The following is a 72,089-nucleotide window of genomic DNA, read 5'->3' on the forward strand; positions in this document are numbered from 1 at the left end:
TAAAATGCCGAGTCTTTCTTACCACTTTATCGGGATCGGCTCAACGGTGGTTTCAAAGGATCCCGGACGGGTCTATCACCAGTTTCAAGGATTTCCGAACGGCCTTCCTCCACCACTTCGCCAGCAGTCGGCGTTATCAGAAGACAAGTGTCAGCTTGTTCGCAATCAAGCAAGAGCCGAGAGAATCGCTTCGAGCTTACATCCAGCGATTCAACCAAGTGGCGATGGATATTCCCACAGCCACATCGGAGACAATGATGAATGCCTTCACGCAAGGCCTTGCGGATGGGGACTTCTTCCGGTCGCTCATCCGAAAGCCGCCCCAAGATTATGATCATATGCTGCACCGGGCCAATGAATATATCAACGTGGAGGAAGCGCAGGCAGCCAGAAAAAAGGAGACACCAACCGAACGGGCTCCTCCTGCCGAGCGGAGACCCTTAGCCGCTCATCAACCGCCGAGGGGACCAAGGGCCGAAGCAATTCGATCCCCCCATGCCAGATCGCATGTACAAGAGGTAGCTGCCACTCGGCCTAAGCCGAAGAAGAGATGGACCCCGATGTTCTGCTCCTTCCACCAGACAGATACACACAACACGAGGGATTGTCGAAGTCTTTCCTTCGTGGCTAATCCCGTCCCCAAGGAAGCCGAATGACGGTCTCCTCCCACCGGAAGGAGACAAAGGACCCATGAAGCCGACCGGACCCGCACTGAGAGGCAACCTCGGCATACGCCCGATCGGCACCGGTCTCCAAGACAGGAGAATCGACGGGCGTCCAGAGAACGGTCCCGGCCGTCCGCTCGGGAAGAGGAGAATAGAAGCAATATTGCCAGAGGCGAGATCAACGTTATTGCTGGTGGGCCGACCAGAGGAGATTCCAATCGAGCCAGAAAGGCAGGCGTCCGGCAACTCCAGATCCACGCAGTCGGTTGCAGCCAAGAGCGGGCAAATGGGCCGGAAATCACTTTCGGGCCCAAGGACTTGGAAGGAGTCGAAGTGCCCCACGACGATGCCCTGCTCATTAAAGCGGTAATAGCAAATTACACTATTCACCGCATATTTGTTGACACAGGAGTTCGGTCAACATCATATTCAAGAAGGCGTTTGACCAGCTGCAAATTGATCGAGCCGAGCTGCTTCCCATGACAACCCCGCTCTACGGGTTTACGGGTAACGAAGTTCAGCCGGTCGGACAAATCCGGCTGGCCACGGAGGACCAGGACAATAAATTTCGTGGTGGTCGATTCTCCCTCGTCCTACAATGTCATTTTGGGCCGACCGGCGCTCGGCGAATTCCGAGCAATCGTCTCAACCTTCCACCAGAAGATGAAGTTCCCCGTCGATGACAAGGTGGGAGAGGTACGGGGAGATCAGTTAGCAGCTCGGCGGTGTTACATCGAGATGGTCCGAGCAGAATCCAACTCTGCTCGGAAGGCGCCCCGAATCGAGGTACATGCCATCACCGAGAAACCTCCTGCTTTAATTTATGATGAAAAGGAGGAGGTTCAGATCCATCCGATTCGATCGGAGGCCACAACTTTTATTGCCTCTGATCTGGAGGAGAAGCAGAAGGAGGAGCTGATCCAGTGCCTCCGACAAAATCATGATGTATTCGTCTGGTCGACACATGAATTGCCCGGAATTTCGTCGAGCCTGGCGCAACATGAATTGCATGTCCGACCGGACGCTCGACCAGTGAAGCAGAGAAAAAGGGATTTCAGTGCCGAGCAGAATGCCATCATCCGGGCGGAAGTAGAGAAACTTCTGGAGGCCGGCCACATACGAGAAGTGCAGTTCCCGAGCTGGTTGGCTAACGTAGTATTAGTCTCCAAGCCGGGCGGCAAGTGGAGAGTCTGCATTGACTTTCGGGACTTAAACAAAGCATGCCCTAAGGACTTCTATCCTCTGCCCCGGATAGATCAGCTGGTGGACTCTACGGCCGGCTGCGAATTAATTTGCATGCTTGACGCCTACCAAGGATATCATCAAGTGCCGCTCGCCCGGGAAGATCAAGAAAAAGTAAGCTTCGTAACGGCCGACGGCACATATTGCTATAATGTGATGCCGTTCGGATTGAAGAATGCCGGAGCCACCTATCAACGCTTGATGAACAAAGTGTTCAAGGAGCAGATCGGGCGTAATCTGGAAGTCTATGTGGACGACATCCTTGTCAAATCCGCCCAAGCGGCTGATCTTTTCAAGGACCTGAAAGAAACCTTCCGAACGTTGCGCAAGTATGGAGTCAAGTTAAATCCCCAGAAATGGCTGTTCGGAGCAAAAGGAGGACGTTTCTTGGGGTACATAGTGACCGAGCGGGGAATCGAAGCAAATCCCAGCAAGGTGAAAGCTTTGCAAGACATGCCGCCCCCGAGAAATACAAGAGAAGTGCAGAGGTTGACCGGTCGGATAACTGCTTTGTCCAGATTTATCTCAAAAACCGCCGACCGGAGCCTTCCATTCTTCAAGATCCTGCGCAAGGCTACTAAGTTCCAATGGGATGAAGAATGTGACCGAGCGTTCGGAGAATTGAAGACGTATCTTAATTCTCTGCCAGTGCTAGCCAAGCCGATCGGGGGTGAGTCACTTTATATTTATTTGTCGTCAACTGAGCATGCTGTAGGCTCAGCACTTGTGAGGGCAAGCGTCGAAGAGCAGCCGATGTATTTTCTAAGCCACATTTTAAAAGATGCTGAATCTCGTTACACCGGGCTCGAGAAGTTAGCCTTTGCTTTGGTCCTAGCCGCTCGGCGCCTTCGACCGTATTTCTTGGCTCACACCATCATTGTCCGGACGAACAGTCCACTCGGAAGAGTACTGTTGAATCCAGAAACGTCCGGACGGCTCATCAAGTGGACGACAGAATTAAGTGAATTTGACATTCAGTATCAGCCCCGCTCGGCGATCAAAGCCCAATCCTTGGCTGATTTTGTGACCGAAGTGCAAAGGCCAGAGCCGGAAGCTATGTGGAGAATATATGTGGATGGGTCCTCCACTCGGCTCGGAAGTGGGATTGGAATATTGCTGCTCTCACCTCAAGAAGAGAAGATGCACCTATCCGTCCGGCTGGATTACAAAGCTACCAACAACGAAGCAGAGTATGAGGCCCTCATAGCTGGATTGCAGGCAGCCCGGCATGTGGGTGCCGGTCGGGTGACTCTCTATTCAGATTCTCAGTTGGCCGCTCAACAACTTTCTGGCACCTTTGAAATCAACAGTGTTCGGCTTAAACTCTACGTTGAGGCCTTTGAAAAACTTAAAGCTACTTTCCTAGAGGTTCTTATACAGAAGATCCCCCGAACGGAAAACCAGGCAGCAGACGAGTTAGCCAAACTCGCAAGTTCAATAACGCCAGTTGCCATTCAGCAACCAATTGAGAAAGTACTGCAGGTGGCGCATGTCGATCGGATGCAAGGCCTCACGTTTCCAAGCGATTGGAGGACACCTATTATAGAATTTCTCCGTTCGGGTACCACACCCTTCGATGAATATGCAGCCCGGCTCCTCAGAAGAAGAGCCGGTCGGTTTACACTCATCGAAGATCAGCTTTACAAGAAAGCTTTCTCGCGCCCGTTGCTGAAATGTGTAAGCTTGGAGGACTCGGCTTACATCCTCCAGGAAGTACATCAAGGATCATGCGGGGGTCATTCGGGCGGGCGCTCATTGGCTAAGAAAATCCTCTTGGCCGGATACTTTTGGCCAACTTTACAAACAGATGCTGCCCGGACAGTATCTACCTGCCTTTCCTGCCAGAAGTATCACAACTTCTCCCATCGCCCGGCCGAAGAAATGAAGGCGTCAGGCGTTTCATGCCCGTTCGATCAATGGGGAATGGATATTGTGGGTCCATTTCCGATGGCGATCGGGCAGAGGAAATTTTTACTGGTGGCGGTCGATTACTTTTCTAAGTGGGTGGAGGCCGAGCCACTAGCCAGGATCACCGAGCAGATGGTCAAAAAATTCGTCTGGCAACATATCATCTGTAGGTTCGGTATCCCTCGCCGATTGGTTTCCGACAATGGGCGGCAGTTCACAGGGAAGGTGCTAGAAGATTGGTGCAAGAGCTACGGCATCGAGCAACACTTCACGTCCGTGGCTTACCCCCAAAGCAACGGCCAAGCCGAAGTAGCCAATCGAGAAATTCTCCGCATCCTGCGCGCTCGGCTCGACCACGTGGGAGGAAGTTGGCCGGATGAAGTACCGGGCGTTTTATGGGTCATCCGAACGACTCCTAAGGAAGGAACGGGCGTCACACCTTTTCATCTGGTGTACGGCAGCGAAGTAGTCATTCCGGTCGAAGTCGGTGTCGAGTCCATCCGGGTCCAATTGTACGATGAAGGCAACGCCGACCGGAGGAACATGGAGCTGGATCTGGTTGACGAGGAACGAGCCAAGGCATCTGTTCGGCTGATGGCATACCGTCAACGAATGAAGCAAAATTACAACCGCCGCGTCATTCCCCGATCATTCCAGGTCGGCGACCTTGTCTGGAAGAAAGTCAGACCGGTCGGCGACGTTGGCAAGCTTGAAGCTCTGTGGGCAGGTCCCTTCAAAATCATCGAGAAGCTCCGCTCGGGCGCGTATTATTTGGAGGATGAGGAAGGTCGGCAGCTCGATAGGCCGTGGAGTGCGAACCACCTCCAGCCTTACCGGGCAGGATGAAAGGTGTGCCTATGTAAATCATCCTGTGTACTTTTTTCGACTGAATACTTGAAATGCAGAAACGAAAAATCAAGAGAACAAATAAGGCATCGCCAACAAAGGAACGAAGGCCTCGAGCCGCTCGGCCGGGGGTAAATGGGGCAAGCCAAGCGCTTGAAAATCGAAGACCCAGTGCCTTCCGGATGAAGGTGAATTATCCGAGCCAAAATGCTTGACGAAGTAGACCCTGAGCTGTTTTGCCAGGGGTGCATTCTCCAAGCTAGGTGAAAAGGGCATATGGATTATCCGAACCAAGCGCCCTAATAGCAAAGGCCTCCTAGCTGATAGGATTCGCAAGCAAATGACCCGTGTCGTTCGGCCGGGCACAAAGACTGTCCAAGCGCGAGATAAGTCATGAAGGCCAAGGTCGCTCGACCTGGTAGGGAGTTAGCCTTGGAAAGCCGACGAGCTCCGTCGTTAAAGATCGAGAGCCGCGCCGACCGGCTATAAAAACCGAGCGAAAAGCCGACGAGCTCCGTCGTTAAAGATCGAGAGTCGCGCCGACCGGCTATAAAAACCGAGCGAAAAGCCGACGAGCTCCGTCGTTAAAGATCGAGAGCCGCGCCGACCGGCTATAAAAACCGAGCGAAAAGCCGACGAGCTCCGTCGTTAAAGATCGAGAGCCGCGCCGACCGACTATAAAAACCGAGCGAAAAGCCGACGAGCTCCGTCGTTAAAGATCGAGAGCCGCGCCGACCGGCTATAAAAACCGAGCGAAAAGCCGACGAGCTCCGTCGTTAAAGATCGAGAGCCGCGCCGACCGGCTATAAAAACCGAGCGGAAAGCCGACGAGCTCCGTCGTTAAAGATCGAGAGCCGCGCCGACCGGCTATAAAAACCGAGCGGAAAGCCGACGAGCTCCGTCGTTAAAGATCGAGAGCCGCGCCGACCGGCTATAAAAACCGAGCGGAAAGCCGACGAGCTCCGTCGTTAAAGATCGAGAGCCGAGCCGACCGGCTATAAAAACCGAGCGGCTGAATGTGGCATGAGGGCCGAACGGCTCAAGGGATCTTATAAACAACGGTAAGGCGACGACCGCTCCGTTCGGACACATAGTCCAGTCAGTCGGACTCATTGCCTCCTTCGACTAGACTTAAAGAAGAGGCAAGTGATCCGGCGGTAAGAATGGGGGGCCCACCTTCTGAGGGGTCCTAGCCTAAGGACGGATGGAGGGCTGACCAATCATGTAATGGTCCGGGCGGAGCCGAAGATAACTCAGCCATGGGCTTGGGTTTCCGACGCCAAGGCAGGAGGATCGAAGGGCCGAACGGGTGGTCCGTTCGGCCAGGATAAGGGCGAGGGTACAAAGGTAGCCGAGCGGCCTATGTGCTCGGCTCGGGATACGGGATGTTAGCAGAGGCATGTCTGATGATTGGGCCATACACAAGATCGCACGATGGAGGATCTCGCCGTCACATCACGGAGGGGTGAATACAGTAACGGTATGGCCTTAGGGATGTCCTTCTGACAGACTCATACCTGGGCATGGTCGAAAGCAGGTGATTGCTTTGATTGGCGCGCCCAGGCTTCTTCGGGAGGTCTATATAAGGTCTCCATTTATTCACCGGAGGTACACAAGTCTTCTGCTTCTACGACACCTCTTCATCTATTTCCTCGCCTAACTTGAGCGTCGGAGGGCCGTCGCTGGGACCCCCCCCCCCCCCCCCGGCTCGGTTTTGTTGCAGGTTCGCCGGAGCACTCGAGGATCCAGCAGGGAGCGCCACGTCCCCAGCGTCCGTTGACTCCTGGTTCGGACAGGATCATGTAATTATACAGTCAAGATAAACTGATACCTAATTACACTACGACCTTCTAATGGTTTGTTCCTTTCCATTTTGGTCGTGAGCTACTGTTTATAATTTATAAGGTACTGATAACATCATCTTCTGCACGTGACACCACATGCTATATTATCTATAATATAAATTAATTGAACAACTACAACTAAATGTAGACTTTTGACCAATGTGATTCTTATTTCTAGATAAATGTTTATACCAAAAGCTAGGCTTTTAGTATACATCCTAACAACAACTTGAAGTTGGGAAACATCCCGTCCAACAGACTGACCCTTGCTTTAATACTCATACGTGGCCATCGGCTCATTGGCTCTCAGATGATCTCATTTTTGTCGCCCTACCAAAGGCTCTTTCATGAGATGTCCACCAAGTGAAAATAAATAGAGAGCAATCGACCCTTTCGACCTTAATCGACTTATCCGACCAATCGAATGAGTGGTGTTGAATGGGTAGCTGAGTGATCCCTTTGTAAATGTAGGAGGAAACCCGTTTATAACTTGACGCTAAAGCTCAAGAGTCTGGGGCTACGTGTGTGAGCTAGCATTCTTATAACTCGGTCGAATGACACGAGAATATGGAATTGAACCTCTGACCGAATGATCGAAGGGTACAGCAAAACCCGCTTAAAACTCACGCTAAGGCTTGAGAGTCTAAAAATTTACCTCCGAACAAATGATCAGAGGGCACGAGGAACCCCACTTATAACTTACTAAGGCACACAAGTCTTGGAGTTGGGCACGTGAGTAAGCACAATTGTAACTCAACCAAGTAGTGAAAGTCTAGAAATTAATCTCTGACCAGATAATCGGAGGGCACGGGGAACCCCATTTATAACTTGTCTCAAAGGCACAAGGGTCTGGAATCGGGTGCGTGAGCAAATACGCTTATAACTTGGCTGAACAACACGAGAGTCTAGAATTGGGCATGTGAGCAAGCATAATTATAATTTGGTTGAATAGTGCAAGAGTCTCAATTTGGACACATGAGCAAACACGCTTATAACTTGGTCAAATAGCGTGAGTCTGGAATTGGACGCATGAGTAGGCATGCTTATAACTCAGCTGAACGGTGCGAAAGTCTAGAATTGGTAATGTGAGAAGGCACAATTATAACTCGGCTGAATGGTGCGAGAGTTTGGAATTGGGCGTGTGAGAAGACACACTTATAACTCGGCCAAACGACGTGAGAGTTTGGAGTTGGGCACATGAGCAAATGCGCTTATAACTTGGTTAAGCGAAGCAAGAGTCTGGAGTTGGGCATGTATAACTCGGCTGAGCGGCGTGAGAGTCTAGAAATTAACCTCCAATATAATGATCAAAAGGCATGGGGAACCCCACTTATAACTTGATACAAAGGCACAAGAGTCTGGAATTCACGTCTTTCGAGCTAAGTTTACTTGCATTTTTATAGGGCATGCACAAATATTCGTTAAGATACATATTTATGCAATACAAGCATACCCTCAAGCTTAATAAGGTTGAAGATAGTTAGCGCTCCACGGTTTGTCTAGGTTCTTTCGATTGGTGTCTTAAAGATAATAAGTACCTAAGGTAAGCTTTTTCATCACCCTATATGGTCCGCTCCACTGAGGTTCTAACTTATTAACATCTCCTACTGGCTTAAATCATTTCCATACCAAGTCTCCCTCTTGAAAGAATCCGGGAATGCCCCTCTAGTTGTAGTTCCGTCTGAAATCAAGGAAGTTGCATGTTAGCCAGGTGACTTTGATGTTGACCACGAGGAGACTCCGAGCAGGAGGAACCTGGCACCACGAATGAACTTGTGTGTCAAAGAAGAATGAAGGAGGAAGAAAACGTCATCAATCAGGCTAGGGAGAGGCCTTCGACGTAGGCACTCTGACGCTCAAGTTAGACAAGTGATGAGGAAAAAATGGAGAATCATGAACAGTAAATTATGATAACAAAGCTTACTTGCACCTTTAGGTGGAGACCCTTTATATAGTGTTGTTTCCTCTCTACACGAATATTAATGCATTACTAAAATAAGGCCAACCATTCTGACACTTTAGCATCTTTCCTAAGTTGGACCCATCACCTCTGCACTAGTAGGGTTGAAACTTTCACCGTATGAACTGCACGGGGTATGTTCCCTTGATTCTCTAATAACGATTACCAAAACGTCAAAAAGGAGTATCAAGCCATTGGGCCGAGGGGTTATTAATTGTAATACTTCAATGGTGGGTTGATTGAGTCATATTTGTTGTCCGATCAGACATCACTCTTTAACGGATCTGGTTGGTTACGGAAGGCTGGATATCTTGAGGGACTTGGCATCCAATCGGATAAGGAGTCTGATCAGGTAATATGTACAGAGAGTCCGATTAGACCAAGAGGATTTGAGATCTGATCGGACAAAGGATCCACTGGGATAAAAGGTTCAGTCAAGCACTGACGTCATGCTAGCTGACCTAGGAGAAACGCCCGCTCCAAGATTATAAGTTCCTTATAATTTCTCATGCCTCACATGCCAAGAGGCTTTACCTCTGAGTCTTCTTCCATTACCTAGTAGTTTTGCCTCAGAAACTTCTTCCACTTGCTAGGATGTATTGCTTCCAAGTCCTCTATCAAGAGACCTTGCCTATGAGACTTCCTCATTTGCCAAGAGGTCTTACCTTTGGGTCTTTCTCATTAGCACATGCCTTGCTAAACTATCTTACCAACTCCTATTGATCTTCTATATCTACCGGATATTCAGTCAAACTTAATTTACCTAGACTTCTTATATGTGTTGGTTGCTACTCGGAAAATCTAACGGTTCCACTGTACAAAAATTTTGTACAAAGGTCTGAACCTTTTCCTAGCTACCATGTGTTCTTTTAAATTAAACTTGGATCGCCTGCGGAACTTAACACGTTTGATCCTAAGTTTAATTTATTTGTTCTTTTAAGTTTAGACTTGGATCTCCTGCGGAACTTAACACGTTCGATCCAAATCATCTAGGTCACGAAGACAATTAATATCTATTTCCAAAATCGGCTCCCAGTACTGCATGGCGAGGCACATGGACTTCTTGGATATGGGAGCAACCACCACCGACTAGACAAAGCCTTTTAAGAAAATTAAATATTTAACCTTCCCATAGTAACCCTAGGTTAACCTCTAAGAACAATTAAATCACAAGGAAAAGAAAAAATAAAAGAACACAACATCAAAAACTAATTCGAAAAAATTAGAATCGCATGCCTCTTGTATTTGGTATTTTTACATGGAGATAAAACTAACATAATGCGGAAAACAATATTAGTTATACCTTTCTTAGTAGATAATGACCTCTTATTTTCTACTGTATTCCTCTTCTAATCTCGGACGTTGTGTGGACAACGATCTTCCGAGACGAGGACCACCTAGTACCTTCTTCTCCTTCCTTCAAGTTTCGGCCAAGCACAAAGCTTCCAAAGGATGAAGATCTTTTTCCACCAACCAAGCTCCAAAGGGATGCAAGCTTTATCTCCTTCTTCTCCAAGCTAAAATCCGGCCACCACTTGATCTCCAAGAAGGATGAGAGGTTTGGCCACACCAAGGAGAGAAGAGAACTTGAAGGGGCCAGCCACACCAAGGAAGAAAAGAGGGAGAAAATAGAATAGAAGTTGTTCCCACAAAGGCACCCAAACCCCCTCTTTTATAATCCTTTAGCCTTGGCAAATAAGGAAAATTTAATAAAAACTTCCTTAACTCTATTGCTATTGAAAAGGAAAATTTTAATTAATTAAAATTAAAATCCTTTTCTTAGTGTATATGGCCGGCCACAACAAATAAGCAAACAAGGAAATTTTTCGCTAGAAAAATTAAAGCTTCCTAATTTGCTTCTGGATAAATTTTAAAATAAAATTTCTCTTTAATAATCCCTTCATGATTGATGCTATAAAAGAAAATTTCTATAATTTTAAAATTTATCTTTCCAACATGTGGATGATAAATAAGTAAAGTTTTTACCAAAATTAAAATCAACCTTTTAATCTACAAATAAGGAAAGAGATTTAACTCTTCTCTTAATCTTTTGTAGAATCTTATAAAAAGAAAAATTTTAATTTTTAAACTCTCTTTTAAATCATGTATTCCACATAAGAAAAAAATTAAAATTAAAATTCCTTTTGTATTTATAATGGCCGGCCACCTAGACTTGGGTTCAAGCTAGGGCCGGCCACCCATGGACCAAGGCTTGGCCGGCCCTAGATTGGTTCCCAAGTTAGCTTGGCCGACCCCTATAACATGGGTATGAAGGTGGGTATAGGTGGGTATAGTACTCTATAAATAAGAGGCTACGATAGGGACCGAAAGGAGGAATTGGTTTTGGTCTCCCGATAAAATTAAGTATCCCGTGTTCGCCCCGAACACACAACTTAATTTTATCAATAATAATTCATTCCACTAGAGAACTATTATTGAACTACCGCACCAATCCCAAATTATATTTTTGGGCTCCTTCTTATTATGAGTGTGTTAGTCTCCCTGTGTTTAAGATGTCGAATGTCCACTAATTAAGTGAGTTACTGACAACTCATTTAATTAATATCTTAGTCCAAGAGTAGTACCACTCAACCTTATCGTCATGTCGGACTAAGTCCACCTGCAGAGTTTAACAAGACAATCCTTATGAGCTCCTCTTGGGGACATTATCAACCTAGATCACTAGGACACAGTTTCCTTCTATAATCAACAACACATACTATAAGTGATATCATTTCCCAACTTATCGGGCTTATTGATTTATCGAACTAAATCTCATCCATTGATAAATTAAAGAAATAAATAACAAATATATGTGCTTGTTATTATATTAGGATTAAGAGCACACACTTCCATAATAACTGAGATATTTGTTCCTTTATAAAGTCAGTATAAAAGAAACGACCTCTAATGGTCCTACTCAATACACTCTTAGTGTACTAGTGTAATTATATAGTTAAGATAAACTAATATCTAATTACACTACGACCTTCCAATGGTTTGTTCCTTTCCATTTTGGTCGTGAACTACTGTTTATAATTTATAAGGTACTGATAGCATTATTTTCTGTATGTGACACCACATATTATGTTATCTACAATATAATTAATTGAACAACTACAAATAAATATAGATAATTTGACCAAATGTGATTCTTTATTCAAAATAAATATCTACAAAAGCTTAGACTTTCAGTATACACTCTAACAATCTCCCACTTATACTAATGACTAAGCAGCCATATCTGCTGCCATACATCTGATTCTCATCCCCTCCACATGCCAATCAAAAGCTTTTGCTGGAAGGGCCTTAGTGAAAGGATCTGCCAGGTTATCTGCTGATGCAATCTTAGCGATGACAACTTCTCCTCGCTTCACGATATCTCGTATCAGGTGGTACTTGCGCTCTATATGTTTACTTGCCTTATGGACTCGTGGTTCCTTCGAGTTTGCAACTGCACCGCTATTATCACAATAAATTGTGATGATTTTGGGCAAACCAGGAATCACATCTAAGTCTATTAGAAAGTTCCTGAGCCATACTGCTTCTTTAGCTGCCTCAGAGGCTGTCACATACTCAGCTTCCATGATAGAGTCCGAAGCGCATTTTTGCTTAACACTCCTCCATGCAATCGCTCCACCTCCTAAAGTAAACACATAGCCTGATGTAGACTTACTGTTGTCCCAATCTGATTGGAAATCTGAATCCGTGTAACCCACAGGGAGTAAATCGTCTGCTTGGTAAATTAGCATATAATCTCTAGTCCTTCTTAGGTACTTTAATATATGCTTTATCGCAGTCCAATGTCCTTGTCTAGGATTACTCTGATATCTGCTAACCATGCCCACGGTAAAATAGATATCAGGTCTCGTACACAGCATTGCATACATAAGGCTTCCTACAGCCGAAGCATAAGGAATTCCTTTCATGTCCTCTATCTCCTTTGATATTTTCGGAGACATTTCTTTAGATAGAGCTACTCCATGCCTAAAAGGTAAGAAACCTTTCTTGGAATTCTGCATGCTAAAATGAGCAAGGATTGTATCTATATATGAAGCTTGGGATAGACACAATATTCTTTTCTTGCGATCCCTTATAACTTTGATCCCAAGAATGTGTGCACAATCTCCTAAGTCCTTCATATCAAATTGTTTGGACAACCATACCCTTACGTCTGATAATACCTTGACATTGTTGCCAATTAATAAAATATCATCTACGTATAGTACAAGAAATACCACCACATTTTCGTTACACTTCTTGTATACACAAGACTCATCCGGACACTGAATAAATCCATATGACTGGATTACTTCATTAAACCGGGTGTTCCAAGACCTTGAAACTTGTTTCAGTCCATAAACGGACTGATTGAGCTTGCACACTAGATGCTCTTTGCCTTTTTCAATGAACCCTTCTGGTTGCTTCATATGGATGTTTTCTTCAAGACTTCCATTAAGGAAAGCTGTCTTGACATCCATTTACCAAATCTCATAATCCATATGAGCGGCAATGGATAAGAGTATCCGGATAGACTTAAGCATGACTACCGGTGAAAAAGTTTCCTCATTTCCTCATAATCGATTCCCTCTTTTTTGAGTGTACCCTTTCGCAACAAGCCTTGCTTTGAAGGTTTCTACCTTCCCGTCTGTCCCTCATAATCCACTTGCATCCAACGGCTTTTACACCATCAGGTGGTTCTACAAGCTCCCAGACCTTATTAGAGTACATAGACTCTATTTCAGAATTCATTGCCTTTTGCCAAGATACTGCATCTATATCTTGGAGTGCTTCGTCATATGTTCGGGGATTAGGTTCATGTTTACCCGAGATCAAGTCCGAAGACTCTCCCAAAAACATGAATCTCTCAGGTTCCCTCACAACTCTCCCACTACAACGAGGCACCGTCTGTGGTTGTGTATCATGTGTGACACGTGTTGCAGTCTCTTGTGGTACTTCATCTTATACTGTTGGTACTAAAGTAGACGTGTCCTCTCTAAGTTCTTCTAAAACAATTTTGCTACTGGGCTTGTGATCCATTATATAGTCTTCTTCTAAAAACTGGACATTGGTGCTAACAATGACCTTCTGGTCTTTAGGACTATAAAATAAACCACCTTTCGTTCCTCTGGGATAACCCACAAACACGCGAACTTCTGTACGAGATTCTAACTTATCAGCATCTGGTTTCAGCACATGTGCTGGACTACCCCAAATCCGAATATGTCTTAGACTGGACTTACGCTCATTCCACAATTCTGTGGGAGTAGAAGATACTGATTTAGAAGGTACTAAGTTCAGAATGTGCGCTGCCGTTTCCAGAGCGTATCCCCAAAACGAATTTGGTAATTCTGAATAACTCATCATCGATCTAACCATTTCCATAAGAGTCCTATTCCTTCGTTCTGCCACACCATTCTGTTGGGGTGTACCAGGTGCGGACAATTGGGATTGAATCCCGGCCTCTGATAAGTAATTCCTAAACTCTCCTAAGAGGTATTCGCCACCACGATCAGACCGTAGTGTCTTGATACTTTTACCTAGTCGTTTCACCACATCAGCCTTGTACTCTTTGAACTTATCAAAGCACTCGGACTTGCGGCGCATTAGGTAAATGTATCCGTATCTTGAATAATCATCTATGAAAGAGATAAAATATTCAAAACCACCTCTCGCCTGGATAGACATAGGACCACACAAATCAGAATGAACTAATTCTAACGCTTCTTTGGCTCTATACCCCTTGGCCTTAAAATGTCTCTTGGTCATTTTACCTTCCAAGTAAGATTCACAAGTTGGAAAATTTTCCAACTCTAATGAACCCAAGAGTCCATCGGCTATAAGCCTTTGAATCCTACTTAAGTTAATATGACCAAGCCTTAGATGTCAAAGATACGCTTGGTTCATTTCCGAAGGTTGTTTTCTCTTATTAGTGTTAGAAGATGTGTTATAAATGTCCATATTTTGCTTTGTGGGAGAAATTAGATTTAAAGTATATAAATTGTCAACTAATGCACCAGAACAGATAATCACTTTATTTCTCTTTATAACTACATTGTTATTAAAAGAAACAGAATATCCATCCAAATACAGTTTAGAAACTGAAATTAAATTCTTTCTAAAACTGGGTACATAAAGACAATTTCTTAAAACCAATTTTCTATTCCTATCAAAAGATAAGTAGACGTCTCCCACTGCAACAACCGCCACCTTAGTAGCATTGTCCATGTAGACGGTTATCTCTCCTTCATATAGTCGTCGGGTTTCCTGGAACCCCTGCAAAGAATTGCAGACATCATCAGTGGCTCTCGTATCTACACACCAGGTGCTGGTAGATAACACCGCTAAACATGTTTCAACAACTAGAGCATGAGATATACCTTTGTTGTTTTGATTCCTACGAGGACAGTCCGCCTTCTAATGCCCTGACTGCTTGTAGACGAAGCACTTGCCCTTCGGCTTCTTCACTCCAGCTTTAGGTCCTGTACTCTGAGATTTATTCACTTTCTTTGCTGAGCTAACTTGTTTCTTCTTCTTCTTTCCTTTCGGTTTAGAAGTAGAACCATTTTCAGCATAGTGAATCTGAGAATTATAACGAAACAAACCTTCTGTTGCCTGAAGTTCTGTCAGTAGTTCCGCCAAATGAATATACCCTTTTATTCATATTGTAATTTAGGCGGAATTGCTCAAAACTTCTAGGTAGCGTTTGGAGGATCATATCGATCTGGGTTTCCCCATCAATTTCTCCTCCAAGTATTTGTATTTCATTTAGATAAGCCATCATCTTTAGGATATGATCCCTCACGGGAGTATCCTCTTGCATGGTGGCTGTCATTATCTTTCTCATGACTTCTTACCTAGAGGCCCGATCCTGGTAACCAAAGAGTTCCTTGAGATTGTTCATAATATCATAAGCTGTTGGTAAATCTTGATGCTGATGTTGCAATACATTTGACATTAAAGCCAAAATGTAACACCGCGTCATCTCATCTGCTTTTACCCATTTCTTATGATATTCAATCTCCTCTTGGGTAGATTCACCAGTGGGTGCATCAGGGCAAGGCTCAGTCAGTACAAACTTATAGCTTTCAGCAGTAAGAACAATGTCCAGATTCCTTTTCCAATCTATGTAGTTAGGACCAGTAAGTCTATTCTCTTTTAGTATAATGGCCAGTGGGTTGAAAGTCATCCTAAGAATCACAAATAACTTTTGGTCAGAACTCTAAATTTAGAATAATATTGATTCCTCAAATAATACTATTTTAAATTAACCAACACCTCAAGACACCGTGAATTTTGTATGCCACGATAGTGTGGACGTATACAAATTCATCATTTGTAAAAGGAGGGTGTAACCCATTAATTTTATTATCTTGTCAACCTTACTTTTTGACAAATAAAATTAATAGTTGGTTTCCTTTGGTCACACGAGTAATAGCAGTGACTCCGATGGGGAGGATACTATTAGACGTGCCTAAGTGTATACCATTACTTGACACTAAGTCCATTAATAAGATTGTGCCCCTTCCGATGGGGAAGATCACACACTCTTTATTAATTTCCTATAGTCATCCAAAATGGAAGTTTGATCTAGTGATCCACAAACAAACTCATCCGATATGGAGGAAGGCACTCAGAGCCAACGCGCAAGTTTGTTTGCATCACTTACAAACCAGTAATGGAGACCGTGGAATTTATTAAAAATCCCTCTCCCACTTAGTTATTTAAAATGAGGAATTTTGACTATGCTAGCCTACTTAACATGCATACTAACAAGCACACACAGCACAACATAAAAGCAATAAATAGAAAAATTAATTTTCAACTATTATGACTTTTATCTATTGTTGTCCTCCGTGCGTTGTCATCCGTAGCTGCTACCATTTTTGGCCACCGCCACCGAGTCTAGTTGTCGCATCCATCTTGCTCCTTGTTCCGCTGCGTCTCTGGTCCTTTAAAAGTTCCACGCCTTGCAAGATTCGATCCGCGACATAAATAGAATTTTACATTTTTCGATCCTATATTCCTCGAAGGAATGTACATGTATCTAGATCAAAAAATAAAATCCAAATAAAACTAAATACAGCTCCTGCTGTATTTTATAATACAATCATACACACAATAAAATGCCCTTGACATGTCCAAGGGTTCAATCACACACATAATAACTATGAGCCATAATAGTTGGATCCTGTATCCACAAAGTTATCACATCCTACTATTATCCTGCCTAAATTATGTATGACATGTGCATAATTAAACTAATACCAAATACACAGAGGCAAAACCCTAGCTCTGATACCAATTGTTAGTTGCTACTCGGAAAATCTAACGGTTCCACTGTACAAAAATTTTGTACAAAGGTCTGAACCTTTTCCTAGCTACCATGTGTTCTTTTAAATTAAACTTGGATCGCCTGCGGAACTTAACACGTTTGATCCTAAGTTTAATTTATTTGTTCTTTTAAGTTTAGACTTGGATCTCCTGCAGAACTTAACACGTTCGATCCAAATCATCTAGGTCACGAAGACAATTAAATATCTATTTCCAAAATCGGCTTCCAGTACTGCATGGCGAGGCACATAGCCTTCTTGGATATGGGAGCAACCACCACCGACTAGACAAAGCCTTTTAAGGAAATTAAATATTTAACCTTCTCATAGTAACCCTAAGTTAACCTCTAAGAACAATCAAATAACAAGGAAAAGAAAAAACAAAAGAACACAACATCAAAAACTAATTCGAAAAAACTAGAATCGCATGCCTCTTGTATTTGGTATTTTTACATGGAGATAAAACTAACATGATGCGGAAAACAATATTAGTTATACCTTTCTTAGTAGATATTGACCTCTTGATCTTCTACTGTATTCCTCTTCTAATCTCGGACGTTGTGTGGGCAACGATCTTCCGAGACAAGAACCACCTAGCACCTTCTTCTCCTTCCTTCAAGTTTCGGCCAAGTACAAAGCTTCCAAAGGATGAAGATCTTTTTTCACCAACCAAGCTCCAAAGGGATGCAAGCTTTCTCTCCTTCTTCTCCAAGCTAAAATCCGGCCACCACTTGATCTCCAAGAAGGATGAGAGGTTCGGCCACACCAAGGAGAGAAGAGAACTTGAAGGGGCCAGCCACACCAAGGAAGAAAAGAGGGAGAAAATATAATAGAGGTTGTTCCCACAAAGACACCCAAACCCCCTCTTTTATAATCCTTTAGCCTTGGCAAATAAGGAAAATTTAATAAAAACTTCCTTAACTCTATTGCCATTGAAAAGGAAAATTTTAATTAATTAAAATTAAAATCCTTTTCTTAGTGTATATGGCCGGCCACAACAAATAAGCAAACAAGGAAATTTTTCGCTAGAAAAATTAAAGCTTCATAATTTGCTTCCGGAGAAATTTTAAAATAAAATTTCTCTTTAATAATCCCTTCATGATTGATGCTATAAAAGAAAATTTCTATAATTTTAAAATTTATCTTTCCAACATGTGGATGATAAATAAGTAAAGTTTTTACCAAAATTAAAATCAACCTTTTAATCTACAAATAAGAAAAGAGATTTAACTCTTCTCTTAATCTTTTGTAGAATCTTATAAAAGGAAAAATTTTAATTTTTAAACTCTCTTTTAAATCATGTATTCCACATAAGAAAAAATTTAAAATTAAAATTCCTTTTGTATTTATAATGGCCGGCCACCTAGACTTGGGTTCAAGCTAGGGCCGGCCACCCATGGACCAAGGCTTGGCTGGCCCTAGCTTGGTCCCCAAGCTAGCTTGGCTGGCCCCTATAACATGGATATGAAGGTGGGTATAGGTGGGTATAGTACTCTATAAATAAGAGGCTACGATAGGGACCGAAAGGAGGAATTGGTTTTGGTCTCCCGATAAAATTAAGCATTCTGTGTTCGCCTCGAACACACAACTTAATTTTATCAATAATAATTCATTCCACTAGAGAACTATTATTGAACTACCGCATCAATCCCAAATTATATTTTTGGGCTCCTTCTTATTATGAGTGTGTTAGTCTCCCTGTGTTTAAGATGTCGAATGTCCACTAATTAAGTGAGTTACTGACAACTCATTTAATTAATATCTTAGTCTAAGAGTAGTACCACTCAACTTTATCGTCATGTCGAACTAAGTCCACCTGCAGGGTTTAACATGACAATCCTTATGATCTCCTCTTGGGGACATTATCAACCTAGATCACTAGGACACAGTTTCCTTCTATAATCAACAACACATACTATAAGTGATATCATTTCCCAACTTATCGGGCTTATTGATTTATCGAACTAAATCTCACCCATTGATAAATTAAAGAAATAAATAATAAATATATGTGCTTGTTATTATATTAGGATTAAGAGCACACACTTCCATAATAACTGAGGTTTTTGTTCCTTTATAAAGTCAGTATTAAAGAAACGACCTCTAATGGTCCTACTCAATACACTCTTAGTGTACTAGTGTAATTATATAGTTAAGATAAACTAATTCCTAATTACACTACGACCTTCCAATGGTTTGTTCCTTTCCATCTTGGTCGTGAGCTACTGTTTATAATTTATAAAGTACTGATAACATTATTTTCTGTATGTGACACCACATACTATGTTATCTAAAATATAAATTAATTGAACAACTACAAATAAATATAGATAATTTGACCAAATGTGATTCTTTATTCAAAATAAATGTCTACAAAAGCTTAGACTTTCAGTATACACTCTAACAATATGTCAACTCCTATTTGACCTCTTTGTTTGTCCAGTACTTGATTGCCCTTGACCTTTGTAGACTTTTCAATCTTGTCAACTCCGATTGGACTTCTTTATCAGCCAACACTTTTACATTTTTTTATCTGTTAAGTATCTGATCAACTTGGATCTACTTAGACTTTTCCTACCACTATACCTACAATTACCTATCAGGATTTATGCACTTGCACACTTGGCAAAACTGAACACTGAATACAACATAAACCTAATTTAAACCCTTTGAAACATGATGCAGATAGGTCAAGGGGCTCAAAAGGATATAGGAGAAACTAGAGGGGCATTTCTGTCATTATACATGTTAAGGGTTTGAGGCATTAAAGAGGCACTGTTCGTCTTCGATAAAGGAGGAGAGGGCTTGGGTTTTTAGGGGGAGCCGTCGTCAAGGACAGAAAGGGGGATGTTGTGGCTTCTCCACGCGGGCATCACCTCGGAGCCTGATCAGCGCCACCCCAGTAGGGCTTCGTCCCCAACGACCAGCGCCGCCCCGGTAGGCTTCGTCCCCGGCGACCAGCGTCGCCCCAGCGGACGTCGTCCGCAGCGACCAGCGCCTCCCCAGCGGACGCCATCCGCATCGACCAGCGCCTCCCCAGCGGGCGCTGTCCCCAGCGACCAGGGCCGCCTCAGGCCACTGCTGTTGCGGCCATCCTCTCACGCCAGCGTTCGCCGACACTTCCAGCTGCTATTGTCGCCTCCAGCGGCTGCGGATATAGCCACCGGCACCTCCGGGCAGCCGTCGTCACCCGCCGGAAGCCACCACTGCCTCCCCCTGCGGTCACAACCGCTGTTTTCAGTGGGCGTCGGTATCCTTAGGGCAGCCGCCGCCTGCGCATTGTTTGTTCGCTCCGACCTCCGAGCCGAGATGGGGTTTTGGCCATAGAGTCGTGTTGTGTTTCGCTATTTATATTGTTATTTTGCTTGTGAGTTATTCGTATCATCTGGCCTGCGAGCCACCGCTATATACCGGCTTGTGAGCCGTTGTATTGTTCCGGGCCGCTGCGACTCGATTAGCGACGCGACCAGCTCATCCATCCATCCGAGGGCGCCCCCCGGGGCTAGGGTACGTTACCGTACCTCTCCTGCATTTATTTTACTATCCTGTTATTAGTATTCTGCTGCTCATATACTTGTGGAATTCGCCTCGAGCACCGAGGTACCAGAGACCGGGGCGACCCAGTCACTAGATGCAGGGACTGTTGACTAGAGGATTCTTGGCGACTCAGTCAACACAGAGGACAGCTCACTATCGGGTCATGGGGATGCGGTCAACTTTCCGGACACGTCACGCCGGCAGGTCCGTCTTCTCAGCTTCCCGACAGGATCAAAACATATCACGATCACTTGATTGAATTGACCACTTAGGGTATGATTGCACCAACAACTATATACACAAAATCATCCCAATCTTAAAGAAATCTTGCATTTGAAGCACAATATATAGTTACATTTTGAAGGAAAGTTCTATTGATCTTGAGCATAAATGTTGATTCAAACCATATGGAACCACCATATCGAATAGGATATTCTAGCAATGCAAGAAGATAAAACACACTTTCCCATTCAAGACACCTAGAACCCAATCAATACAAATATTAGCCTAGTTTCTCTCATTCACATAGAAAAGGATACACCCTTGCTATTTCTTATTAAAAACTCATGATAAAAAAAATTATTTAAACAACTGATGGAAGAAAGATATTCCTAATCCTATTCTTTTCCATTAAATATTTACTTTGATAATATGTTTGGTGAATTGAATATACATTGGACCAAACAAGAATTTCATATTTATAATATATAGAAAATGGAATTAGCGTAGGTTATATGGATCAACATCTTTCAATTCATTGACAACTCAATTCAAGACAAAGTACATTGATGTTTTTTTTAATACTTTGACTTCACAACTTTTATATTACAATATTCGACCAAAAAACTAAAAATAATTATGCATACAATCATAAATATTGAACTTGCAATTAGGAAAAGGTATATTGAGGCATTCTCCAATTTTTACACACAACATAAAATACCTAATCTCGTGTTAGTGTATCCATCCATTGCTATTAGAATACCTTAACTAACAATGGAAATCCTTTTAAGAATCTTGATCCATTCCTTGGTTCTTCATGGTGGACTTAGATGCCTTGAATAATTTGAAAGAAAATTAACATGAAGAACCATGAAACTATGTAGCATGCCAATCTGATCTCCCCAAAGTGAACTCCAAGTTAGGACTGTTGTGTTCTTGATATGAACCATTTGAGTCGTTCGATGTATAATAATTAAGATCCTGTTGAAATTGCAATCAAAATTTTAGAAATGTTGAAGAAGTGCAATGTTTCACTGTGTATATGAAAAATGAAGTAAATACCTCAAGTAGTGCAGATTGAAATGGGGAAGAATGAGAACATGATCGAAGCTCACTATAGATGGCGTCATTTGATGTGTTAATTTGTATACCAATGCCTCTGTTGGTTGTTTGAAAAAGTAAGAGCAAATATTTCACTAAATATTGTTACATATAAAGTGATTCAGCTGAGTTTAATCGGTGAATAATACAAATTAATTAAAGACTTACTCTAATTATTCTAGCTAATGATGCAATAATTAATAAAGAACACTCGCGAGTATTAAAAACAACATGTTTATGTTTTAAGTAAAAATGTACTTGGATGGAAATTTCATTAATTAAAAAAGAACAATGCAAAATAATTTCTCTAGAAATTTTATCTTATTGTGCACAAAAAATATCTTAATGTCAAATCTTTATTAGACATTTATTTAGGTTGTTCCAAAACGTTTACACTATTTCATTCAAACTATTCCATGCATGAAAGTACTTCTCTAAGTTTCAAGTGTTATATTAATTTTGATCTACTTAGATTTTTCCACTGCCGACACTTATTGACTTCTTCAATTATAAAGTATCATATATGTCAAACTTGACCTACTTGTAAAACCATATTGATGCTAATTAAACACAAACCTATGACTATACATCAAAATATCTTGGTTGATCTCGACAAATTTAGATGTGATTGTACGAACGATCTCCCCAATTATCACTTAGTCGAGCTTGGCCATTTGGAAAACAATTGCACCAACATTTCTTTGTCTTAAAGTCCAACCACTAGAACCACCTTCCCTTTTAGAGGGGGAAACTATTCTTCCAATCCCAAACTATAGCCAGGAAGGAAACACTCACTACAAAGGTTTTAGGCTATGTAGAATTTTCACATCTACCTTGGGAGAACTAAATTTGTCCAAATTAAATAAGCTTCTAGAACAGCTCCTAAGAAGACTTAGACATGCTAACATTAGATGCTCCTTTTATTTCGGTTAGATGCTTCAATTGAAATGAAGAGAGGTATATGAAGAGTGATTGTCCAAAGTAAAATAAATACAATGAAATTTAGAAAAGAACATTTCTTCAAGGGCCGCTTGTGGCTAAACATCCTTCTCCTCTAAAGAAGAAAAAGAAACCTCAAAGAAGAAATATGTAGCATTTACAACATGGGATCATCATATCATACCAAAAAAATAATGGGAAGGGATGTAGCACTAGTGAAGGGGGAGTATCACACAAAATTGGTGATGTAGTCAACTCTTATATAATTAATGAATTTTTGATGTAATTTCTAGTTTAACTAACTTATTGAGTAGGACTAAGGACAAAAAAAAGGATGTCAAGAAACAAATGAAAACATTAGAGGGCCAAGTTACTTCATCTTCATGATTGTGCAATAGGAAAATGTACATATTCATTCTTGGGCTAAGAAACTCAAGATTGAAATGAAAACCTTAAATTGCAATTGGATAAATTGGACAAAAAAAAACATTAGGAAAAAATATCCCAAGGCTCATAATATTTAGACATGATTATTGGGAGTCAAAGGGTATATAACAAGGATGATTTAAGATATAATTAAAAAAATAATTAATTCAACCATAATTGTTAGTGGTCAACAAAACAATAAATTATTTAGACCTTCAATGAATACAATCATAAATGGCAAGAAAATGTCTATGAAATGATTTCCTAGAAAAAAAAAATAACTCAATTAAGGCCCATCTTATTTTGGATTTCAAAATTTGCCATTTCTTTATTTTTGAATGGGTTAAGTTGTTTCAATAAATGACAGAGGAATGGTTAGTTCATTCCTTGAACATAATTCATAAACTAGGGGTTCACTCATGTTAAATACTATATTTAATTAATATTTGTATTTGTAAGCGTTGACGAACAATCTATAAAAAATTATATACTTTTATAAATAAGAAAAACTTTAAAAATATATATAGTAACACCAAGAAAATCGTGAATATGAAACTTTTGAATATTTATATCAAAAATTAGATATAAAAGAAGGGGAAAGATATATTTACAAAATATTTATAGCAATAAAGAGGAAGACAGAGATCTTATCCAAATAATTAAGATGTATTAAAGATGAGTGCAATAAGGTACTAGTAAATGATGAGGAAATAAAAGAAAGATGGAAGATATATTTTTATCAACTTTTTAATGAAAGTTTAGATGACTAACTTAATTTTAGTAATTTAAGTAGGTCAAATGAATATAGAAATTTAATTTTTTTCCCATAGAATTCAAACTTTAAAAGTAGAGAAAATTTTAAATAAGATGCAAAATAGAAAAGCAGTTGGACCAGATAATATTCCGATAGAGATATGAAAGTGTCTTAAAAAATAAAGTATTGAATGACTCACAAAGTTATTTAACTTGATATTGAAAATTAAAAAATATCTAATCAATGGAGAGTAAGTACACTAGTTTCCTTAAATAAGAATAAAGGAGATGCACAAAATTATATAAATTATAGGGTAATAGAAAAAACACTAAGGAAGGAAACTATGATGACCGAAAATGAATTTTGATTTATGTATATAAGGTTAACAATAGAAATTATACATCTTCTTAGACAACTAATTGAAAAGAATCAAGAACGTACAAAAGTAATCCTTACACATGGTATTCGTCGATCTAGAAAAATTTTATGATAGAGTCCCAAGAAAAATTATATGGAAAACTTAGAAAAGATAGATATTAGCAAAACATAGATTGAACTAATTAAGGATATGTATAAGAATGTAATAACAAGAGTGAAGACTTCAAATGGATTAACTAAAGTATTTTCCATAAAGATAGAGTTACATTAAGAATCAACTCCAAGTCTCTATCTTTTTACACTAATCATAGATGAACTCACTGTACACATCCAAGATATAATATCGCAATGCATATTATTGTAGATGATATTATTTTGATAGATGAGACACATGAAGGAGTAAATACTAAAGTCGAATATTAGCAAGAAATACTAGAAGTGAAAGGTTTAGGCTTAGTAGAGTAAAGACAGAATATATAGAATTTAAGTTTAGCAATATTAGATATAATGAGACAATTGTTAAGATACTACAAGAAAATATGACTTAAGAAATTGATTTTTAAAATAGAATTAAATTTTATTTTAAATTTTAGTAAATTTGAAATGGATTTACTATGGAATTACTAATCTGATGCACTTAAATAAAATATAACATACAAAAAAAATATTTGAGACAGAATTTAAAACGAACTAAAAATGAATTTACAAAATAATTTTTTATAAACAAAAATAAATTTAGATTCAAAACATAATCTAACATGAAATTGTATTTGTCTTACATTTGTCGGTGCCACTATCGTAGACGCACTCGTGACCAAATAACCACTTTAGGCGGTAGCCACATTGGATGCGTGAGTGATTAAATCGCAGTGGTCAACCACCTCCTTGGCCACGCACGTGACCAAATAGCATGGCAGTCGTTGCATGAGCCGCTGCTTTATTTATGAAAAATATTTGTATATTTTCTACAAATACAAAAAATGTCTACAATTTGTAATTAGATGCGGCGTCAAAATGATGATAATGGTTATCTTCTGAATGAGTTTATTGAAGGGGTCAAAAGATTCTTGAAGTTTGCCTATAAACATCTGATTTGTGTTTATGATAACAAAATAAGATATTCATGCAACAAGTATCGTAATAGAAAATTTTTAAAGGAAAAGGATGTGTGTTATCACCTCGTCAAAAATGGATTCACTTGTGGCTATGAGTAATGATAAGAACATGGTGAACCATTTATTGATTTGTGAATGGAGAAGAGGTGGAAGAGGTATGAAGCTCCATTGTGAATGGGACTTTAGTCCCACATTAGGAGCTCTAAGGAAAATAGGTTAGTTTATATTAATTCACATACATTGAGGATATAAACAACTGCATGGGGAGAGACCCTCTCTCTCACGCGTGTGTGCGTAGAAGGGGTGCAAATCTAGGATCCGGATTGCATTGAACCATGTTGACTCGTGTGTGGGCACGACCTGTATGCGTCGAATGCCAAATCGATTGGGGCAAAATTTGGCCAAGCATTTGCCACATAAAACTTTTTGCTGCTTGTGTAACGGATGCATTAAAGAAAGATTAATGTAGCCAAGTGAAACGTTGGCATTACACAGCTGGCAAATAATAATCATTAACACTGCTATTGGTCTGAGCTCCTATATAAGGAGGTTGCGACCATAGGCAAAATGTTATGCATATAGAAAAGCAGCAGAAGTTCTCCGCCTACATTCCCACCTCCTCTGTTGTGCAACTTTTGCTCGATGGAGTGCCGTGATAGTTCGGGCACCTCTCAGTTCGCCGTGACCCTCAGTGTTTGGGGAGAATCACGGTTCGCCGTTGTATCCTGGGAAACAGACGACCCAAGAAAGCCTCAAAGCATAGTCGGGGGTGAGGCGAATCTGTTTCAAGGAAACTGCGTTCATCGCAGGCCTCAGTTTACTCAGTTCACTCATCTGACCACTTTCTAGGCTTCACTCTGTTGTTCGGTAGCAATTCGCTCGACAGAAGCCTGTAACTTGTTCGGCAGCAACTCGCTCAGTAGAAGACTGTAACTCGCTCAGCAGCAACTTGCTCGGCAGAAGCTTGCAACTCACTCAGCAACAACTCGCTTGAAAAAAGCCTGCTCTTCACTCGGTCAGCCTTAAGCTTCACTACGTCGGCCTCGTCACTCGGTCGGCCTTAAGCTTTGCTCGGTTGGCCTCTTCACTCGGTCAACGTAAGCCTCTATTTTCGGTCTACCTTAAGCTTCTCTCGGTTGGCCTTAAGCTTCACTCAGTCAGCCTCTTCACTCGGTCAGTCTCTTCGCTCGGTCGGCCTTAGCCTATTTCGCCCGATCGACCACTGTGAAGCATGTGTTCATCACTTGGCAGACAACAACCCCTGCTGGTAGTTTGAGATTATCAGCTCAGGTCATTTCAACATATAAGTTGAATTTATTTCGTGTAATTTAAATTCAACTAAGTCCCTGAAAATCTCTGGCAACGGATTATTTTATAGAATAATCTTGAAACAAATTCTGGTTTTGTTAAGATGATCACAGAACAGAATGTTAAAGTGCAACAGACTCAACACCTGAAGGCTCCCTCTGCCCCAATTGGAACTGTGTCAATCAATCATGGAGAAAAATCAGAGAAGTTCAGTGGACTGAACTTCAAGAGGTGGTAGTAGAAGATGCACTTCTACTTGACCACACTCAACCTAGCTCGGTTCTTGATCGAGGACCCTCCCAAGCGTGCTGAGGATGCTGATGCGCAGACCATCAGTGCAGTGGAGACATGGACTTATTCTGAGTTTCTTTGCAAAACTACATCCTCAACTACCTTATCGACTCGTTGTACGCTGTCTATAGCATGAAGAGAACGACTAAGGAGTTATGGGAGTCCCAAGACAAGAAGTACAAGATGAGGATGCAGGGGGAAAGAAGTTCACCATGGGCCAATTCTTGGATTACAGAATGGCTGACTCTAAGACGGTGATCAGTCAAGTCCAGGAGCTTTAGGGGATCTTGCACGAGATCCACTCAGAAGGGATGGTTCTGAGTGAAACCTTCCAGGTGGCTACTATCATTGAAAAGCTGCCTCCCGGCTGGAAGGACTTCAAGAACTACCTGAAGCACAAGCGGAAGGAGATGAATGTGGAGGAACTCATTGTTAGACTTCGCATCAAAGAAGACAACAAGAGTTCAGAGAGAAAGTTATTCTCTCAAACTACTATGAAAGCCAACGTGGTTGAGCATGGTCAAAGCTCGAAATGGAAGAACCCCAAATCTTCTAAGATGGGACCCAGAGGAGGCATCCGTAAGAAGTTCTCTGGGAAGTGTTTCAACTGTGACTGAGTGGGTCACAAATCTTTGGAGTGCAGGAAGCCGAAAAAGAAGCAAGAGGCCAACCTGAACGAGGGACTAGAAATGGACGACCTCTGCGCAATGGTCTCATAACTGAACCTGGTCGGTTCAAACCCGTGACAATGGTGGATTGATACTGGAGCCATCAGACATGTGTGCTGCAACAAGGAGCTGCTCCACAACTTCGAAGAAGTCACTGGAGACAAACTATTTATAGGAAACTCAGCAACCTCGGACATCATGGGCCAAGGAAAAGTTGTGCTAAAGATGACCTCGGGCAAGGACCTCATTCTGAACAATATGTTCTATGTTCCAGAAATTCGAAAGAATCTAGTGTCTGGATCATTGTTAAGTAAGCATGACTTTCGTATTATTTTTGAGTCAGACAGAGTTTATTATCTAAGAATGGAATGTTTGTAGGAATGAGCTATGTATCTGATGGGCTGTTTAAGCTAAATGTAATGGCGATTAGGCCTAAGATAAATAAAAATGAAAGCTCTTCCACTTATATTCTTGAGTCTTCGTGTTTGTGGCATGGTAGAGTAGGACATGTTAACTACGATGTGTTGCGTAGATTAATAAACATGCAAAGCATACCTACATTCCACCTTGACCCAAAACACAAGTGTGAGATTTGTGTTGAAAAAAAAATGACAAGGTCATCCTTTCAACTTATTGAAAGAAGCAACGAACCATTCGGGCTAATTCACACTGATATGTGCGACCTCAAAGGTACACCAACACATGGTGGGAATAAATACTTCATCACTTTTGTAGATGATAACACAAAATACTGTTCTGTGTATCTTCTCAAAAGTAAGAATAAAGCTATAGAGAAATTTACACTATAAGAATAAGGTTGAAAATCAGCTTAATAGAAAGATTAAGGTGGTTTGAAGTGACCGAGGTGATGAATATGTATCATTGTTCACTGAGTTATGTGTTGAACATGGGATTAGACACGAAATTACAGCTCATTATACTCCTTAGCAAAAATGGAGTTGCTGAGCAAAATAATCAAACTCTAAAGGAGATGATGGATGTTCTTCTATTGAGCTCTAGATTGTCAGAATTCATGTGGGGGAAGCTGTGTTAACAGCTAATTACCTTTTAAATAAGGTGCCCTAAAAGAAAATAGATAAGAGCCCTTATGAGTTGTGGAATGGAAGACAACTGCCCTATAAATATTTATGAATGTGGGGGTGTCTTGCCAAAGTGTTGGTGCCTGATCCGAAAAGGATTAAGATAGGACCAAAGACTGTTGATTGCATATTTATTGGATATGTACAAAATAGCAGTGTCTATCGGTTTGTTGTGTATGAATCACAAATACCGGATATACACAAGAACTCGATAATAAAATCAAGAAATGTCTCATTCTTTGAACATGTGTTTCCGTATAAGACCCGAGAGGATGCTAGCTCCTCAAATCAGGCATATGAAACACAAGGTGAAGATGATGATGAGGAACCAGTGGAGGTTGAGCTTAGACAGAGAAAAAGAGCTCAGGTAGAAAAAACCTATGGATCGAATTTTATTACTTTCATGTTAGAAAGTGAGCCCCGAAGTTACTCAGAAGCTGTAGGCTCTTCTGATGGACCTCATTGGAGAGAGGCAATTGCATCTGAAATAGACTCTATCTTGCAAAATCACACTTGGAAACTTGTGGATCTTCCTCCTGGAGCAAACTACTAGGTTACAAGTGGATCTTCAAGAAGAAAATAAAGTCAGATGGCACAATTGATAAGTATAAGGCCAGATCAGTAATCAAAGGATACCGATAACGAGAAGGCTTTGATTACTTTGATACGTATTCTCTGGTGTCAAGGTTAACTTCCATTAGAGTATTGTTGGCTATTGTTACTCTATGGAATCTCAAAATACATCAGATGGATGTAAAGACTGCATTTCTAAACGGGGATTTAGAAGTGAAAATTTACATAGAGCAACCTGAGGAGTTTTCTATCTCAGGATAGAAAAATATGGTATGTAGATTGGTGAAGTCATTATATGGTTTGAAACAAGCACCAAAGCAGTGACATGAGAAATTTGATAATGCCATAAAGGAATGTGATTTAAGATTAATGAATGTGATAAATGTGTCTACATGAAAATCACAGAGAATGACTATGTTATTTTATGTCTATATGTAGATGACATATTTATCATTGGGAGTAATGATAAGATAATCAAATCCACTAAAGATATGTTGAACTCAAGATTTGACATGAAAGACATGGACCTAGCTGATGTGATTTTAGGAATAAAAATTCTTAGAATAACAGAAGGACTTGTTCTTAGTTAGTCTCATTACGTGGATAAAATTCTTGAGAAATTCGCCAAGGGTAACACTGCATTGGTACGAACGTCGATAGATATGAGTCAACATCTATCAAAAAATTAAGGTGAAATAATCTCACATATAGAGTACTCTCGAGTGATTGGAAGTCTGATGTACCTGATGAGTTGTACACGACCAAACTTGGCCTACGCAGTAAGTAAACTGAGTAGATACACGAGTAATCCTGGTGTTGCACACTAGAAAGGGATAACAAGAGTACTGAGGTACTTGAGGTATACTCGTGAATATGGACTGCACTATATGAGATATCCTGCTGTGATTGAAGGATACAATTATGCGAATTGGATATCTGATATAAAAGACCCTAAATATTCGAGTGGATATGTATTCACTCTAGCAGGTGCAATCATTTCCTAAAAATCTTTTAAACAAATTGTAATAACCAGATCCATGATGAAATATGAGTTTGTAGCTCTTGACAAATGTGCTGAAGAAGCTGAATGACTACGATAATTCTTAGAAGATATTCCTATATGGCTGAAACCTGTGCCAGCAATTTGCATACATTGCGATAGTCAATCAGCAATCGGTCGGACACAGAGCTATCTGTATAATGGTAAGTCTAGACATATACATCCTAGACATAATGTCATTAGACAACTACTCTCAACGGGAGTTATCACTGTTGACTATGTGAAGTCAAAGGATAACCTAACGAATTCGCTAACTAAAGGATTAAACAAAAAGTTAGTTACAAGCTCATCATGTGGAATGAGCTTAATATCATTGTCAGCATTCAGTGCAGAGGACACCCAACCTATGCTGACTGGAGATCCCAAGAACTAAGTTCAAAGGGACAACTAATTTGCACTAACTAGACACACTATAGAGTAACGACCCAATGAATTAGTGAAGGATGGAGGTTAAGCACACGACTTTTAATGATCCAAAAAGAGTAATGTGGAATACTCTTAAGAGATCACCTATATGAGAAAGAAGTGGAACCGCTTCGAAGAGAATTAGAGGCACAATTCTTAGAGCTTCTCACAGAACCAGACATGCTCATGGCCAAGAACGAATGCACTCATGAAGAGCCTTGAGTGAGATATGTCAATGCTTACACAGACGGTAAAATAGTTCAAGGATATCGTGTCTACTATCAGCCAATAAGCAAACAGATCTTTACAAGGGAAGGTTCAAAGGGTAAAACCTACCTGTCATATACTGGACTTAACTGCTGAATGTTATCACATACCCTATCTCCATTCATATAGGGGATTGTTGTAGATTTGTGAATGGAGAAGAGGTGGAAGAGGCATGGAGCTCCATTGTGAATGAGACTTTAGTCCCACATTGGGAGCTCTAAGGCAAATAGGTTGGTTTATATTAATTCGCATGCATTGAGGATGTGAACAAATGCATGGGGAGAAACTCTCTCTCTCATGTGTGGGTGTGCAGGGGGTGCAAATTCAGAGCCCGGATTGTACTGAATCATGTTGACTCGTGTGTGGGCACGACTTGCACGCACTGAATGTCGAACCGGTTAGGGCAAAATTTACCCAAGAGGAACAACCAACATTTTGCCATGTAAACCTTTTTACTGCTTGTGTAACGGATGCATTAAAGAAAGATTAATGCAGTGAAATGGATGCATTAAAGAAAGATTAATGTAGTCAAGTGAAAACGTTGGTGTTATACAGCTGGCAAATAATGATCATTAAATGAGCATTAACATTGTCATTGGTCTGAGCTCCTATATAAGGAAACTGCGACCACAAGTAAAAGGTTACACAAATAGAAAAGCAGCAGCTCTCTACCTACGTTCCCTCCTCCTCTGTTGTGCAACTTTTGCTCGACAGAGTGCTCGTGATAGTTCAAGTACCTCTCAGTTCACCGTGACCCTCAGTACTTGGGGAGAATCATGATTCGCCGTTGTATCCTAGGAAACATACGACCTGAGAAAGCCTAGAAGCACAGCCGGAGGTGGGTGAATCTGTTTCAAGGAAACTACGTTCGTCGCAGGCCTCGATTTACTCAGTTCACTCGTCCGACCGCTTTCTAGGCTTTCTGCTGTTCAGCAGCAATTCGCTCGGCAGAAGCTTGCAACTTGTTCGGCAGCAACTCGCTCGACAGAAGCCTGCAACTAGCTCGACAGCAACTCGCTCAGTAGAAGCCTACAACTCACTCGGCAAAAGCCTGCTCTTCACTCGATCGTCCTTAAGCTTCGCTCGGTCGGCCTCGTCACTCGGTTGGCCTTAAGCTTCGCTCAGTTGGCCTCTTCACTCGGTTGGCCTAAGCCTCTATTTTCGATCGGCCTTAAGCTTCGCTCGGTCGACCTCGCCGCTCGGTCGACCTTATGCTTCACTCAGTCAGCCTCTTCATTCAGTCGACCTCTTCGCTCGATCGGCCTTAGCCTATTTCGCCTGATCGGCCACTATGAAGCATGTGTTCAACACTTGGCAGACACCGTCCCCTGCTAGCAGTCTGAGATTATCATCTCAGGTCATTTTAACAGATAATTAGTTGAATTTATTTCGTGTAATTTAAATTCAACTAAGTCCCTGAATATCTCCAACAACGGATTATTTTGTCGAACACTATTAAAAAAAACTAATGATTCTATTGATTCTGAAAGAGTTCATAATGAAGATAGATCTCATTATAAAACTATGGTGATTGAGGGTATTGATCAAGATTTTGATTGGACTTCAGTAAGTAATGAACAACCACCAAATTATAATGCATAGAAATTTTTTTAACTTTTTAAAGGATGCTGATGAGCCACTATGGAATGGTTGCAAAAATCACACTAAATTTTCAGCCATGACATAATTGTTAAATCTTAAGTCTGAGTATAATATATCTAAGGCATGCTATGATACACTTGTGTCAATAATAAAAAGCATGTTATCAGAAAGTGATAATTTACTATCAAATTTATATAAAACAAAAAAGCAACTTGTTAATCTTCGACTTGGTTATAAGAAAATTGAAGCATACGTGAATAATTGTGTCATATATTATGAAGAATGAAGGACTACAAAGAATACCCCATTTTCTTTCATCCCAAATACAAACTGAAGAAGCCTGAAGTGAGAAAAGAAGTATCTTTTCATGTCTTATGGTACTTGTTATTAATACCAAGACTTAAGAGGCTTTATGCATCTACATATACTTGTTAACGGATGACTTGACATACAAAAAATCATTGTGTAGATTAAAAAATGTCACACCCATCTCATGGTAAAGCTTTGAAGCATTTTGATCGCACTTGTCCTTCATTCACCTTAGATCCATGCAATGTGCAACTTGGATTATGCACAAATAAATTTAACTCATTTGGTCATTAAAGTACCACCTTATCCATGTTATTTACTGTACGAAAGTGCTACAAGAATTTTTATTTGATGAATTTTATTTGTTGTTTACTGCAATTCTTTTTTGTTGAATTTTTTCCTATATTCTCTTTTGCTAAATTTTGTTTGCTAAATTTTTTATTTATGTGGTGCAAGATGTCAAATAGAAGGATAAAGGATATTCGTTCCAACAAAGGAAGATCAAGGGGGAGAGGACGATGGAGATAACAATCTCTTATAATACAAGATGAGTATGTTTATTTAATTCTTATTAATGATATACAATTTGAAGAAACCATTTACATAATATTTACTTTAATGATGTTGTATGTAGGCAATATGATACAATGCCTGAACTTGACAATACACCAAATGAAATATAGGTGTGCAAATTTTATCTTGATATTGTATTTAGTATATTACATACATTTTCAAAAGATGATGAGGGAAGATAAATTTCAAAAAATGATATAATTAATGATGTAATTAATGATGCTCGATATGAAGAAGGTAGTTCTATCAGTAGTTCGATGAAGAGAACCTAATCAAGGGTCTCAGATTCCATTAAATATTAATGAACAAATAAAAATAAACATGACTATAAATAAGTAAGTCATATAAACTTTAAATTTAATAATTTATGTGTCTAGTTTGCAATAAATTTTTTTTGTTATAATATTCTTAATTTTGTTGTCTTTAGATTTGTTAAAATTGAGGTTCCTCGTGAAATTACAAATGATATCAAAGAAATGATTAAAGGACTATGACCAAAATGGAAAAAGGTGTCTAATGATATTAAGGATTTACTTTGAAATTTTTTTAAGGTAAGTAATATATTTTAAATTCTAAAAAAATATCTCATTTTGTATGAATTAATTCACCTTTAATACTATTTATAACCATTGATTGTATTGGATCATGCGGATGAGATATAAATGGGATAATTTTTATAGACAGAGAAATAAAAAAAGGTATAGAATTAAAATGCAAGTGAGAGATACAGGGCAACAATTCATTTGCTAAGAAAGTAACATTATCACCTATACAAGAAGATTTAAGAAGAGAACCAAATATATTAGATATGATAGGTAGGAGACTTGAATAAATGGAGGCTAATATATGGAATGACTTGGTTAAAAATAATTAGAATAAAGAAGATCACAAGATAAATGTGATATTGCACTTAAGAATAAAATGATAATAAAGGATGGGTCTATTACCAAATATATTGGGATTTAATTTCTCTTGGAGCACACCATGAGAGGCTAGTAAATCTCTTTTTTATGTGTTTATTTCAATAATTTACACATCTCATTTATTAAATTTATTTCATTTAGATTTAAATTCAATTTATCTCATATGATCTGTTATATATTGACATATATTTATATAAGCTTATAGAAAAAAGATTTAGGATGAGAAGTGGATGAATTTGAGATTTTTGAATGAATGTATAAAAGGAAGCAAGGTATTGGAGAGTCTGTGGACAACAAATTGGCCCGAGTTAGTGTAAGTTAATATAGTTAATTGTTCATTAATATTTTATTATATCATATTGGCATCTCACTTGTTTGTTTTTATATTTATTAAACTAATATAAGTTATTGTAATATGGACATGAACAATATAAATAAAGATGAAATATTGATGATCATTTTACTCATCTTTCATTCAATCTCAAATCATGGTATGATGTAGTGAGTGACCAAAGTGTTAGGGCCAAAAGAATTTGCATATCTCTACAATGGCATGATATTGTTCACTTTTGGCATATATCTCCACAATGATATGATATTGTTCATTTTGGGTCTAAGCCCTTATGAATTTATTTTTGGGCTCTATCCAAAAGGCATCATACCAATAAGATATCTTTATTTTTTAAACTCATGATCTTTTTCATGTATTTTCAATGTTGGACTTCGATTGTATTCTCAACACAATGTAAGAGGAGGGTGTATGGATTTAGATGCAATCAATACTTTGGAAGATCATATAATGGAAGTTCCAACGAAATGTGCTCCAATGAGGAGAACACAGAACTATCAAAAGAAATTGAAGACATGTGTGCTACTAGTAAGAAGACAGAGAAAGAAATCATTGAAAGCCAAAAAAAAGTTGGAAATCATTATCATAGAAAATATGCAGAGGGAAGAAAAACTTATTGAGGGAGGTAGACAAAGAGAAGAATCTCAAGGAGATGGTTCGTAAGATGAGGCAAGAGATGGAATATACAAATCATTTATATCCAGAAGGATATGGTCCCCATGAGTGTCATGATAAATGAAATAAAGATTAAAATTAGTTGGATGATATGAATATTTGGATGATGTGAATATTTGGATAATGTGAGTATTTATTTATCTTGATGTTAATTATATGATACTTTTAGATTAAAAATTAATTATTTTAAATATTTTTAATTTATTTGAAATGTATGATTGCTTCCGGTAAAATAATATGTAGATGAGAAATATAGACATAAAATATAATAAAAAATTTAGTGATAAATTTAAATATGAATTTTGTAAACAAATTTATAAACATTAAAATTATTTTTGATATATTATTTGAGGTAGACTAATGACAGAATTAAAATAAAATTACAGAAAGAATTTATATACGAATTTATAAATAGGATTATAAATAGATTAATATTATTTATTATATCATTTGAGACAGAGTAATGACAGATTGAAAATAAAATTAGAGACAAAATTTATATACAAATTTATAAATAGATTAAAATTATATTTGTTATATAATTTGAGACCGACTAATAATAACAGATTTAAAAAAATTAGAAACAGAATTTATATTCAAAATTACTTTCATTTGGCCAAATTAAAACTAGATTTATAAATAATTTTTTAATCTATTTATGAAATTAGAGACAGAATATTTCAGTCTCAAAATTAGCTACAGGACTTTCAATAACAGAATTTTGAGACAAAATATTCCATACTTCAAACATTCTTTAGAGAAAGAAAAATAGCTTTCAAAGATGAAATTTTTTATCTCTAAAGCTCTATTTTCTTGTAGTGGGATAGGGGATAAGGAGTTATTTGTAACTGAGAGTTTTAAGTATTTAGAATTATTTTTACAAAATGATAAAGGGATTAAGAAATATGTCTTACATAGAATATAAGTGGAATGGTTGAAATAGAGGAGAGTTTCAGGTTTTCTTTGTCTTCGTAAAGTATCTTTAAGACTTGAAAAAAGTTTTATAAAACAACAATTAGGCATGCTATGTTATATGGAGTTGCATATTGAGGTGCTCACTTGGCTACCAGGATTCATAAACTCTAGTATTTAGCCTGGAGGTCTAGAGTTTGAATCTTGGGGAAGGCAAAAATCCACTGGCCAGGGGTGGGAAGACCTAGTGAGTAACGGCACGGCCGAGGGTCGTCGGTCGACAACATAAGGGGTCGCCAGTTTGGGCCGCCAGTTGGGCCGCCCAAGGGACCGCCGAGGGGCCGCCTTGGGGCGTCCAATGGAACCGAGGGGTCAGGTCGTTACAATAAAAAGGCGAGCACATGAGCATAAGATAAGAGTTGTAGAGATGAGAATGTTAAGATAGATGTGCGGATAGATAGGATAATAAATGAACATATTAGAGACAAAGTTTTGATTACACCTATCGAGGAAAAATTCTAGAAGACATGTTTATAAAGATGATATAAGCATGTACTTAGATGACCAATAAATACTCTAATTAAGCGATGTAAAATTATGACAAATGTTCATATCAAACGAGAAGAGGAAGGTCAAAAAAGACTTAATAGCAATAATAAAATAAGATAAAATTTATTTAAATATAAATAATGATATAGTATGGGATAGAGCCTAACTAATCGCGTAGAAGAATCCATATATTCAACCCCACTTGATAGGATATGCTTGGTTGTTATTGTGATTGTCGTATTTGCAAGAGTTGGATTGGTAGAATACTTGATTAATATTCATGTCATTTTTGTTGATTCATGATTAACATGCCATGTTTATAGCTAGTGAATGTTGATTGTATGTTGAGTGTTTATATCTAATAAAACTATGATAACTTGTATGATAGACACGCTTGATACATACTTGGCATACCTAAGCATAGTATTGACACATTAATTTGATACTTAGTATGATAGGTACCTTAAGTGTTAGAAAAACTCAATTACTAATTATATAACCACACTTAGATGAAATGATTAGGATACAACTGCATCCATCTCACTCAATACTCAAAATTACCTTAATTGTCATTATGGAGTGAGAAGTTAGGATGGTAAATTTGGTTCCAAAATATTTATTATGTTGCATATTAATTGGAACAAAATAACAATTCCATTCATTAATCATATAAATGAATAATCACTGGGAAACTAGTGTACTTAATCATGTACAATTAGTACTAAATGATCATTATTGAAAGTTTGTTAAATGTGAATAAAAACATTAGGTTCGCTAATGAAAAAAAATCATAATATTTAGCCCAACTTATCATTAAAAGTATAAAATCACTATAATTGCTCATTCATCAACCAAAAAAAAAAAATGTAATTCTAATCCATATTATACATGTAACAAAATGAGAGAAATATGACATGCACATTAGAAAAATAAAATGAAACTTGGTTTTGAATATAAACTATTGAATTTTTTTATTTTTTACTTTAGTTGGTACTAGGTATCTAAGGCACGACTAATTCTAAGGGTAATCGGATTTGCCCCAAAAAAATTTCTCTGCAGCCACTAAGATAAATTGGAAAATGCTCGTGGAGGCTCATCCTAGCTAACAACCAGCGTTCTCAGGTTTGTTACCCATTGGAGGAAAAAAATCTCCCACAATATGTCATAATTGAGTCTCAAACTTCAGATGTCTGATCTATTGGTGAAGGGCCTAACTATGACATTAACCATCAGTGTAAATCGGGAAGCGGTCTTGGAGGCTCATCCTAATAATAACGTTCTCGGATTCGTTACTCATTGGAGGAAAAAATCTCTCATAATGCCCCGTAACTGAGTCTCGAATTCCAAATGCATACCTGATCTATTGTTGAGGGTCTGACCATAACATCGTTGCCTCGGGGGAGAAACTATTGAAATTTTTGATCCTATACAAACTTGTGTAGAAAATATAAATTATAATTATTTTACATGAAAACTTAGATTTAATAACAATTTTGCCATTCAATCATTTGGAGACTTTATTAGTTGACTGAGGAAATCAAAATAGAGTCATCGAACTTGATGAATTGAACCACCTCACATCAAGTAACTCAAGACTTGTAGATGAATTGAATTTGGAAAAAAAAAAAAAAAGACAATTAGCATGGTGGAGCCATATTCACCTTGGTTAAATTATATTTAGCTCAAATATGCGTAATAAAACCATAGTTAAATGTGGTATATGCATATACTAAAGTTCATGAGTTATCATAGACAACTAAAAGCCCAAAATTATAAATATAACTGAATATCTTAACATTCATGCTTTCCTTGGTATTATTCGATGACATGCATTTTGTAATTCATTAAATATTAATATCGACATTAAGTTATCATATTATTTTTTATGTATAATTTTTGATCCACTATTGATCATTAATACTTATTTCTTATCAATTCATTTTCCTATTCTAATAATTCCAAAATTGTTTGAGCCTTCCCTCTAAATTAATATTTATTTGGGCATTTATTAATTTTCATATAATGTTTTTAATCATTCTACATGCAATGTAAAGCATAATGAACTTGAGAAACAGACATATTTTATTTTGGTAGAATTTAATTAAAATATATTTTGAAAATAAAATTCAAATTATGCAAAAACAAAAAGAAAAGTGGATTCCACTTTGTTAGCATTGCATTCTTTACACTATTTTCTTATTGAATTATGATTTAATAGCTAATCAATTTTGATAAGGAAAAATATGTTAACCAACATGTAAAATAAATATTACCTGATATAGTTAATCAGTATATTCATTCTTTAGTATTAATAATTATACCTCAATTTTTATGAAAAATTTATCAAAGCCTTCTATTTGATCAATATTTAAGTATACTCCTTTACTATTCAAAGCAAAAAAAAAAAAAAAAAGAGAGTTACCAACTTGTTAACAATAATACAATTAACCATGATTTAATCATATAAATTTGATTACAATGTCCAAAAATAACCTTAATTTATTTGGTAAATCTATTACATTTATGATTCATAGATATCGCAAAAAAACAGTCTTGAATCAGGAAAATTTTAACTGAATTTAAATTTGTAGAAACACATACAGAAAGAAGCTCTTGTTAATTTTAAAATAACATAAAAAATGCCATCTTTTGACAGAAAATAGATATGTTTTTTTGAGGGAAAAAATAATTAATTTTGTGTGCTACATTATTTAATGGAATTGGTTGTCTACAGACACCAGAACTCAAAGTGAAACTTTTTAATTACATAAATATGTTGGTTGTTTGTAAATAAATGCTGCAGGCAATTGTTTTGTCATAAATACTATATCAATTTTTATGTATTTAATTAGTTCAATTAATGTATAAACGAGGTGCTTAAAATATATATATATAGACAAGATCATAGGTGAAGATTTAATTTCCCTAGCACAACAACTGTTTGAAGGAGAAAAAGCTCGACCTAACTTTGGAAAGGTTTAATCAAGATGATCAACAATTCCAGAATTAGGAATGAGTATTTTAATTTCAGTCAAATAAGCTTTTGAAGATTTAACTTTAGATTCACAAGTCACTATATTAGCCCCTACTGGTGAATACATAAATTACTATACGTAGATACATGGCATTTTTTAAGCACAACTGCCATGTAAAAAGCTCGATATTCGCAAAGAAAACACTGACAAAGGTGTCATAACCCAAGCAAGGACTATCATTTACTTTCCGACCATTCAACTCTTCCTCATCTCTCAGTCTTCTAGCTACTTTAATTAAGTTTCCGCATTAGATCTCAAACAACATAAAAGGAGCAAGGAGGAAGAAAAGTTAAAGCTGCCATGGCAGCAGCTCTCTGCACTGGGAACTCGGAGTCAATCTTGTAATCTTTATATTCTAATATTAAAAAAGAAAGCAAGAAAAATTAATTACCTTGATGATGAAGTATTATTATTCCACATGAGAGCCGAGTCCAACTCCTGATTCTGTTTGTGTGCGTCTAAGCCGTTCACTACTGTCTGATTACAGTTACCTGCTGCCAAATCTTCATCGATGGAGCCATCTGATCGACCTTAATTAATTTCACATGCATTTAGTCACAACAGATGGAAATGGAGAGTGACCGAGAAGTTACCACAAAGCAACTTGAGCAAAAGAGAGGCGGAAGGCCTAGTTTACCTGACGAAACTGCAGGTCTGTCAGTCGACTTAATGGTTCTGTACATCTGCAGAGAGAGAGAAGCAAATTTAACAGAGACCAAAGAAGTGTAACAAAATAAAAAATCTTTCTTTCTTTCTTTCTCTATTTTATTAGCAACGAGGTTGATGCTTTTGTTAACATCACTCCCGGGGTCGCCCTCTCCCTTCTCGCTCTTATAATTGTGAAATGATGGCGTCTTTTTAAATCTGTCGCTGTGCTGTGCTTCTTTTGTATGAATGAATGAAGGGGCTGTCCCCCTGTCTTTGGAGCGACACGACCATTATTATTCAGTCATTGATTTAGTCAATCACTACGTCCATCCATACACCTTGGCAATTGTGCAACTGCCTCTCTCTCTCTCACTAGAGAGAGAGAGAGAGAGAGAGAGAGAGAGAGAGAGAGGGGGGAAGAAGAAGTAGTCGACATTAATTAACTCTTGACTTACCTGCAGGTGACTTTTGACATGGGCTAGGGTTAGATCCTTGACATCCATCAGCTCCAGAATTGATTTTGGCGTAGCTCCTGCAGGCCATGGCCGTCGCCGGATTTTAATTAACGGCAGTGAGCTACCAAAACACGCTATGCACTATGTGTGGCACGTACTCTCGTGGCCGCCGAGAAGGTCGACGGCGTGGACGAATCGGTCGTGGAGGCTGCTCGTCCAGCGCATCCTCGGCGCCCTCGCGCTGCGCCTCGTTACGACCGCCGCCGGGTAGCCGGACGACAGGATGAGCCTCGACCTCATCGTCACCTCGCGGCGCGAGGCGTCCTGCGGGTGGTGGCGGTGGCAGCTGAAGAGGCTCGACGCGGACGACGACAGACCCACCAACCAGCTGGCCGGCGGCGCCGCCTGCTGGAAGCGCGCGGAAGCGTGGCTGTGGTAGTCGAGCGGGAGGGGACTTCCCCTCAGGAGAGCGTGATTCCAGCAGCACTCTTCCCGTCGGTGCTGGTGCCCGTTCAAGTAGATTGGAGTACCGTCGATCGGCGTGGTGGCAAAACAAAGATCTGAAGCAGTACTGAGGCCGCAGTATTGAGGCTTCCCCGCCGCCTCTGGAGAATCCGGTGCGCTATCAGTCGCCGGCGGGCCGATATGCAGAGACAGATCCGGCGAAGGCACAGTTGACCTAGCAGCTTCTCTCTCCCTATACATGACGCCAAACCGAGATTTGCATGCAGAAACCACAAGCTAACTACAAGAACTGCCTAGAGGAAGACGAAGTAGTGAAAAGGAAAGCCTCTCTCTCGGCCTCCTCTCAGTAGCTAGGGCACAGCATGTGTATGCGAGAGTATAGATGTGCGCAGAGAAGTATAGAGGAATATATGGTGTAACAAGCTTTAATGTATGCGTGCCTTTGAGGCTTCTTAACTTCACAATTTAATTTTCTAAAATCTAAACTCATCAAAATTTAAAAATAAAAATAAAGAAAAGCAAGAGAGAAAAAGAGAGATTGAGAGGAAAAGGAAAAACTTTTCTAGGTTCCTAGCTTAGTGATGAAATATTGGGATGAATACGAGCACTATGGTCAGTTAACATGTGCCCAACATGTTCATTAAATAGTATGGCTACTGCACATTAACAAGTTGTAGAATTAATATAATGGAGGAAAAGTTTTACTCGACATGAGGATTTTTTTTTTTTCAAACGATTAAGTGAAATATAATTCTGGTAAATAATAATAATTATCGGCAAACTTTAGCACATTTACAGAATTTAAAGTTGTTTTAAAAAGTATGGGGGGTGACAGGTACTGCTAGATAGATAAAGGAAAAGAAACCTAACTGATGTGTCTGATGCCTTTATATCATCCTGCATCATGCTATCGTTAGAAAGGATTAGTGTTCTGTTAAGTGTGATTAGCAGTGAGAAGAAGCATTAAACATGCGTGCGTGCGATCGATAAGTTGTTAAAGTATTCAGGAAAAGTCAGGTGCCTAACTTTCGTGCAGGAATATAATTGCATTGTTGGGGTCACACTGATATACTACCCTTTGGTAACAGAAAGGTGCAGTGAGATTTTATAATTAACACAAACTTTCTAGTTCTAACCCTCATACTCCCAAATATCCCATTCTAAAAGCAAACGAATCTGGTATATAAAAGAGATAAAAAAGAATTATTAGAATTGACCGGATCAAATCATCAAATCAAATCAAATTAGTTTTAGGATTATTCTAATAATTCTGTTATAATTATTAGAATAATTCTCAGAATAATTTTTAGAATTATTCTGTTATTTATTAATTGGTTAATTGATCGAGTACTTGTTTAAACCCTATATATTGTATTGTCTTGAGGACAAGTATCAAAAAAAACAATAAGATTAATTATTACTCTCCTATTTTATCTTCTTTCTATTCTTCTTTTAACATGGTATTAGAGCCATGATCCTTCGTTCCTTCGCTTCCTCTTAATTCTCCCTCACAAATCCTCTTCCCTTTCTTTTTCTGCCGCCGTCCAAGACAAAAGAGGAGTTTCTTTTTTTTTTTTTGAAACCCCAAAACAAGACGACAAAAAAGGGCTTCTCCTTTTGTGCTACCGCCGCTGTCCACCGAACGCCGACCAAACCTCGACGTCAACAACAAGTGGTTGCTCCAGCCAAGGCTTCTATTTCCTCCAAGAGGACTTTTTTTCCGGCGATCCAGTCTCTCTACAAGATAAGTTATTTTACTTTAGATGTCAAATACTCAACACTATCAAGGAGGCCAAAAACAAAATTCAATCCGATGTCAAATTTGTCGCATCATTGGCCATATTGGATATCTATGCCCTAAAAGATTTGATTACTCTCGGGTAAAATGTCAAATTTGTCACATCATTGGTCATCCTGGAAATCTATGCCCTCAAAGATTTGCCTCAAATTTCATTGGTGATTCTACAATCTCAAGACAACCGTCTATTTCACAAGCATATCCTAAAGCTCTCTCATCTGTGCCTACTTGCGGTAAAACTCCAGGGTTTTCATCTACTGATTGGTATATTGACACTGGAGCTACTCATCATGTCACATCGGATTATAATATCCTTACAGACGTAATGTCATATTATGGCTCAGATACGGTTCAAGTAGGCGATGGCTCAGGTTTGCAAATTGCTAATCTTGGAAACACATATATTCATTTATCTAATCGAACTTTTCACATGCGCAATATCTTTCATGTTCCATCTATCACTAAAAATTTACTTTCTACCCGTCAATTTTGTCTTGATAACAATGTCATTTTTGAGTTTCACCATAATCATTATCTTATAAAAGATAAAGGAACAAATGCTATTGTGTTTCATGGAAGAATAAAAAATGGCCTCTACTATCTTCAAAGTTCTTCAATCAAAGCTTTTGTTGGTGAACGCACAAATAAACCAGCTTGGCATGCTCGACTTGGTCATCCTTCTCTTCATATTGTCCAGTCAATCATCAATAGGTATGGTTTACCTACTTCCATTACCTCCTCTCCATCTCATTCATGTAGGGCCTGCATGGAATCTAAAAGTCATAAGCTACCTTTCTATTCATCCGATTATGTTTCTAATTTTCCACTCGAATTAATTCATTCTGATGTTTGGGGCCCTGCAACTATTTTATCTAACCAAGGTTTTCAATATTATGTTACCTTTATTGATCATTTTAGTAAATATACTTGGCTCTATCCTATGAAAAGAAAATCTGATTTATTGGATATATTCTGTAAATTTCAAAATCAAGTTGAACGATATTTTAATCGTAAAATACTTTCTTTTCATTCTGATTGGGGAGGTGAATATCAAGCTCTTCATCGTCATCTTGTCTCTTGTGGAATTGTTCATCGAGTCTCTTGTCCTCACACTCCAGAACAAAATGGCTCTGCTGAGAGAAAACATAGACACATAGTCGAAACTGCCTTAGCTCTTCTTCATCATGCATCAGTTCCACGTAAATTTTGGGATGAAGCTGTTACCACTGCTGTATATCTCATAAATCGACTCCCTACTCCATTGCTCAAACATAAATGTCCTTTTGAAACACTTTATAATCAAACTCCTAATTACACTTTCCTCCGAATTTTTGGTTGCGCATGTTATCCATGGTTACGCCCCTACTCTAAACACAAACTTGACTCTCGTTCACTACAATGTGTTTTCCTTGGTTACAGCAATTTGCACCATGGTTATCGTTGCTTACATATACCAACAAGTCGAATTTATATTTCACGACATGTTACTTTTGATGAGACTCTATTCCCTTTTTCAGTATCTACTTCGATCTCTCCTCCAGATACAGGTGGCACCTTCTTAATACCACCTAATATTGTCAGAAATGATGGCATCCTAGGTCCTGCTCCGCTCTCTAATAACTCCCCTATACCATCAGAATCACCTCAGGATGCTGCTCCAATCTTGGAAGCCTCGCCGGTCGAAGATAATATGCTCTCTAGTTCTGAATCCTCGGATAATGCAAGTCCGTCATCTACATCACCTTGTCAGCCTACTTCCTCATCACCATCAACAAGTGATTCAGATGATAATGCTCCTCGTCGCATGCTTCCCATTAGTGACATTTATGAACGTTGCCCACCAAATGCGACTCGATATCCTCTTCCACGGGCTCTAGTGGTTTCTTCAAAATCTATTGAACCAACTTGTTTTACGCAGGCAAACAAGGATCCAAATTGGCGTAGTGCAATGGCTACAGAATTTGATGCACTTCTTCGCAATGGAACATGGAGTCTAGTTCCACGCACTTCCTCAATGAATGTTGTGGGCTCTAAATGGGTATTCCGTCTTAAGTATCGAGCTGATGGCTCTCTTGAACGATACAAAGCTCGACTTGTAGCCAAAGGTTTTAGTCAGCAACCAGGTATTGACTTCAATGACACTTTTAGTCCAGTCATCAAGATTACATCTGTCAGACTATTATTATCGATAGCTGTTAGTTCCAATTGGCCTGTACGCCAATTGGACATCTCAAATGCATTTCTCCATGGTCATCTTGAGGAAACTGTATTTATGGAGCAACCACCTGGGTTCATTCATCCACAATTTCCATCTCATGTTTGCCAACTTAAGAAATCCTTATATGGTCTTCGACAAGCTCCTCGTGCATGGTTTCATCGACTATCCAATTGGTTACAATCTCAAGGATTTTCTGGATCAAAGACTGACTCATCTCTATTTCACAAATATAATGATGGGTCTATGATATTTTTTCTTATTTATGTGGATGACATCCTGATAACTGGTAATGATCACAAGGGCATCATAACTTTATTAAGTATTCTCAATCAAGAATTTCCTACTCGAGATTTGGGCATTGCTCGTTTTTTTCTTGGTATTGAGCTTATTCCACATGAGGATGGTTATCTTCTCTCTCAGAGCAAATACATTACTGGACTTCTTCAAAGAGCCAAAATGGATGGAGCACGTCCGGTCTCTACACCAATTGCTATAAACAACTCTCCATCTTCATCCTCTCCTGCTCTGTCTGATCCACAAATTTATCGAAGCATTGTTGGAGCCTTACAATATGTCACTATCACACGCCCTGATATCACTTTTGCAGTAAATCGTGCTTGTCAATTCATGCATGCTCCAACTGAACAAAATTGGGATAATGTAAAAAGAATATTTCGTTATCTCAAAGGTACTATTCTACATGGTCTTCTTTTATATCGTCAATCGTCTCGAGATTTACATGCCTATAGTGATGCGGATTGGGCAAGTTCTCCTGAAGATAGACGCTCTACTAGTGGATATGCAATATTTCTTGGACGAAATCTTATCTCATGGAATTCGAAGAAGCAACCTACGGTATCTCGTTCAAGTACTGAGGCAGAATATAAAGCTATAGCAAATACAACGTCTGAAATTATTTGGCTTCAATCACTTCTCTCTGAACTTCATCTTGCATCAAATATTGCACCAAAAATTTGGTGCGACAATATTGGAGCAACATATCTCACAGCAAATCCAATCTTTCATGCTCGTACAAAACATGTGGAGATTGATTTTCATTTTGTTCGTGAACGTGTGGCAACTCAACAATTATCCGTCTCTTATATCTTTGCTGAGGACCAAATTGCTGATATCTTTACTAAGCCATTATCCAGACAACGTTTCAACAAGTTAGCAAGCAAACTCAACGTCAAAGATCTCCCGTTAAGTTTGTCGGGGGATAAAAGAGATAAAAGAGAATTATTAGAATTGACCGGATCAAATCATCAAATCAAATCAAATTAGTTTTAGGATTATTCTAATAATTCTGTTATAATTATTAGAATAATTCTCAGAATAATTTTTAGAATTATTCTGTTATTTATTAATTGGTTAATTGACCGAGTACTTGTTTAAACCCTATATATTGTATTGTCTTGAGGACAAGTATCAAAAAAAACAATAAGATTAATTATTACTCTCCTATTTTATCTTCTTTCTATTCTTCTTTTAACAGTATATATTGGCATTTATTGTGATGTGGCCCGGCTTTCCGTCGCTCGCAGTTGTAATACGGCAAATAGGGGGGACTCAGTCGGGGTCGAAGTCAAGAAAGTCGGTTGATATAACGGTCATGATTAAAAAGGGGTCAATCTTTAGGGCTAGCACGACCATATGTCTCGACCAAATGGTCTAGCCAATCGGACCAGTCACTGCTGGTCCTATTAGATCTCAAGTCCATCAGGAGCAAGGAAACCTTGAGTTGCAATAATTAGTGTCATTCAGAAGTGACTCAAGTATTTCTGTTGGTCCTATTGGACTTGTTAGACATATGGCTTGACCGGACCGGACTAATAGTCCGAGTGTTTTCTTTTATCAGAGTGTTTATGTCCTATTTCTAAGGACATACTCCCAAGCCTCTACTGGCCATTGGGTCTCGGAGCTACTTCATATGGATCAGATCGATTGGACTGGATGGGGAGGAGTGGGGAACAAAGTCTCCGATATCATATTATATTGAATGGCTTAGAATTGTAGGATAAGAAAGTTGTTGGGGTCGAAGGATATCCACATATCTCTACAATGACATGATATTATCCACTTTGGGCCTAAGCCCTCATGACTTTGCTCTTAGACTCTCCCCAAAACACCTCAAGCCAATGGATATCATACATCCTTTTAACCCCATGATCTTTACCAAATCTTTCGAATGTAGGACTTTGATTGAACTCCAACAATCCTCCCCTCAAACGAAGGACCATAATTATTCTCATGATCCGGGCCTCCCCGCAAGTATCTTGTCACACTGACCTGCTTTGGGCCTCCGAAGCATCCGCACCCGGTCACCTTAACCTATTCCGAACCTCGCTAACCTACTCGCTCTAGGCCTCCCCGCAAGCATTCAGTCATGTATCCTCGGCAACCATTCCCAAATAAATTTTGGTTGCTATCCAATTGATGTCACAAATTAACTCCCAAATTAATGTTCAGATCGAAAACCCATAACTACACAAAGCAATGTTTTAGTGTAAGGCCCGAGTCGAATTCTTCCGAGGATTATGCTAGCATTGTGTTGCTTCAGATTTAGAACACTCTTTTTGGGTTTTCTAGTTATGAAATGGGGATTTGGTATTCAAAATGTAAAATGAGAATAGAATTAAACTTGCTGAAATAACTTTTTCCTACTACAGTAATGTCTTAAAACAAACCGGAATTCAAACACTTAACACATACTTGCACTAAATGGAATTCAACCTAATTGCTACAATCAAACCTTATTAATTCTGAACATATCCAAAGCAAACTAGAGTTCTAATTCTAAACTCCCAGAAATTGATACTAAACTAAATCTTCCCAACCAGCTGAACCTTCCTTCTGGAACCGGATGCAGAAATTCACCTTAGGGCATTTTAGAACAGAAATTTGACAAAACTTCACTCTTCATCTACCTAAATACAATAGACATTAATTCAGATAATAAACTAACTAACTTAACAGCTAACAATTAGCTCTAACAGAATTCACCAGTCACAAACGAAGGAAACCGAATTGCAGCAGTACTGCTGCACAAAAATAGAATCAAAACATAACACACACGAACAGAAATCAGTAGAACAAATTCATGAAGAAATTAAGACTACAAAATAATCTAAGCTACGAACTAGTAAATTCAGAAACAAGAAGATCTAACTACAAATCAAACTGCAGGAAACTAAACATCCCTACACCCAAATCTCGGACCAAACTTGTCTTCTCCTTGCCGTCACACAAGGAATCTACAGAGAACACTCCAACAGAAGTCAGATGGTGTCCTCAAGCTCAAGACAAACTCAGATTCACTTGTATCAGCTCACAAATCGTCAGCTAGGTCAGTTTCTGAAATGGCTCTCTGCTGCACGCTGCTGCGTTTTCTGAAGCTGGAGTCGCGAGCTGGACGAAGGGAGCAAGGAACGTTGAAGTGCTGTCGGAAAAGGGTTCAGAATTACCGGAGGACCACCGCCGATAATCCCATGAAGAAATGGAGGCTCAAACCAGAAGAACGCCGCTGGTCTGAGCTGAAAATTATAGCTCGCAGCTATAGTGCTCCGCCCGCCAAAACGCTTCACTGATGAAGTACGATGGACGGAATCTGGTCGCCGGAGGCTGAGGAACTCCACGCCGATGAGGACAAGCTTGCTCGAAGATCTGGAAGAAGGGAGGGAGCTGCGTTCGCGCCGTCAAGAAACTAGCACGATGAACAGCAGGTCCCACCCTCAACTTCGTTCAAGGTCACCCCACATGGCATCTAGTCCGGACCATAGCCGGACCATGGCTCTGATACGATTTATTGGGACCGAATGATGTCCATATATCTCCACAATGACATGATATTGTTCATTTTGGGTCTAATCCCTCATGACTTTGCTCTTGGGCTCCCCCCAAAAGACCTCAAACCAATGGAGATATCATGTATCCTTTTAACCTCATGATTTTTACCAAATCTTTTCAATGTGGGACTTTGATTGAACCCCAACAGAAATAGACTTGTAAATAAATTCTTATTGAAAGGGAAATGTTTGGTTTAATTTATAGTTATATATGTCACCAAACATCCTTTCCCAAAGTAAATAGAGAATTCCATTTCAATAGCTACGGTACATGAATTCAGTATAGAAACATATACATTTAGTTCTGAACATTTGCAACAATAAGAAAATGTCATTGTTTGTTGAGTACATTGTTGATTAGTATCAAATAGATTAGTTTGGTTGTTCACCAAATCATCTAATGCATCATTCTAAAAAATGATGCATTTATCAAGTCAAGGCCATACAAAGAGGGTGGACACTGATTGTTGGATGCAATACATCCTTTATATTCTTCGTGACTCTTTCGAATTCATTCCCTTCAAATAATTCAACTTGCTCTCTTGCCCATTTTCTTCTTTTGATAATTCTCCCATTTTTATCTTTTAGAGTTCAAATCTTCTTCTATTGAAATAGTAATTCTAAAATATGCATGAAAGTATGCTTCCATTTTCATTCTCAACCAACTAAAATCTTTTACATATTGGGAAGATCAAAATGAAGACCGGCCAGAGTCTAAGATGTTAATCAGGTTGAATATAAACAACTCGTTCTAATACCACTTGTTTCGATCTAATATCGCAGAAGGTTAAGTCACCGTGCTCTCTTAAGATCGTCAGTGAAGAGGATGAAGTGACCTAAAGGCACTCCAAAAGAGAGTTAGAATGGTGTAGGGATGGATCCTGACAGACTACTCCGACTCTCAAGTTAGGGTTTGCTTAAGGTATTAATTATGTTGTAGGAGGAAGATGGAGAAGAAGGGTTGTACCTTGTGGAGTTGAAGAATAGAGCCGAAGTCCTTCTCAATTACCTTCACGAGTGTTTATATAACTATAGAAGAGCATTTCCATGTCAAATATTGCAGATGTCGCATGTCCCTCCGTCATCATAATATGCATCAGTGAGAGGATCATATCTGACAGCCGTTAATTGTCTTTCCATCCACTAAGTGTCACGTGTTTGGAAAAGGACATCTAGAAGACTAGGTCTGACAATTATATAACCACTTCTCCATTTACTCGATGTCATATGTTCTGGCATATTCACAGTTGTTGCCTATAGACTAACATAGGGTGTAGGCTTTGTCCGAGGATGGGAACATGAAGTTGATGTTAAGTGGCCTTGAGGATAGATGAAATCGAGATCCAATGCTAAGGCATGAATGATGCTAGCGATTGAGGCCGAGATATTGGTGTCGATGATGGGATCTGAGACTTAGATTGAGACTGGGAGAATGTCGGTGACAACTAAAGCTGAGGCAGGAAGAATGTCAGCGACTGAGACCGAGATGTCGGTGTCGATGCTAGGATCTGAGATTGGGAGGATGTCGACGACTAAAGCCAAGGTAGGGAGGATGTCAACGACTGAAGCCGATATGCTGATGTCAATGCTGAGATCTAAGACTGAGCTAGAGAGGATGTTGGCTAATGAGACCAAGACATAGATAGAAGATGTTGGACTCTGAAACTGAGATAGATGTTGACTAATGAGGTTGAGAGATAGATGGAGAATGTCGGGATCTGAAACTGAGACGAATGCCAGCTAATAAGGCCGAGACATAAATGGAGGATGTTGGGATCTTAGGCTGAGACTAAGACAAATGTCAACTAATGAGATTGCGACGTAAACAAAGGATGTCGGGATCTGAGATGAGTTTTAATATCTTTTTTGTCTCCATGAAAACTCCATTTCGTGGAGTAGGTGAGTGGAGTTAGCTCAATCAAACCTGAGTTTCATCAGCTCAATCAAATCTGAGTTTCATCTGGGCTAGATATGATTCTATTTGGGTTACATCTGACCCGCTTTGATAGATAGCTTAATACAACTTTTAGCCACACAAGACTTGTGGGGGTTGCAGGATTCTGTCACATCACTACTCTTTTTCAATGAACAATTGTCTAAATATGAGTCAATGTTAACTAGATAGGAGGGGTGAATAAACTATTAGAACCGGATGGCTGAGCTGGGAGAGAGGTAAATAGCGATCGCTTAAGAAATAAGGAAAAGAGAAATAAATAGCATGATCAAAAATATTTTTCATTCAAAAACTAACTCTAACTTCAGCTAAACAATTATTACATCAACTAAATAATTATTTAAAGAAACTTAAAATCCTAAGAGCATCCACATCAGCTACCCTATCCAAAGATTTTACCTTAACTTTTGAATAGGGTTACTAAAAACCCTCTGCATCAGTTACCTTATCCATTCCCTAAATTTAGATTTGATGAATAGTGATTCTCTAAATTTAGGGAATGAAACCTCTACCGTAAAAATAAAATAATATTTCTTTTTAATCTCTCTCCTTCCACTCAATCTCTCTCCTTCCACTCATTCTATAAATATAATAATAAAAAATAGTAGAAAGAGAAGAAAATAAAAAAAAATTAAGGATGATGGAAATTTTAGGATATTTGACGTAGTCTGTAGTGAAAAATGATTATCTAAATTTAATAAAGTGAGTCATTTACCCTAAATTTTAAATATATTAATAGAGAAACTGATATGGATGTTCTAAGATAAATAAAAATAATAATCCTAACCGAAACTACAAAATTATTTGGAACCTGTACATCATGATTATGGACACTAGAGCTCAACTAAGGGGATGGACTTGAGGTACCAACTTTTAAGTAAAGTTGATATATGCTGCGGGCACTAGAAGAAGTTGATGCGTGTATTTTGTCAACTCCTAATAAATCACTTATTGACTTATAGAGAAAGATCGACTTGAGATGCCAACCTCTAAAGTGAGATTAACCCACTTGAATTTATTTTCGGGAAAAAATTTCCAACTTAGTAAGATTGATGACTTAGCTAAGAATAAGTAGGTGTGATTAGTGATGTATATTTTTCGGTATCAATAATATTTAATGGAAATACTTTTTTTTTGTAATTTAGTTATCTAGTGATATGACTAATCCTAGAGGTAACCGGTCCGGTCATATATACAAAAATTTTCCACTAACCGCTAGGGTAAATCCGAGAAGTGTGGATGGGTCTGGTGGACGGCCCAGTATTACGAATGGTTCGAGCACTGCGGATGTATGATATACCTTATGAGATAATCCAATCCTCATTGCATAGGAATTTGTCCTACCGCTTACTATCGCATCATGTCCCACTTACTTTTAAAATATTATACGTACTAATAGTGGCTAGACCTGACCATAGACCGGATCTGAACTGGACCCGACTCGTAACTGGGTCAACGAGTCGGGTACCCATTGACCCAATTCCCAGGCCGAAACTGTAACTGACCTGATAGGGGGCAGGATCGATTACGATTCTAGCCCAAAAAAATCACTGGTTCAATTTTTTTTCTTTTGAACATCGGAACCACATGTTAACCGGCGGGTTCCAACCATTGTAACCATCGGTTCTAGCCATTGGGATAAAGGAGGAGTTTTTTTATATTTTTTACAATGATTGAAATTATTTGACCATTTTTTATCAATGACTATGATTTAGTGTATTTTACCAACCAAACTCTATAAATAGAGAGATCATTTCATTGTTTCTACACTATCATCTCTACTCTCATTCTCAATTCCACAATCTCTACATGAAGCAAGATCTGTTGGTGTGGTTAGCACTAACGATCTAACTCAAGTTTTGATGAATGACAAAATATGTTAAGTTAGTTTCGTTGTTATCTAACACTCTGACCGAGTGTGCAGGGGAAGTCCAGACAGGTCGACGGACTGACCTGATGTCTGGCACGAAGCCCAGCTAGGTCGACGGGCCGACCGGATAGCTAGCACGAAGTCCAAATGGGTCGACAGGCGGACCGGATAGCTAGCGCGAAGTCCAAACAGGTTGAAGGGATGACTGGACGTCTGGCAGGTAAGTGGAGGTAAGTCACTGGAGGGGAGTGACTGTGAGGACGCGTTCCCGAGAAGGGAACTTAGGCCCCGACCCGACTTAGAATCATTTCGGAACTCTAAGTTGAGATCTTGACTAGATTCTGGTCTCGGTGAAACAGAATCTAATTAATATTTTGTTCTAACTCTGTTTTACAGGAGACTAATATTTTTGTGTAGGGTTAGAACCGACCGGGATCGGTCGACGGGATCGGTCGACCGAACGTTTGGATCGGTCGACCGAACCCCCAAGCAGTAGTAGATTAGAGCTCCAGTGGATGAACCGGGTTCGACCAGGGGATCGGTCGACCGAACGTGGTTATCGGTCGACCGAACCGAGGATGAGCGTCGACTGGATCAGGCCGGGTGGACTGGGTCAGAGCAGGTGATCGATCGACCGAACGTAGTTATCGGTCGACCAAACCGGGGATAGAAGTTGGCCATATCGAAGCGGAGCGAGCAGATCGGATGAGGTGGAAGTCATCTGATCGGTCGACCGAACCGGGGATCAGTCGACCGATCCGCTTTGGGTCAACACAGATCTCGATCCTCGAGGATCTGGATCAGTATTGCAGAGACTATAAAAGGAGCCTCGAAGTGTAGCTTCAAAAAAAACAACTCGAACAGATCAATCGGTGATCTTGTACGCTGCTCACACTTCAACTACGCTCTGTGACTCCGACGAACCAAAGCTTCAAAGTTCTGTGTTTTCTTTTCGTTGGTATACTTTACTGTTTTCTAATTGTACTTCATCTTTGTAATTATTTACGAATTGATACTGATTGTCCATCGAAAGCACCCTTGTGTGCGGGCCTTGGAGTAGGAGTCGCAAAAGGCTTAGAACCAAGTAAAAATCTTAGTGTCCTTTTTCTTGTGTCATTTATTCTTTTTCCGTTGCGTACTACTCTTTCGAAATTTATAAATCGCTATTCAGCCCCCCTCTAGCGAAACTTTACGATCCAACAAGATCTACCCAACTCCAAAACGTCATAACTTTTGACTCGAATATCAGAACAAGACACTCTTATGCTTGAATCAAAGCTCGTTCAGAGACCAATATTTGTTACTAGGTAGAATACATAACCCAAAATTTTAAATCCTAAAACATCGTTTAGGGCATTTTGGAGGCTACGAACATATTTTTACTATTTTTAGTAATTTCTATTTTTATGATATTTAGGATATTTTTGGAAGTATTGCCTATTTTGAGTTAGGATATTATTAGCAGTTTTGTCTATTATGAGTCAGGATTTGTTTATATAAGCATTCTTTAGCTATTTGAGAGATTATCCTTTATTTTTAATAAAAAAAAATTGGTAAAACCTAGAGAACGATAGATTTCTCTTTATTTTTTCAGTCTCTCTTCTTTCCATCTCAAATTTTCCTTCATGTTAGCCCGTAGGATAATTATTATCCTGTCTTATGTCAGTTGGTATTAGAGCGAGTCAAATCTAATGGAAGGTCGTCGTAGTTGCAACAATAGACAGGTTCCAATTGAGGAAGTCAAGAACCATAATCATAGCGTTCAAGACATGATGACAATTTAGGATTCACAAAGGCAAGTTGTAGATTTAACTCAGCATCTAGCAGTGGCGTCTCAAAATCTTGAGGATCGTGAGATCTCATATCGTGGATCTGAGTTTTCCTTCGAGAACTATTATCGTCGGCAAGCTACATACTAGGAACGCCGTGGTCAAGAGGAGTCCTATGGATACCTCGATTTTCGAGTTGATCTGACTAAATTCTATGGTATGTTATAAGGAAAAGATTTCATTGATTGGATCAACGAAGTGGAGTGGATTTCGATTATATGGTAATTCTAGATCGGATGAAGGTAAAGTTTATTGCCACCAAACTCAAGGGGCGAGCATTGGCATGGTGAGAGCAGTTGCAACACTCATGAGATAGGCAAGGCAAACTCTAAATAATTGACTGAGAGAATATAAAGAAAAGATGAGGGAATACTTCCTTCCTTTCGACTATACCCAAGTTATGTTCCAATATTCAGGCATTGAGAAAGGATGTGAGATCGATCGACGATTATATGGAGGAGTTACACCAATTGGTTGCCCCGGAATGACTTATCCGAGACGAAGGAGAAGATAGTTGCTTGATACTTAAGGGGTTGCGCCAACCCTATAAGATGTCCTCAATCTTCATTCATTGTGGATGGTTTCTGAGACCTACCAGCATGCACTAGTTGTTGAAAAATAGCAGAATCAAAAGCTGGTTGTTAGAGGCAACCAAAATAGTCGACAGTTCACCCTCATGATTCTTGTCCTTCACAGCAACAACCACCACAAGTTAATTTTAAGGTCCCTATTAGGTGTTGTCATTGTGGTGAAGAGAAACATAGGGCAAACCAATACAGAAAACCTACTCTTGTTAATTAGAAAAGTAAAATTTTATTGATCGAGGGAGATGTGGAAGGAGAGACAATGACAATTAGTGAACCGATGTATGAAGCTGACGACATACTTTATGGTTGATCCTGTCCGAATCGTCGAACCAAAGGACGCTGGGCACGTGGCACGCTCCTAGTCGATGGAGTGGATCTCCGGCTGGTCGAACGAAGCTCCGACGATCCTGCAACAAAACCGAGCCGGGGGAGGGGGGGGGTGTCCCGGCGACGGCCCTCCGACGCTCAAGTTAGGCGAAGGAATAAGGAAGTGGCTTAGAAAATGTAGACTTGCGTACCTCCGGTTGAAGAAGTGGAGGCCTTATATAGACCTCTCGAAGGAGTCTGGGCACACCAATCGAAGCAATCACCTGCTTTCGACCATGCCTAGGTGTGGGCCTGTCAGAAGGGCATCCATAAGACCATACTGCTACTGTATCAACCTTTCCGTGACGTGATGGTGGGGCCTTTAATAGTGTCATCTTGCGTACAGTCTAATCATCATGCCTTTGCTGACATACCATATCCCGAGCCGAGCGAATAGGCCGCTCGGCTAACCACTGTTCCCTCGCCACGATTCCGGCCGAAGGACACCTCCGCCGGCCACTCTCCTCGAAGTGACACCTCCGCTCGCCACTCGGTTCCCTCGCTTGGCCGAAACCCAAACCTTTGGTGGGTAATCTCGGCTCGCTCGGACGGGACACCATCTGTGGGTCCCCTTCTTCCGGATCAATTGCCTCCCTTCAAGTCTAGTCAAGGAGGCGTGAGTCCGACTGGCTATGTGTCCGAGCGGGCGGTCGCCTTACTGCTGCTGATATCCCTTGAGCCGTTCGGCCCTCATGCCAAATTTAGCCGCTCGGCTCTTCGCTTTGTATGCCTTGGCGCCCAACGTGGATGTTTGCTTGTCTAAATCCTCTTGAAAATCGCGCAAGTCTTTTTCATTAAGCCGAAGCATGCGCGGTATGGGCGCATTAATTGCGCTCGGTGACAGAGTGCCACGTGGCTCGTCTCTAGTGGCGGTGACGCTCCGTACGATGGGACGCCCTTTGTTTTGAAATGCACGGCTAGATGATGACCTCGTCTCTTGTGCCCTGCATCCGACGGACGAGGTTGAGCGGTCTCGTTTGTATAAAGCCCTCGTTCTGGCCTTCACGCCGCACTCTCTGTTTCATCGCGCGTCCTCTGTCGAAGCTGCCTGCTGCTAGCTTACTCCGGCGACTCCCAGTGCTTGCTTTCCGGCGGTTTTCGAGTTCCTGGGGATTCTTTCCTTTGATCTTCCCTCAGTAAGCTTCTTCTCTTCTCTCGTCCCCTTGTTTCCGAGTATTGCTAGGCTTCCTTCCCTTCTTTAGTCATGGCGAGCACTTCCACACCCGCTACCGAGGTTCACGGTCTGTGGTATATGAGTATGGAGAGTAGGTTCGATGAGGAGCGCGCCCGGCGCGTTGTTAGGACCTACGGGATCCCGAACGACCATGAAATAGTTGTAGCCGACCCGACCGACCGGCCCCATAACCCGCCGATCGGTACCATTTTTTTTTTCTGGACCAATTCCAGGGCGGCCTTAGGTTTCCTACCCATCCATTTATTTTGGAAGTTAGTAATTATTTCCGCATCCCGCTCGGCCAACTTGTGCCGAATTCCTTTAGGCTACTGAGCGGGGTGGTCGTCCTCTTTAGGCTGCACAGTATCCCACTTGACCCCAAAATATTCCACTACTTCTTCTACCCCAAACAATCCGAGTTGGGTACTTTTATTTTCCAAAGTAGAATAGGCTTCAAATTTTTTGAGAACATGTCGACCTCCAACAAGCACTGGAAGGAGTTCTTCTTCTATATACGGCTTCCCGAGCGGCCAGCATTCCGAACCAAATGGCAGACCGCTGTGCCGACCCAGCCGGAGCTCGGCAAATTCAGAAGCAATCCGGCCTACCTTCATGCGGCAAACTGCTTGTCCGGTCAGCGGTACAAAATCGACAAGGGGGTGTTGTACATTTTTGGATTATCTCCCGTTCGGGCCAATCTCCCCTACCGCATGGGTAAGGACTCTTTACTCCCTTCGCCTTTTTTGTCTAACTGATTTTAATTTCTTCCACTGCAGCTGAAGTCATGTGGCGCTCCAAGGCTACCGATCATCTGAAATTTAAGGCCGTGGAAATTGAGGCGGCTACCAAAAAAGAACTCGTCGAGTAGGGTCTTATCCCCAGCCGCCCGGCAGATGCAGGAGAGGGGGGGACGCAGTCCGCCCCTGAAACAGAAGTTACCCAATCCGCTTCAACGGAGGTTGAGGCGGATCCTGTTTCCTCGGCTCCAACCGAGCTAGGAGTCCCCCAGGCCGGGGATTCACCATTGGAAGTTCGGCGGAAACGTCGAAGAGACTCCAGCCTTCCGCCGACCCAAGAGGGCGAACCACAGGCGCCGATCGAGATCGCTTCGCTAGATCGCACGCCGTCGCAGATCAGGACCCCCGTGGCCTCGCCCACCGCACAGCCCTCTGGCTCTCCTCCACGGACTCATCGTCGCTTACGACGGTTGGGCGAAACTTCAACCATAGGGGAATCCTCGGGCCAGGCGACTGCGGCTGAGGAAGTGCCGGCCGGGCACCCGACCATCAAGACTACCCTTCGATTCCCATCGGAGGAATATTTATTGTCTGCCGATCGGCCATCAAGCCCCGTTCATGAAATAACCTTGACGGGTCCGCTCGCCAAACTTTTCGAGGACGCCCAGATTCGGGTGGCCCTCATGACGCCCAAGCAGCTCGGCGATAACCACATGCAGCAGGCCACTCAGGTAGGTTCATTTTTCTTTCTGTGCCATGCTACTGTTCGGTTCCTGATTTTATTATTTCACTTACAGCATTGGGCGGAGCAAATCGCCACTAGCCATCGACTGGCCGAGCTGGAGGATCTCATGGAAAAACTCCAAGTCTCGGTGGGTCCATCGGCCGAGCGGGAGAAACAAGCCCGCGAGGCCGAACAGAAGAAGGCCGCCGACCTGGCTACAGAGGTGGCTCGACTTGAAGGCTTGGTGAAGAAGCGCGACGAAGATGTGAAGCGCGCCAGTAGCCGGAAGAAGCGGGCGATCGCTGATCTGGACAAGATGAAAGTTGAAGTCCGAGCCCTAGATCAGTGATCTAAGGAGCTGGAAGCCCAACTAACTGCCGAACGGGATGAGCGCTCAGCTGAACGCACTAAAGCGGAGGTGGACCAGAAAGTTCTCCAAGATTCACTAATTGCCTCCCGGGCGGCGCTCAGAAAGTACAAGGAAGAGGAGCCGAGTCGTCTAGCTGCTGCACGTCAAGATTACCTCCGTTCGGAGAGGTTTGGCACAAAATTTGGCGGCAGCGTCTCTTCAACCTTTGCCGAGGCCGTTAAGGTCACTATGGCCTACTTGAAGAAGGGTGGCCACCTTCCTGCGGGAATGCACATTCCCGCCTCCGATCTGGTGGCCATGACAGACGACATTCCGGACGGTTTCTTCAACTTTGAAGACCCCGAGTGAAGAGTGTTCCTCGTCTCTATCTTGTTTTTGCGTTTCTTACGCCCAGCGCAACTTTTTGTACTTGCCGTTCGTCATGCTTTCCCTTTAATGCAATTATGTCTTTGCTTGCGTCTTCCTGATCATTATCCATAATATTCTTCTGTTTGCTTAACGTTTATGCTTAGAGTCAGTCATGCTCTAAGTGTTCTCCGTCACGCGGCCGATCAGCTTAACCCATTAAACAAAGTCCGAGCGGGAGGGCCTACTCACTCTGGACGTATCTAGCCTGTGTGAAGTAAACAAACGCCAAGTATCGAAGGACCAACGCCCGAGCGGGCCTAAATGTTTTAATACTTGTGGTTTCCGTGGTTTCTTATTCTCTGATATTCGTTCGTCCGCCCGGGGTATTTATAGTCGCCGGACCGACTCTCGATTTTTAACGATGGTGCTCATCGGTTTTCCGCTCGGTTTTTATAGACGCCGGCTCGTCTCCCGGTTTCCCGGCCGGAGGGTTTATAGACGCCGGACCGTCTCTCGATTTTTAACGACGGAGCTCGTCGGTTTTCCGCTCGGTTTTTATAGACGCCGGCTCGTCTCCCGGTTTTTAACGACGGAGCTCGTCGGTTTTCCGCTCGGTTTTTATAGACGCCGGCTCGTCTCCCGGTTTCCCGGCCGGAGGGTTTATAGACGCCGGACCGTCTCTCGATTTTTAACGATGGAGCTCGTCGGTCTTCTGCTCGGGGATTTATAGACGCCGGCTCGTCTCCCGGTTTCCCGGTCGGAGGGTTTATAGACGCCGGACCGTCTCTCGATTTTAACGACGGAGCTCGTCGGTCTTCTGCTCGGGGATTTATAGACGTCGGCTCGTCTCCCGCTTCCTACGGAGGGTTTATAGACGACCGCCTCGATTTTAACGAGCCTCGCCGGTCTTCGCTCGGATTTATAGACGGCTAGTCTCCCGCTTCCTACGGAGGGTTTATAGTGCCGGACCGTCTCGATTTTTAATGACGGAGCTCGTCGGTCTTCGCTCGGGATTTATAGACGCCTGCCTCCGATTTCCACGGAGGGTTTATAGACGGACCGCCTCGATTTTTAACGACGGAGCTCGCCGGTCTTCGCCGGGATTTATAGACGGCTCGCCTCCGCTTCCGGCGGAGGGTTTATAGACGGACCGCTCTCGATTTTAACGACTGAGCTCGTCGGTCTTACGCTCGGGATTTATAGGCCGACTGCCTCCTATTTCCTACGGAGGGTTTATAGACGTCTCGTCTTTTAAGAGCTCGTCGGTCTTACGCTCGGGATTTATAGACGCCGGCTCGTCGCTTCCGGGGTTTATAGGCGCGACCGCTCTCGATTTTAACGACGGAGCTCGTCGGTCTTCCGCTCGGGATTTTTAGACGCCGGCTCGTCTCTTCCGGCCGAAGGGTTTATAGACGCTGGACCATCTCTCTATTTAACGACCGAGCTCGTCGGTCTTCCGCTCGGATTTATAGACGCTGCTCGCGGTTTCCCGACCGGAGGGTTTATAGACGCCGGACCGTCTCTCGATTTTTAACGACGGAGCTCGTCGGTCTTCTGCTCGGGGATTTATAGACGCCGGCTCGTCTCTCGATATTTAACGTCGGAGCTCGACGGTCTTCCGCTCGGAGGGTTTATAGGCGCCGGCTCGTCTCTCGATATTTAACGTCGGAGCTCGACGGCGCGGATATTTATAGCCGGTCGGCGCGGCTCTCGATCTTTAACGACGGGGCTCGTCGGCCTTTCAAGGCTAACTCCTTACCAGGCCGAGCGGCCTTGGCCTTCGTATCATATCCTGCGCTCGAACAATATTTACCTCCGGCCGAACGGCACGGGGCCTTCACGTAGTAAGCCATTCGGCGGAGAATGGATGCTCAATGTGTTTTCATCTTTTTGCTTCCTGCATTACAAATACATAGGCGTCTAGCATATACACCAAAATGGATTACATTCGTGCACCTTTCATCCAGCTCGATAAGGCTGGAGATGATTTGCACTCCATGGTCGATCCAGCTGCTGCCCGGCTTCATCTTCCAAATAATAGGCTCCCGAGCGGAGCTTTTCAATAACTTTGAAGGGGTCCGCCCACGGTGCTTCTAGCTTGCCGACGTCGCCGACCGGCTTGACTTTCTTCCAGACCTGATCGCCGACCTGGAAGGATCTAGGGATTACGCAGCGGTTGTAATTTTGCTTCATCCGTTGCCGGTACGCCATCAACCGGACGGACGCCTTGGCTCTTTCTTCTTCGACCAAATCCAGCTCCATGTTCCTCCGATCGGCGTTATCCTCATCATAGCTTTGGATCCGAGCGGATTCGACCCCGACTTCAACAGGAATGACCGCTTCGCCACCATATACCAGGTGGAAAGGCGTGACGCCCGTTCCTTCCTCTGGAGCCGTTCGGATGGCCCACAAGACGCCCGGCACCTCATCTGGCCAGCTTCCTCCGAGATGGTCGAGCCGAGTGCGTAGAATGCGAAGGATTTCCCGATTAGTCACTTCGGCTTGACCGTTGCTCTGGGGATAAGCCACGGGCGTGAAGTGTTGCTCAATCCCATAGCTCTTGCACCAATCTTCAAGCAACTTCCCTGTGAATTGCCGCCCGTTGTCGGACACAAGTCGACGCGGGATGCCGAACCGACAGATGATGTGTTGCCAAATGAATTTTTTAACCATCTGTTCGGTGATCTTTGCCAGCGGCTCGGCCTCCACCCACTTGGAAAAATAGTCGACCGCCACTAGTAAAAATTTCCTCTGCCCGGTCGCCATCGAAAATGGACCGACAATATCCATTCCCCATTGATCGAACGGGCATGAAACGGTTGATGCCTTCATTTCTTCGGCCGGTCGGTGGGAGAAGTTATGATATTTCTGGCACGAAAGGCATGTAAATACTGTCCGAGCGGCGTCTGCTTGTAAAGTTGGCCAAAAGTATCCGGCCAGCAGGATCTTCTTAGCCAGCGATCGTCCGCCCGGATGTCCTCCGCATGACCCTTGATGAACTTCTTGGAGGATGCCGCGTCTTCCGAGTTCACACATTTCAGCAACGGGCGAGAGAAAGCTTTCTTGTAAAGCTGATCGCCGATGAGTGTGAACCGACCGGCCCTCCTTCTTAGCAGCCGGGCTTCATACTCACTGGATTGTGTGGCGCCCGAGCGGAGGAATTCTATGATGGGTGTCCACCAGTCGCTTGGAAATGTAAGGCCTTCCATCCGGTCGACGTGTGCCACCAAAGATACTTGTTCAATTGGCTTCGGGATAACGACCGGCGTTATAGAACTTGCTAGTTTGGCCAACTCATCGGCTGCTTGATTTTCTGCTCTGGGTATCTTCTGTACAATAACTTCTCTAAAATCAGCCTTGAGTTTCTCGAAGGCTTCAGCGTAGAGCTTGAACCGAGCGCTATTAATTTCGAAGGTACTAGAGAGCTGCTGAGCGGCCAACTGCGAATCCGAGTGAAGAGTGACCCGACCGGCTCCCACATGCCGAGCTGCCTGCAAGCCAGCTATGAGGGCCTCATACTCTGCTTCATTGTTGGTAGCTTTGTAATCCAGCCGGACGGATAAGTGCATCTTCTCTTCTTGAGGGGAGAGTAACAATATCCCAATCCCGCTTCCGAGACGTGTGGACAACCCATCCACATATATTCTCCACATAGCTTCTGGTTCGGACCTTTGCACCTCAGTCACAAAATGGGCCAAGGATTGCGCTTTGATCGCCGATCGGGGCTGGTATTGGATATCAAATTCACTCAGCTCCGTCGTCCATTTGATGAGCCGTCCGGATGCCTCTGGATTTAGTAGCACACGTCCGAGCGGGCTATTGGTTTTGACAACGATTGTGTGCGCCAGGAAGTATGGACGAAGGCGCCGAGCGGCGAGAACCAGAGCGAAAGCTAGCTTTTCGAGCCCGGTGTAGCGAGATTCAGCGTCTTTTAAAATGTGACTAAGGAAATACACAGGCTCTTCTCCGCTCGATCTCACCAAGGCTGAGCCGATTGCATGCTCAGTTGAAGACAAGTACATATGAAGTGGCTCACCTGCAGTCGGCTTGGCTAATACCGGGAGGGAGCTCAGATATGCCTTCAAATCTTCGAACGCCCGGTCGCATTCTTCGTCCGAGTGAAATTTTGTAGCTTTGCGTAAGATCTTGAAAAAAGGAAGGCTCCGGTCGGCGGTTTTGGAGATGAACCTGGACAGAGCGGTTATCCGACCGGTCAGACGCTGCACTTCCCTTGTATTTCTTGGAGGTGGCATGTCTTGTAGAGGTTTCACCTTACTGGGATTGGCTTCGATGCCCCGCTCGGTCACTATGTATCCCAAGAAGCGTCCTCCTTTCGCTCCGAACAGGCACTTCTGGGGATTTAGCTTGACTCCGTACCTGCGCAGCGTTCGGAAGGTTTCCTCCATGTCTTTGAAGAGATCGGCCGCTCGGACGGACTTAATGAGAATGTCGTCCACATAAACTTCTAGATTCCGCCCGATCTGCTCTCTGAATACTTTATTCATCAACCGCTGATATGTAGCTCCCGCATTCTTCAGTCCGAACGGCATCACATTATAGCAATAAGTGTCGTCGGCCGTCACGAAGCTGACTTTTTCTTGATCTTCGTGGGCGAGCGGCACTTGGTGATAACCCTGGTAGGCGTCGAGCATACAGATCAATTCACAGCCGGCCGTAGAGTCCACCAGTTGATCTATCCGGGGCAGAGGATAAAAATCTTTCGGGCAAGCTTTGTTGAGATCCCGAAAATCTATGCATACTCTCCACTTGTCGCCCTGCTTGGAGACTAACACTACGTTAGCCAGCCAGCTCGGGAACTGCACTTCTCGTATATGGCCGGCCTCCAGAAGCTTCTCAACTTCCGCCCGGATGATGGCATTCTGCTCGGCACTGAAATATCTTTTTCTCTGCTTGACTGGCCGAGCGTCCGGTCGGACATGTAACTCATGCTGTGCTATACTGGGCAGCTCATGTGTCGACCAGACGAAGACATCATGATTTCTTCCGAGACATTGGATCAGCCCTTCTTTCTGCTTCTCCTCCAGATCGGACGCAATAAAGGTGGTGGCCTCCGATCGGGTTGGATGAATCTGCACTTCCTCTTTTTCCTCATAAATTAAAGTGGGTGGCTTTTCGGTGATGGCGTTTACCTCGATCTGGGGCGTTTTCCGAGCAGAATTGGCCTCTGCTCGGACCATTTCGATGTAACATCGCCGAGCTGCTAGCTGGTCTCCTCGTACTTCTCCCACTTGGTTCCCCACGGGGAACTTGATCTTCTGATGGAAGGTTGAGACGATCGCTCGAAATTCGCTGAGCGCCGGTCGTCCTAAAATGACGTTGTAGGACGAGGGAGAATCAACCACCATGAAGTTTATTGTTCTTATCCTCCTGAGCGGCTCTTCTCCAAGCGAGGCAGCCAGCCGGATCTGGCCGACCGGCTGAACTTCGTTACCCGTGAACCCGTAGAGCGGAGTCGTCATGGGTAGCAGCTCGGCTCAATCAATTTGCAGTTGATCGAACGCCCTCTTGAATATGATGTTGACTGAACTCCCTGTGTCAACAAATACGCGGTGAATAGTGTAATTGGCTATTACCGCTTTGATGAGCAGAGCATCGTCGTGGGGTACTTCAACTCCTTCCAAGTCCCCGGGCCCGAAACTAACTTCGGGCCCTTCTGCTCGTTCTCGGCTACAGCCGACTACATGAATCTGGAGCTGCCGGGCGCTTGCCTTTCTTGCTCGGTTGGAATCTCCTCCGGTCGGCCCACCAGCAATGACGTTGATCTCGCCTCGGGAAGTATTGCTTCTATTTTCCTCTTCCCGAGCGGACGGTCGGGACCGTTCTCTGGAAGCTCTGCGATTCTCCTGCCTTGGAGCATGATGACGCCCGGAAGTCTGTTGTTGTGGCCTATCGGTTCGTGTCCGCTCGACATCATAAGTTCTATGTCTCCTGTCGACTGAGGGAGATCGTCGTCCGGCATTCCGGGGCACGGGATGAGCCACGAAGGGAAGGCTTCGACAATCCTTTGTATTGTGCGTATTCGTCCGGTGGAAGGAGCAGAACATCGGGGTCCATCTCTTCTTTGTCTTGGGCTGAGCGGCAGCCACCTCTTGCACATGGTACCTGGCGTGGGGGGATCGAACTGCTTCGGCCCTTGGTTCTCTGGGCGGCTGATGAACGGCATGCTGTTTCCGCTCGGCAGGCGGAGCCCGCTCGGTTGGGGCTTCTTTCTTCCTAGCCGCTTGTGCCTCTTCCACGTTGATGTATTCGTTCGCCCGGTGTAGCATGTGATCATAATCCCGGGGCGGCTTTCGGATGAGCGATCGGAAGAAATCCCCATCCACTAGACCTTGTGTGAAGGCATTCATCATGGTCTCCGAGGTGGCTGTTGGAATGTCCATGGCCACAGTGTTGAACCGCTGAATGTAGGCTCGGAGCGATTCGTGGGCTTCCTGTTTGATGGCAAACAGACTAACGCTAGTTTTCTGGTAGCGCCGACTGCTGGCGAAGTGGTGGAGGAAGGCCGTTCGGAAGTCCTTGAAGTTAGTGATTGATCCGTCCGGCAGTCTCCGAAACCACCGTTGGGCCGACCCGGAGAGGGTGGTGAGAAAAACTCGGCATTTTACTCCATCTGTGTATTGATGGAGAGTAGCTGTGTTGTCGAACTTACCCAGATGATCATCTGGGTCGGTTGTCCCATTGTACTCGCCTATCGTTGGAGGCGCGTAGTGCTTGGGCAGAGGATCTTGTAGAATAGCCTCTGAAAATTGGCGATTGATCTGTTCGGGCGATGCGTCCGCTCGGGGGGCTTTTCCTTTTCGTTCATCTCACCTAGGCATTTCATCCGAAGAAGATCCCCGATCTCTATGAGTTGGTACGGCTTCAGGGGTGCGAAACAGGGCCCGATGGAATGGCATTGTCGCTGGAGGTACTTCCGCTCGGCCACCAGACGCTGATGTTGCTTGCTGCTCCGGCCGCTCGGCTGTGTTTTTCTGTTTTTGCTCCACGAGCTTGGCGGCCCTTATCTCGATCAGAGCGTCAAGTTCCTCGTTCGAGAGCGTCACCATGTGTTGTCGTCCAACCTCGTCCATTGTTTCCGATCGGATGCAGGAGCGTTCCCACAGACGGCGCCAAATTGATCCTGTCCGAATCGTCGAACCAAAGGGCGCTGGGCACGTGGCACGCTCCTAGTCGATGGAGTGGATCTCCGGCTGGTCGAACGAAGCTCCGGCGATCCTGCAACAAAACCGAGCCGGGGGGGTGTCCCGGCGACGGCCCTCCGACGCTCAAGTTAGGCGAAGGAATAAGGAAGTGGCTTAGAAAATGTAGACTTGCGTACCTCCGGTTGAAGAAGTGAAGGCCTTATATAGACCTCTCGAAGGAGTCTGGGCACACCAATCGAAGCAATCACCTGCTTTCGACCATGCCTAGGTGTGGGCCTGTCAGAAGGGCATCCATAAGACCATACTGCTACTGTATCAACCTTTCCGTGACGTGATGGTGGGGCCTTTAATAGTGCCATCTTGCGTACAGTCTAATCATCATGCCTTTGCTGACATACCATATCCCGAGCCGACGAATAGGCCGCTCGGCTAACCACTGTTCCCTCGCCACGATTCCGGCCGAGCGGACACCTCCGCTTGGCCACTCTGTCCTCGGCCGAGTGGACACCTCCGCTCGGCCACTCGGCTCCGGTTCCCCTGCTTTGGCGTCGGAAACCCAAATCTTTGGCTGGGTAATCTCTGGTTCCGCTCGGACGGGACCCCATCTGTGGGTCCCCCCTTCTTACCGCCGGATCAATGGTGATGGTCATGAGACTTTTATCGTTCGTAAAAGTCTGCTAACTCGCAAGGGCGATTCAAGGGATGAGTGGTTAAGAACTAATATCTTTTAGATTACCTACACCATCGCAGATAAAGTCTGTAAGATGATCATCGACAGCAGAAGTTGTGAGAACATAATATCTGAGGAGGTTGTCTATAAATTACAGATGAAAACAGACCCGTCATCCTAAGTCATATAGTTGTTGTCACTGAATAAAGACAGTGAGATAACATTAGACAGGCGATGTCTCATACCTTTTTCAATTGACAATAAATATTTTAATAGTATTTGGTACGATGTGGTAGCATGAATGCATATCATGTATTATTGAAACGACCTTGGCACTATGATCGTAGTGTTATCAACGACAAACGGAAGAATACTTATATCATTCACATAAAAGGAAAGAAGATTGTATGGGTGATGTGTGTAGAATATACCTAGTTTTAAGCATCATTTAGCATATATATCTTGTTACATTTTATGAGCATGATTTCCATTCACACACCCAATTTCTATTTGATTTTATTACTTTTACTCTTTTAGTTCGCATAACTATTCTTTGCTTATTTTCATTGACATGACATATTTTTAGAGCAAAAATAAAGCATAAATCCCTTGAAATGTGAAGTTGGAGCAAGGAGCACACTCTAGTTGTGTCCTAAGATACGGGTGTGCTCCTATAGCTAAGAAAGGCAAAGAATGAAGTGAAAAAAGGCTCAACATTGACCAGTCATGCCTCATCGAGTCAACACACGAAGCATTCAGGAAGACACAGGCATTGAAAAGACAATGAAAATGAAGTTTTAATCAAGGAATGCACTCTGGTCGTGTCTCATAACACGACTATGTTCATATGGAAAAAAATCGGGTGCAAAACAATAATAAAATGGAGCCAACAACCTCCAATATAGCTTGGCCATTTCGTCAACCATGGTCGTGTCAAATTTGGAGATTTTCCAGAGTTAAACATGGGTTGGTCGTGCCAGCAGGCACGATAGTGTCAGCATCCTATACTGCACTGCAAACAAAATTTCAAATAGTCATAACTTTTAGCTCAATTTGAGCCACGAGTCATACAATATATTACAAGTTAGATAATTTCAATATCTACAACTTTGATTCAGGATCCAACACGAGAAAATTGGGTTTAAGAGTCATAACATTCATTTTAGCAGAGTCCAATAAATCTGTAAATCTGAATAGCTTGGGGGAGATATAAAAGGGTGAAGGAAACCCTTCTTTGGATCATCTAGGACTAGGGGGCTCTGACCTTTTTAGAGGGTTTTCCCCTCTAGGGGAAACTTTAGAGCAACCATCTTCATCCATCAAAACGATTTGTCCATCGTTGAAGCTAAGAGATACTTCCAAAGACACCAACATTGTATTGATAAGCATTCTCTTCTTACTACCATTTCATATATTAAGATATAGATTACTATTTTTTTTTTATCTCTTGTTGTATTTTCTTCTCCATAGAGTAGATCTCTGGATTCTAGGGTTAGGAATTATACCTTTTGATATGTAAACACTATTTTGTTGAATCTATTAAATTTGAATGTTTCTTATTCAATGACATGTGTGTTTGTGGCCTAAGCCTACTATGTACACACGATCTTGATGTCAAAAGCACAAGATGTTAGATTTTGAGGGATATCCTAAGGCAACCGCCCTACAGTTTTTACTAAATATAGATTCATTATTTGAGTGCATATTATATGTTTAATTATCTTAAACTCATTTGTTGAATATCCGTAATACAATTCATAGCATGAGAGAAATTATGATTGGATCACAACTAGTGATTATCTCTACATGTACAATTATGAACGTATTGAAATTTTCCTAATCGTCGAATTAATGCATTCGGGCATTATCAATTATATAAGACTAACACGGGTTATATTCCTTGGTTCGCCAAGCAGTTATTTTCTCACTCGCTAGAGACATTGGATATCGAGAGTTAAACGTGGATGCTAGCTATGGTAACTAGTTTATTGGAGTGATCGTTGTAAGTCTCAGAGATAAATGTTTGGTTAGACCATATATAAGACAAATATGAAAATATTTGTCATAATGGAAGCACGGATGGGCTATATCTCTTATGGTAGAGTTGAACCATATTTAGTTTAATTATGAATTAGTTATAAACCAACTTGGTTTAGTTGTGAACCAAACCAAAGGGTTAATGGCTAAATTTTTGTTAAGAGATAATGGGTTATATTTGAGCTTTCTAATCCAACTCATTAAAGAGGATTATATATAGATGTAATTGGGAGAGAATTAGATACAAGTTTTATTATTTGGTTGATTGACTTTTGGAAACTCAATCCTGCTCTCCCTCTCCTATCTCTCCCAGCGCCAACAAGAGGGTGCTCTCCCTCTTGTTATCGTGACCACCACAAGGGAGAAAAACTCTCCCTTGTGTGCTTCTCTTATTCTTCCTCTTGATCCCTCTTCTTCGCTCGTGACTAGTAACTTCTAAAGGAGAGACTTATACTCAAAGAGTTGTCTTGAGTAGCTCGTGCATGGATACGAATAGAGATGAGGTTCGATAACATCACTACGGTTGATGCCCTTATCGTTACAGGTCATCTATAAAGTATACCTAGCATAAACTTACTTCTTATAAAATTTTAATTAGGTGATCATGTTTAGCATGTTGTATCCTTGTATGCATGTGGTGTGTGTGATGTAATAATTAGGAATTATTTTATTTTTCGCTGCATATGTTTACTAAATGTGTTCTAGTATGCACCCGCATCGGGCATATCCCAACACAAGATTCATATCCCATGAGGTGTGAGGATGAACCAAAAGGAGAACCTAATCCCCTAAATCGTAGAAACCTGAGACATGAAGAGTCGCCTACAAAAATAGATCGGTATGCCAGAAGAATAATAGGCTATCATAGATCTTAATAGATCAATTCCAATTCGCCGCCACACAGTTTTAGAAAGTAACTCAGGAGTTGTGGGGTCATGTGACAAGGGTCTTCTTAAGAAATCAATCTCTCATCTCTGTCGCTTTGAAAGTAGATGACGAATTGGAATGAATATGTCGGTATAGTCCCAAAAGTTTAGATCGAATACCATAGGATAGTTTACCTACATAAATATCCATTAAGGATAGAAAATCAAACATAGATTAAGTATTTATAATCATTGTGGTGAAACTGAAATCCTATAATCATCCCCCAATCCAACTTCTCCATTTGACCACTTTCTTTCCCTAACCACTTGTGTTCTAGGCCCTCTTCCAAACCTTTCTCTCTTTCTCTCTTATTCTTGTGACCACACACAAACTCAACTTTTTAAATAACTTACTTTGTAAACTCATATAGTGCTTAATCAATAGTCCCTGTAAATTAATATTTTATTACTTATAGTTTCCATATCAATTGGTGCTACGGTGAGAAGAAACCACTTCTATTTTTGTAGACAAACTACTAATCTTCTTTCTATATCCAAGTTTTTAGATGAGATGGAGCATGTAGACATTATCTATGCTTTGTTGCCTTGCCAAAATGATTTCATAGCCATAGACGTTGTCTTACCGACTGTAATACAACAGATGCTAGCGAAATTTGTCGAATTGACGCAAAAGATCTTCCTCCTAGTCTACTACACATGAGAGATATCCAAAATTAGATTAATCTTATTCTGGATCGAGTTTGCCTGATCAACCAGCATATCGCTTTGATCCTAAAGAAGTTGAAGAATTACAACATCAAGTGGTAGAGTTTCTAAAAAGGGTTATATATGTGAGAGTATGAGCTCATGTATAGTTTTTGTCCTACTAGTGCTGAAAAAGGATAGTTTATGGAGTATGTTTGATAACAACCGAGTCATTAATAAGATTATAGTTAAGTATAGATTTCTAATTCTCCACTTAGATGACATGTTGAATCAACTATCATGTTCTAAGGTCTTCTCAAAAATTGATCTTAAAAGCGGCTACCACTAGATCAGAATAAGGCCTAGAGATGAATGGAAGACGATATCAAGATGCAACATGGGCTATATGAGTGGATGATCATGCCTTTTGAATTGTCCAATGTGCCCAACACATTCATGAGATTTATGCATCCAATCATACAATTCTTTATGGGAAAGTTTGTAGTGGTTTACTTTGATGACATTGTCGTTTATAGTCTAACATGGGAGTTACACTTTGATGACCTTCTTGTTATTTTTGAAAGGCTGAAAACTGAGTGTTTATTTGTCAACAAGAATAAGTGTTTATTTTTTACTACATTGGTAATTTTTCTTAGTTTTATTGTGTCTACTGATGGTATACGCATAGATCAAGCAAAGATAAATGCAATCTTGGAGTAGACTCAGCCAAGGACCTTGCACGATATCAAAAGTCTCCATAGCTTGGCTTCTTTCTGCCTCCGATTTATCAAACATTTTAGCACTTTGATTTCTCCCATCACTGAGTGTCTCAAGGGATGGAATTTCAAGTGGTCTGAAGAAGTAGAGACTAGCTTTCAATAGTTAAGCAGAAGATGACTGAGACGCCAGTTTTAACACTTCTTGATTTTAACAAAGTATTCGAGGTCAACTATGATGCATTCTGCATTGGTATAAGGAATGTTTTGAGTCAGTCTGGACATCCAGTTGCTTTCTTCAATCAGAAGTTGTTTGGATCAAAGAAGAATTATTCTACTCGTGACTTAGAGCTCTATGTCATTATTTAGTCCTTGAAGCATTGAAGTCACTACCTAGTACAAAAGGAGTTCACCCTGTTTATTAATCATGAAACCTTGAAGTGCATCCATGGTCAGCATAAGCTGAGTAGGAGAAATGCCAGGTTGATGGCTTATTTACAGGAGTTTACCTTTACATTGAGACATTAAGTCGAGAGTCTGAATAGTGTCACAGATGTCTTAAGTCATCGCTTTTCATTACTTACCACCATGAGTACCAAAGTTGCAGACTTTGAGGTTTTTTTTAGATATGTACATAGTTGATCCTTCATTCAAAAGGATATTCTAGAAGGTACA

General features: G+C 41.3%; 1 protein-coding gene across 1 annotated transcript; it reads right to left on the reverse strand.

Moving 5' to 3' along the window:
- Nucleotides 1-21,197: 21,197 nt before the first annotated feature.
- Nucleotides 21,198-41,909, reverse strand: LOC121986094 (probable transcription factor RL9). Its single transcript, XM_042539897.1, has 6 exons — nt 41,131-41,909; nt 40,973-41,049; nt 40,507-40,552; nt 40,261-40,399; nt 21,620-21,716; nt 21,198-21,538 (listed from the first exon to the last, which is right to left on the reverse strand). The coding sequence occupies exons 1-6, from the start codon at nt 41,675-41,677 to the stop codon at nt 21,434-21,436; spliced, it is 1,011 nt and encodes a 336-aa protein (XP_042395831.1). The 5' UTR covers nt 41,678-41,909; the 3' UTR covers nt 21,198-21,433.
- Between the last annotated feature and the right edge of the window lie 30,180 nt (nt 41,910-72,089).

This window comes from Zingiber officinale, chromosome 5B (genome assembly GCF_018446385.1).
Source record: "Zingiber officinale cultivar Zhangliang chromosome 5B, Zo_v1.1, whole genome shotgun sequence".
Classification (NCBI taxonomy): domain Eukaryota; kingdom Viridiplantae; phylum Streptophyta; class Magnoliopsida; order Zingiberales; family Zingiberaceae; genus Zingiber; species Zingiber officinale.

Coding starts and splice junctions, on each gene's coding strand:
- LOC121986094 (XM_042539897.1), bottom strand. CDS start 41,677: ATGTATAGGGAGAGAGAAGCTGCTAGGTCAACTGTGCCTTCGCCGGAT. Junction 40,553..40,972: donor ATGTCAAAAGTCACCTGCAG/GTAAGTCAAGAG, acceptor CTCTCTCTGCAG/ATGTACAGAACCATTAAGTC. Junction 21,717..40,260: donor AATAATACTTCATCATCAAG/GTAATTAATTTT, acceptor AACAACCAACAG/AGGCATTGGTATACAAATTA.